The sequence below is a fragment of the Falco punctatus genome (assembly GCF_963210335.1).
Source record: "Falco punctatus genome assembly, chromosome: 3".
Taxonomy (NCBI): domain Eukaryota; kingdom Metazoa; phylum Chordata; class Aves; order Falconiformes; family Falconidae; genus Falco; species Falco punctatus.
The window spans coordinates 88,978,428-89,050,516 of NC_137582.1; the positions used below are offsets into that span (position 1 = coordinate 88,978,428).

General features: G+C 37.7%; 1 long non-coding RNA gene across 1 annotated transcript; it reads left to right on the forward strand.

Moving 5' to 3' along the window:
- Positions 1–8,989: 8,989 nt before the first annotated feature.
- LOC308060890 lies at positions 8,990–35,536 on the forward strand. The gene is made up of 2 exons (XR_013926957.1): positions 8,990–15,309; positions 15,846–35,536. It is a non-coding gene; the product is annotated as an uncharacterized lncRNA (long non-coding RNA).
- The last annotated feature ends 36,553 nt before the right edge of the window (positions 35,537–72,089 follow it).

The window sequence follows — 72,089 nt, forward strand, 5'->3', positions numbered from 1 at the left end:
ACTCAGTCAGGGATCTCACTTGGTGCCACATCTTACTGTGGATTTTGTCACTTCCTTTGTGAGCCTGCCTCCACAAGCTCCTGACAGAGTCAGTACTGAGGAGTTGCTGGGCTAAAACCAGTGAAATAATCCCCTGGGGAAGTTGTGGTGAGTAGTTGGTTCATTAACCTCACCTGGAGTATGTCATGTCTTAGCCAAATAAAGCTGGGAAGGGTTGTCAAGGGCAATTCTCTACAATCCTAGGCAACCACTTTGTTTAATTCCTTTCATAGAGCAAGTACAATTATCTTAAAATAAATTAGGGTTTCTTTGGCGTTTTGTGTTGGGTTTTTTTGGGTTTTTGTTTGTTTTAGATGGGGGGGATGTTCTCAGAAACTGCTACCTGCAACAGAAATCCTCCTTCTAATTTCCATCCTAAATGTCTTCATTTTATACCTTTTGCTCTATTTATTATATTGTCCTTCCTCCCAAGTAGTTCCTCTTTCATCTTATAAACTCCAATTAAGAAAAAGAATAATGAAAATAAGCTGTCAGGAAAGGTCTAATAAAATATGCCACTAGAACACTTTCCCTGGTCTTACACCATTTTTCACTACTTCCTTCTCCTTAGTTATGGTTTCCTTCAGAGTTTGTGCCCCTGCTTTGCTTATTATTGAATGTAGACTAAAAATGTTGTAGTTGGATTTTCTCCTATGATAGATGGGAGGAAAAAAAAATATCTTCTTTCACATGTGATTGCATATGTCATTTTTTCCTTAGTTTAGAAGTGGAGATAATTAGGTCTTCCTTAAACATCAAAAAAGTACTTAGAAAGTTAAAATGCTCTTTGGCTTCTGCTTTGACATCAGGTTGGCAATTTCCATATCCAAATTCTTATTACACAAACTTTCCCTTTTGAAAAAAATGTGAAACAAAGCAACAAGGACTAGACTGGGTAACACTTATGCACGCATGTACACTGTAAGCTTGTGTCTTCATTTAGCGTATTATCTGCTGTGCTATAAACACTTCTGTGTTAGGCTTGGATTTTTTTTTTTTTTTCAAAGACTCTGTAGCAGTTAAAAAATAACTAATGACCACTGTTAATATAATATGAGCTAGTATTTTTGGCAAAAGGAGGTGAGTACACTTGAGAGTGTAGTCTCCAGCTCTCAGGAGGCTTTGCTTTTCTATTGCTGAACACAGAGTGCAAAAAGAAGGATCTGTCCTCCCATATACATTTCCACCCTCCTATTGGGAAAAGAGAAAAGTTTCAAATCCCCAATATAGCAGCCTGCTTGGTCTTTTTTTAACTTGACTTTTAAGGGGCCAGGAAACTAAGGAATTCAGACTCATTCAGTTGGAAAAGCTGATTAATACTTTCGCTGATTTAAAAGGAATGATCTACTCAAAAGAAATGGGGTGAATTTGGAGATTCTCACCACTGAAAAAAGAACCAGGAGTGATCTGAATTCTCAACAGCTACAGTAATCCCAGAATATTAACAGTGGGTGAAACTGAATTTGCTTCAATGTAAATTAGCTTAATGTGTTGCCATAAATAGGTATGAATTTGAATAAGCAACTGTGGTATAATTACGACACTTATTTTTCTTACTTAGTGGAGGGAGGAAAGTATTTTGTGTCAGTGGGGACAATCTCTGCAGGACAGACATTGCCAAACGCCATTATTATACTGAAAACTGAGACAAAATTGCTTATTTATTTGAGGGCAAATCACAGGTTACTTTTACTCTTCAACATATCCCTATTATACACTGACCTCCTTTCTCTTTTCCTGTTTATATAGCTGAAGAAGCTTTTACTTGTTAAAGCATCCTTTGCAAGATCTAACACCTCCCTGATGGAGGTTTGTTTGCTGATACCTCTTTTTACAGGTCTTATAGACTCCTTTTTTATTCTTACTGTTTTTTTGAAGGAGTTATTTGTCTAGTTATGTCTAGAGTTCTTTCCTCAATGCTTTTCTGTCTTACTTGCCATAAAATTGACAGATATCTGGAGCAAAAATATCATTAATTTCCATTATTCTTTCAAGTTTTGTCAAAAAAAAAAAAAAAGAACATTTGTTTCCTACTACTTTGTATGTTTGTTTCTAAGTTAATCAACACATAAACCAAGTTGAGTTTTCCATAGCATCTTCCTGACTTTTCAGAAATCACATTTATATTATTGGCCCTTGTTGGAATAGAATCATAGAATCATTTATGTTGGAAAAGACCTGTAGAGTTCATCAAGGCCAGCCATTAACCCAGGACTGCCAAGTCTACCACTAAAACATATCATTAAGCACCACATCTACATGTAGGGTTGGGTTTTTTTTTAAACACCTTCAGGGATGGCGATTCCACCACCTCCCTGGGCAGCCTGTTCCAATGCTTGACCACCCTTTTGGTGAAGAAATTTTTCCTAATAGCCGATCCAAACCTCCCCTGGCTCTAACTTCAGACCATTTCCTCTTGTCCTGTCACTTGTTACCTGGGAGAAGAGACTGAACCCCACCTGCCTACAACCTCCTGTCAGGTAGTTGTAGAGAGCAATAAAGTCCCTGTTGAGCCTCCTTTTCTCCAGACTAAACAAGCCCAGTTCCCTCAGCTGCTCCTCATAAGGCTTGTGTTCTAGATCCTTCACCAGCTTCACTGTCCTTCTCTGGACATGCTCCAGCACATTTAAGTCCCTCTTGAAGTAAGGGGCCCAAAACTGAACACAGGATTTGAGGTGCCACCTCACCAGTGCCAAGTACAGGTGGATAATCACTTCTCTTGTTCTGCTGGCCACACTATTTCTGATACAAGCCAGGATGCTCTTGGCCTTCTTGGCCACCTAGGCACACTGCAGGCTAATATTCAGCCAGTTGTCAACCAACACCCCTAGGTCCTTTTTCACCAGGCATCTTCCCAGCCATTCTTCCCCAATCTCATAGAATTGCAGGGTGGTGTGGCCCAAGTGCAGGACCTGGCACTCAGCTTTGTTGAACCTCATGTAATTGGCCTTGTCCCATCCATCCAGCCTGTTCAGATCCCTCTGTAGAGCCTTCTTACCCTCAAGCAGTTCAACACTGCCACCCAATTTGGTGTTATCTGCAAACTTACTGAGGGTGCACTCCAATCCTTCATCCAGATCATTAATAAAGGTATTAAACAGGACTGGGCCCAATACTGGGCCCTGGGGAACACCACCTGTGACCAGCCACCAGCTGGATATAACTCCATTTTCTATCACTCTTTGGGCTCGGCCACCCAGCCAGCTTTTCACTCAGTGAAGAGTACATCTGTCCAAGCCATAAGCAGACAGTTTCTCCAGAAGAATGCTGTAGTAGACTGTGTCAAAGGCTTTACCAACATCCAGGTAGACAACATCCACAGCCTTTCCCCTCGTCCCCAAAGTGGATCATCTTGCTGTAGAAGGAGATCAGGTTTGCCAAGCAGGACCTGCTTTTCATGCTGGGTCCGAACCCCTGATTGTCCTGCACAAGCCATGTGATGGTGCTCAGCATGATCTGCTCCATAACCTTCCCCAGCCCCAAGGTCAGGCTGACACGTCTGTAGTTTCCCAGATCCTCCTTCCTATCCTTACTGTAGATGGGCATCAGGATGACTAAACTCCTGTCTTCTGGGACCTCCCCAGTTAGCCAGGACTGTTGATAAGTGATAAAGAGCAGCTTAGTGAGCTCTTCCACCAGCTCCCTCAGTACCTTTGGGTGGATCCCATGTGGCCCCATAGATGTGTGTGTCTAAGTGGAGCAGCAGGTCACTAACTGCACTATGGGGACTTCATTCTGCTCCTCACCCCAGACTTTGACCTCAAGTTGCTGAGTACCATGAGGGTAACTTGTCTTGGTATTAAAGACTGAGGTAAAGAAGACACTAAGTACCTCAACATTTTTGTCATCCTTTGCAGCAATGTTACCGACTGCATCCAATAAAGGATGGAGTTTATCCTTGGTCCTCCATTTGTTTCTAATACATTTATAAAAATATGCTTTGGTTTTATAAATCTATTTTTATATCTGTATATATATATATAAATGTAAGTGCCCATCTCAAGTTCTAGTTGGGTTTTTACCTAATTTTCTCCCTGTATAACCTAACTACATTCCTATAGTCCACCTGAGTTTTCTGCCCCTTCTTCCAAAGATGGTAAATTTTCTTTCTTACCCTCAGTTCCAGCAAAAGCTCTCTATTCATCCAGGCCAGTCATCTTCCCCTTCTGGTTTGTCTTTCACCATACATGGATAGCCTGCTCCTGCACCTTTAAGACTTCAATCTTGAAGGATGTCCAGCCTTCCTGGACCACTTTGCCCTTGAGCACTGCCTGTCAAATGTCAACCAGTCTCCTAAACAGGCCAAATTCTGCCCTCCAGAGTTCCAAGGTAGCAGTTCTGCTGACCCCCCTCCTTACTTCTCCAAGAGTCAAAAACTTATCATCTCATGATCACTATACCCAAGACTGCCTCACCCACCAGTCCTTCTCTGTTCATAAAACAGTGGACCGAGTGGGGCATCTCCCCTGGCTGGCTCACTTACCAGCTGTGTCAGGAAGTTATTTTCCACACAGCCCAGGAACCTCCTAGGCTGTTTCCTCTCCACTGTTTCCAACGGACACCTGGTAAGTTGAAGTCCTCCATGAGAACGAGGGCTGGCAATCATGAGACTTCTTCCAGCTGCTTGTAGAATGTTTCATCTGTCTCTTCAACCTGGTTGAGTGGTCTATAATTGAATCCCACCAGGATATCCATCTTGTTAGCCTTACCCTGATCCTTACCCATAAACATTTTACCTTGTTGTTACTATCATTAAGCTGTAGACAGTCAAAACATTCCCTGACATCCTGAGAGCTACCTCACCACTTCTCCTTCCTTGCCTGTTCCTTCTGAAGAGCTTATAGCCATCCATTACAGCACTCCAGTCGTACAAGTCAACCCACCACGTTTCTGTGACAGTGACTATGTCACTGTCTTCCTGCTGCACGATGGCTTCCAGCTCCTTCTGTTTGTTGTCCATGCTTCAGGCATTGGCATAGATACACTTCAGCTGCACTATCGATCTCACTTCCAACACCGGCATGCCATCCCCAGGCTCATGTCTAACAAGCCTGGTTTTATCCCCTTCTTTCTTTGAATCACATTTAAAGCTTTCTCAGTGAGCCCTGCTATCTCCTGACCTAGGATCCTTTTCCCTCTTTGAAACAGATGAATCCTATCTGTTTCCACCAGTCCTGGTGCTATGTAAACTGACTCATGATCAAAACCTCCCAACATTTAGCCCATGACACCAGGCCTGATGCCAGGTATTGATCTGTGACCTTCCAATTACATGCACCATTGTTCCCTGCAATTGGCAGGATGGAAGAAAACTACTTGAGGTCCTGATCCCGAAATCAGTCACCCTAAGGCCCTGAAATCTCTTTGGGTTGCCCTCAGACTTATTGTTTGGACTTCATTGCTGCCCAGCTGAAAAAAATGTTAGCAACAGGGAGACAATCTGATGAAGAAATGTTTGGTTCTCATTTCCAGCAGTGCTAAGCTAGAAGCGTTCATTCACAAATACCTCTAAGGAAACAGTTTCCAATGAAGACACAATAGCAAGAGTGTTTATATCTAATAATTTTAGCCATATCCAGTCAATCTGAAGGTAGACTTCACCTTTAGACTTCAGACATATCTAAATATCTATACAAGGCAAGTGAATCTCAATGGTTTATGTAATCATATTCCTCACATATATTTTATTATATTAACAATCTTCAGGTATTTGTATTCACAGAACTATGGGATAATATAAAGAAAAGAAAGATGACCAAACCTTGCACTTACTGATGTCTTAGGATACTTCTATAAACAAATGATACGAAAACTTTGATCGGTACATACAGGTACAAGGTGGTCTGTGCTACGTGTCAAAATGACATAATAATTAATACCCCTAATAATAATCTAATGTGTTTCTCTACTTGTCTATAAAGCACGGCAATAGAGTACTCAGTCTTTATAATGTTATCAGATTCTTTCACTTCTTTGCAAGAAAACGGAGTAATCTCACCTTCATCTATCAAACAGGGCAATTGAAAAGCAAATGAAAATTTCCCATTGTGTAATGGATAAAACCTAAATATATACTTTATCTGAGAAGTTTTTTATTTGGAAAAGACTAATGAGCATGGAATTTATGCAGCGCAGTATACGAATCCCAAATTCTTTTTCTGAATAAAGGGAAAGTTCTAATGCATAAAACTGAGTATCTGGTACAGCCTTTGTCTCTAGATTCTCATTATAGCATGAACATATTAATTTACCCCTTTAAGAAATCATGATTCTTAATTTTCTTGAAGAGTATTAATTCAGAGACTTAACAAGACCAATAACCCAAGTGAATAGCAGCAACAAGATCTATCCAAGTGAAGCTTACTCTGCCTCTCATAGACATGCAAATAAATAAAAATATTAGATTATTAAGCAGTTAATGTATATTCATAGCAAAATTTCTCATAAATACACATTCCTAACTCATAAACAGATGCACTCTACATCTGAGATTCAATATCTCTTGAGTCTCATTTTATACATTTTGCTATGCAACATCACAAGTACTTCTTTTGGTATAGTGAATGCCTTTTCCTAGTGCTGTTGATGAGCTTTTTCAGACAAACAAGGTAACTTTTGATCTTTTCAATTTCCTCAGCTTGAAAAATACTTTTTCACTTTACAATCTGGGCTAAATATTTGCAATAGCAATACCCCAGGCATACCAAAACATATAAATATTTTTGCTTTTACCTGTATTTTCCACCTAAATGGTCACTTGCTTACAGAGGTCAGGTAAACAGTCAAACACTAACTGTCCACTTCATCTATGGTAACATAGTTCCTTCTGTGGAGGCACTGTCTGTCTATGTGTTTATAACTTGTCCATGGATGTTTAACAGCTACTGGGTAGATTCCTCAGGAATTTGGCCATTACAGTAATTGCCTCTGGAAAATGAAAAAAAAAAGTGTCAGATATAATTCTCTCTTCATATTTTTTAAAATTACATAATCATTACACCTGTCTGTTTCTGGCATTACCGGGTCACAAAGGTATTCAAATCTTCAGAGCTAAACAATTGTCTCATTGCTGGTACTTCTTTTGCATAAAAGATTTGATAACTATTGTTTTTCTAATAATTACCATAAATTCTGTACATTGCTTTCTAAATGTAAATAACTTAAAATTTTATAACCCAGTGTTAGATGGTGATGGATTTACATGGATTCATCCTTCCTCTCAGTCATATTATACTGGAGAAAAGGGTGCTGCTAGGCATGGCTTTGTGTGTCTGAATCTGGCCTGCAGAAGTGTGTACACTTCTCTATTACACTATGGCCAAAACAGTGAGAGAAAATAATCCTCTGAAGCCAAATGGACAGAAAATATTACTGCAGAGGAGAATGAACTGGAGCCAATACAGAGTTAAAATCCCCATAGAAGCCTCTGAATAATAAATAGACATGCAATTCATCTAACACAAACAAAACAGTCACTTACTTTAAACTTACACTGTTGAAACCTGTATATTCAATAGATGAGCTGCATAATGTACTCAGTAAAATAAATACATGAATAAATGAACGCATAAGAGCCTTTAGATGGTTCAGTTGGCTTCCTATGGAGCTGACACCCTTGGTTAATGAATTCAGAACATTTAATATTTCCAAATAGAAGAACAAGAAACTGAAATGAAAGAGAAATGAGGCCAAAGCCCAAATCATCCTGGCAGTAGCATGCCCACTAATTAGTTTTGTCTCATCAGAAAGTCACTACTTTTCGATGTTATTCTTAAACATTTTGAATAGTCATGTTCATATACAAATGTGCCTGGTTTAGGAGAGTGTTCTTATTTTCTGTTGTGTCATTATTCAAAGAAGAGAGGAATGCACGTGACTTTTGTCTTCACTGAAGTATTACCTTATTATAAGCAACTACTTTGTCACTGTATTTTAAAAGAAGTGTTTTTCTTTCCTATGAAACATTTGGCCCAGAGTTCAGTTATTCATTGCTGCCCAAATTAGATCTGTATTTTCCATTCTTATGCAAATAATTTTTTTGTTGTTGTCGTCTTTCAAGCTGGTCTTACATTCTGCTTCAGTGACACATACATGTTGGGGGCTGAGCTCTGTGGGCTAAAATGGCCTCTTATCAAAACTGGGAGAAATCCTAATTTTCAGAAATGTATCTACATATGTTATCATGCATATTTTTAAGAGAATATGACACTGAAAAACGGATACAGTTTGACTTCCCCTATGTTAGGGAAAATGGCAGCCTAGTTTTAAGTATTTTCCCACAAATCCTGTCTTTCAAGCTGAAGAAGAGAAACATGCATTAAATTTCATAGCGAAATAGAATAATTTCAAACTGAATATTATTTGAATGCTAGATAAAACCTGTTAAATTTGAAGTTTTGCTGTATGCTTCATGAATGAAAAAATCTATAGTAGGTTGATGTTGGCTGACTGCCAGACACTCACCCAGGCGCTCTATCACTTGCCTTCTTCAACAGGGCAGGGGGAGAAAACAAGACAAAAAAGCTTGTGGGTTGAGATAAACACAGGGAGATCACTTATCAGCTATGGGCATAACAGATTTGGTCTGGGGAAAATGAATTTAATTCATAGTAAATTAAAACAGGGCTGGAATGTGTGAAACAGACAACAGCAGATAAGAAATAAAGGCCTGCTTTCAGCCCTTATCAGGCTCAACTTCACTCCCTCATCCCTGACTCCTCCACCTCCTCTCCTCTGAGCAGTGCAGCGGGATGGGGAATGGGGGGCTGTGGTCAGTCTATAACAGCTCCTCTCTGATGCTCCTTCCTCCTCACACTTTTCCCCCCACTCCAGTGTGGGACATTCCATGGACTGCAGTCCTTTAGGATAAACCTGTTTCAGTGTGGGCTTTCCATGGGTGGCAGTTCCTTCAGGGAATATCCACCTGTTGGGAAACAGGCGGTGCAAATTAAAAAAAAAATAAAAATGTACTGGGAGGAAAAAAAGGAAAGTGAATGGCTCATATATGGAGGAAGAATCAAAAGAAAGTGTTTTCATTTAAAATAAGCCAATGGCATTAAGTGATGGACTTGCTTTCCTTCCTATTTTTTTTGTGTTTAAAAAAAATCACTTGCATATCCTCCAAAGTTATTTCTCTAATAGCCCATTACAAATTAGTAAGTGTAATTTTCAAAGATCTTTCACTAGAATCTTCTATTAACTGACTGTATGGCATTTTTTCTAATAAATATCCTCATATTTCTTCTCCCTTGCATAATGTACTGTATACTGAACTCTTATTTCAGTATCAATCTGTTATAAGGGTGTTGAACTCTATTTTTATCATTTCTTAATAACATAGAATAACTAGAAGATAAGGTTGGATACACTGACCAAAAATGCATAAAAGGCAAAAATGGAGACTTCAGATTCAGTTATTAACTTCGAATACAATAGTGATCTATCAGTTTATGGGGATAATACAAAATACTTTGTTGCTTCCTCATAGTCCTGTTCATTTGTTCAGCCTATTTAGGATGATCAGACTGCTTTCAAAGTATCACCTACCATCAAGCCCTTACAAGGGCAGAGGTGAACTGGGATGCACATCGTATACATTTATGTTCTGGGAGGATGATATCTAGAGAGAATGTATATTTGAGAACTAAACTTTTAAAAAAAACTTATATGCCAAAATCTCATCTCATTCTCTCTTTAAATATCTGTTTCCATAAAAGACAGGAAAGTAAGTCCAGGCACCAGTTCAGGAGGTTCCCTCCTCCCAGCATCATTTCAGCATCTTCCCTATTTAATGTCTAATGCATTCATAGTCTTTGAAACAAAACCTCAATTTGTTTCTTTCCCTTTCTTAAGATCCTGTTCCTATGAAGCCTTAAACCATTTTGTGTAAGGAGAACCTATTTTCTCTAGCAATTGCTGCCACCTGGGAGCCATTATGAAAAAATTTGGGGTAGAAAAATGTTTGAGCTGAATTCTGACACCAAAGTACATACTAAATGGAGGGAGCCCTAGGACTCAAAGTGGAGCTTCGTTATTTACCATCTCATCAGCTGGATGCTTAGCAGCTCATTTCTGGAATTTAGTCTATTTTTAAATAACTGAAGAACAATGCATTCCAAACCAGAGATAATGACTCAGGCTACAAGTACAGCTGTAACCACAACAGCAACTACAAAGCAGAGTACTCTGGAGCAGGCAGCTCTGAGCAGTCTGAATAAATTTTCAGCCTGTCCATCAGAGTAAGCAATCTGTACATAATTCACAGTACACAGGAAACCACTGTAGCCCAACATAGTGTCATACAAATAGGTAGTAAAACAGTAGACACAAGATCCTGCAGTCAAAGCTAGAACACCTAACACATATGTAAGCCTCACTCCTGCCAGAAAGGATTTGTCACGCATATTTTTTTTGAGGGAAAAGACTTTTTTTTTTTTTAATAGAAAGCCATGAATTGTCACAGCACTCCAAACTATCAAGCTGCAACAAGGTCTTTTACCATCTCATACCAGCATACTCTTCATATCAGTTCCTCTGCTGCCTTCTCCTCACCTCCTCCAGAGCCTACTCTCTCCTCTTGCTTCTTCCTCTCTCCCCTTCTTCCTTGGCTGCTCTCTCTTCATTGGCTCTCAACCACTTAACTTAACCAGCCACACTTGCACCTCATCTACATCAGCTAACCCGTTGCCCCTGAAGCCAACCCTCAGCTGTATATTATCAATGATAATTAACCCAGCTTCATTCTACTACAGTGAATCATTCACTATTAAGAAGAAAAGCAATATATAAAGAAAATAAAAAAAGAAGAAAAATATCTGTGCTTTCTTTGTGTTTGTAGAATCAGTCATAGAGCAGCCAAGGTTGGAAGGGACCTTGAAAGATCATCTGGTCCAACCTTTTGTGGGAAAGGGAGCCTGGGTGAGATTATTGAGAACCCTGTCCAATTGCATCTTGAAAACCTCACACAAGGGGGACTCTACCACGTCATTGGGGAAGTTGCTCCAGTGAATGATTGTTCCCACTGTAAAAAAATCTCTTTTTTATGTCCAGATGGAACCTCTCCCTGTGTAACTTACCCATTATCCCTTGTCTTTTTCATGTGGCTCCTTGTGAAAAGAGAGCTTTCATCATCTTTCTAGTCACTTTTAAGTACTAGAATACTGTGATGAGGTTCCCCACTGAGCCTTGTCTTCTCCAGGGAGAAAAGACCTCACTCCTTCAGTCTTCCCTCATAAGGCAGGTTTTACAGACATTTGATCATCTTCATGACCCTCCTTGGGACCCTCTACATTTTGTCCATGTCTTTTTTGAATTGTGGGGACCAGAACTGGACACAGGACTCCAGGTGTGGCCTGACAATTACTGTGTTAAATTAGTTTACATAGTAGACATCATTATAAACTCTTTTCTAGCCCTTTGAGACCCTGTGTTGACATGAACCCTAAGTTGTACCATCTTTGATCCCTCTGATGAAGATTTTGGTGATGTTATTTTATTTAGTGTTCTTTGACTGAAATAATAATATTTTGGATTCCATTTGGATTATCACGTTTTACCTCTGTTCTTTAATGGTACAATATTGGGAAATTACCAGACCATAAGAAAAGATGAGACTTACAAGAAGTTCTATTTGCAGTTATATTAACATTGGTGCTGCACTGCAAATTAAGAAACTTCACCTGATGCAGAACTATATGTCTTGGATTCCTTTAGACACCGTTATGTGTTCACTGTGAGAAGCTCAACCACCCAAGCACTTCACTGGCTTTTATTAATTCTGCCTGATTTTTTTCATAGTTAGGAGATTGTGTTTTAAAATACCCATGAAGCAGCCACATGCTACTGTGCACAGTTAATCTAAAGTGGTCTCTAGCAATCACTAGCAGCTATTGAGTTGCTCTAGAATAGAGAAGACGTGGAACATTTTTGTCCTCTACTAAAACTGAACTAATCTGGCTCTGTTTTGCAGCTAATACCACATGCTCTAGTGAATAACTATGTCTATTTGCACAAAGATGTGCATACAAGCACACACACAAGTTAATTTATGGTAATCTCTCTTTTTCAGACATCTGCCATAATGATCCCTGATCCTCAATAGCTTTGGAAGTTCATTTCTGTTCAGGTAAGTGTTCAGTTTACCGAATACACACACACAGTCTGAACTTCCCATGCCTCTGGACTCTGCAAAAGGTGTCTGCAGCTTTCTCAAGATCCCCTGCAAGATGTCAGGTACTTCATGCTATACAGCCTGATTCCCTCCGGAAAAATGTACATGAAAAAGAACTGACCCTCTGCACACAATTCTTTCTTCTGCAAGGAACGAAACAATAGGATCAACCTTAGGGACACAGTGCTCTTGAATGGAAAGATAGTCGTGCAGAAAAAAAGTCCAACAATATTAGAGATCAGAGCAATATTTTTGAAAGCTGTGTGCTTGCTGCCAGAGACCTCCTTTCACACATTTCTAAGATCAGGGAAACAAAAGAGTGGGTTTGAGGGTAAACTGTTATAAGAGATATTGTACTATTCTGTTGAATCTCCAATTGATCTACACACTGCAAAGTCAATCCTGAATGATGAGTGAGTGAAGTGTTGAGGAGTTAGCCCAGATTCATCTCTCTCAATTTAGGCCAATAACCTGGGCCCAGAACTTTACCTTCATCACTCCTACCTTGAGGGATTTAACTGAAGTGCTTGAATGAGGGGCTTGGCCCTCCTAGGCTCCTTCTGTAGTCAAAGGGAGTGTTACTTAAATTTTCTGAATCTTTCACTCTTATTGAGTTGAAAAAGAGGAGGATTAGGATACCTAAGCTTTATTTTATTTGCCTCAAGCAAATACTTCAAGTAAGGAGGATTAAATCAAAACTTTGGAGCAGAGCAGTCATGGAGGAGATCCTCACTGTTGTGTCCAGTGTCAGCCAAGAACCTCTGGTTTGTAGAATGCAATGTTTTTGCAGGCTCTCTTCAGACTTCTCATGCTCTTTACAATGCTTTTCCTAAGCAACCTCAGCTCCCAAACCTGCGGCCTTGGCTTGGCCAAGCCTGTAGGAGAAGCCATACATCTGTCATGTTGCTCTTGCCCGTGCTGTAGCCTAGATAGGCCTCCTGAGTGTCTTCTCATACCCTGTGGGCAACCCAAAACTTCTGGACATTGGGGTAGCAGGGATGCATTCTGGAGGACTGTCAATACACAAATATTTAGCTTGAGTCTTCACTTCTGGGAAGTTTTCCAGATACTAAGCTGATTGAATGGAAAGTTCTGCTAGGGCAAGGACACTACATTTCCCCTCCAATGTAGATGGTGGGTAGTGCAAAAAAGCAAGTAGCTAAATGTGCTGTGAAATGTAACTGTAGCCAGCTGACAGCATGGAGACAGAAGCTCATCATGCAACTGTGTCTTCATTTGGACATTCCCCATCCTTCTGACTTTTTTAAAAAATATTAGAACTCTCTGACTTCCACATGTAATATTTCTTTGTGTTAAGTGTAGATTTAATTTTTTTTTCTTAAAATAGTTTATGTAAGTTTCTAGACAGGAATTGGAGTCAATAGCATTATGTTTACATGGAAATCACAGAAATCATAGTAAATAGGGTCCCAAGAGGTCATCTAATTCATGTAGTTGCCCAAAGGCAAGATCAACTATGATGAAACTATTCTTGACAGTTTTTTGTCTCACCAGTTCTTGAAAACTTAGTGGCAGAAATTTGCACATTGTCCCTTGGCAGTGTACATTAGTGCTCTGCTACTCCTATAGTTGGAAAGATTTCTCCCAGTTGCCAACATAAATCTTTCTTGCTGTCATTTAAGACCATTGCTTCCTGTCCTATCTGTGAGAAATAAGTAAAACAGTTTATTCCAATCAAGTATTTTGGGTTTTTTAAAGTTATAATTTTACTCTGAGTACCCTCCAGATTTATAAAGAGCATACCTGTTAATCTGTCCAGTTATGATGCCTTCTGCTTCTCCCACACACACATTACCAGCTACCTTTTCTTAGAAACCCTAATCGGGCTGGTCTGATATAATTTCTTCTTGACAACTGTTGCTTCTCATCTTATTATTCTTTAGAGCTTTTTAAATGGATTTTTGTTTTTGCTGCTGGTGGTCGGGTTTTAAAAATATTATTATTTTGTATCTTTTTTTCTATACCTTTCTAGGAACTCTGAAAGTCTGATCTATAATTTCCTTGTTCATGCTTTCTCCTGCATCTCCTTTTATAGACTAATATTCTTTGCCTTTTTGGAGTTTCCTGAAAATGTATCTGTTCTCCACCAGTTCTCATAGATAATGCCAATATTGTTTGAGAATGTTTCAGACACTCCATAGGTATTCTAGATCAAATTTTATTTTGTTCAATTTAGTTTCAGCAAAACTTTTACAAGGAGTCTCTAAGCAGTTCTATGTTGAACTGTGTACCCCACTGTGAATGAGGCTATGTCAGCCATTGGATCAGAGTTAAGGCTTTTTAGTGAAATTTGTAGTTGAAACCCTTCATAAACCAAATCTCCCATCATTCTCACTTTCATCAGTCAATAATGTTTTCTCCCCCTGAAACCCAAGTGTTCTCTTCCTTCTAATGTGGTGCTAACTGGCTTACCTGAGAACACACATTTTCCTCATTGTGCATAGCAATCTCTGCGCTGATTGTTAAGACATACAACTTTAATAAGCTTATACCAAAAATCCCAGCTGCCTCTCATGCCTTGCTGACTGCCAAATGTTCTAAGTGTCCCCAGACAAAATCCCCAGCTTTCTTCTGACAGTTTGTGTAATACAAGGAATATTAGCCATGGAAAATACCATGTGACATCAAATAGTTAGCAATACAGAAATTAACCAGATTGAAATTTCAGTTAAAGAAGGGGTACTTGAACACTGTGTATTTGCTTTTACATTTGTATGAGTAGCCACTTTTATTTTCTAATGTGTCTGGAGCTGTGAAAGGCTCGCTGTTCTGTTGCAGTAGGATACTATGCAAAGTAATTAGTTGGTATTTTAGTCAACATATAGTCAATGAGGGATAGTGCCTGAGAGCCTGCCAGACCATTGGAATCCATCTGACTAGAGAACTGGGGTTGTCTTCCTTTTCTGACATGAGTAACAGACTCAACTCTGCTGACAGTAAAACTCTGTGAGAACGGGGGAAACATACCCTTTCTTTGGACCAAAATAGTAACTTCACCTTTTCTAATATTACCTTTTCATTCTTTCTCGAAGTGTTGTCTGGACTCCATTGGACACAAAGCTGGAGAAAATAAGCATGATGTAACTGAAAACCATTTTGTAATACTAGTTTTACCTTTCTATTTATGTTTTTTCCTGATCTCACTAGAAAGTTACAGGAAATTAGTCCAGTCATTTATTCTGTCTAGTTCTCAAAAGAGGTTTAGATCATGTTTACTTTGACAAAAGAAAAAAGTTCACTCTTCTTTTTTTTTTTTTAAATTCATACTGCTTTGTTTGCCCTAAACTTGTGATAAAAAAGAAGTCATTATTCTTCCTTAAAAAAATTTAAGCAGGTTTGTAGAGCTTAATTTACAACTGAATTTTCAAACAAAAATTCAGAAGGGTGAGGTCCCATTTGGGAGGGGATTTTCATCAGAGAAATGTTCTCAGATATTAATTTTATGGCTTATTGAGAAAATACTTCTTTGAAATCTGACAATGTTTATGAAAAGCAAAATTGCTTTCCCCACTGGATGAGTCATACCTTAAATATTTATCTTCTATCTACTTTGCATTAATTCAAGATAAACATAGTGTGTGGTACAAGTCTTGATTTTATTTTGTCTGTGTTCAAGGACCCCAAAGAATCCGCAGAAGATTTATTTTCTGGGAGGAAAGATCTGCTTCTCATCATCTGGTTACTCAGGTTGCATAAAAAAAGTTCAATGCTTGACAGAATCTAATCTTCTAATCTTTGTTGGCAAGGTAGTGTCCAAATAACATGAAACCATGGCTTTTTGGCATTCTGCAATGAAAACTTAAGTGGTCTGTATTAATTATAAATAAACTGGCATGTCAGGACTTCAATGAAACTGAACATTTATTACAGCAGTAAAGATTTCAGAGACATAGAGGGGCATTCAAAATTCACTGCCAGGGTTCAGTGCTCCAGAACAGATTGGAGTGAGACTGCGGACATACTGTTTCAGTATATAGAGGAGGCAAGATTTGTGGGATTATCTTTCCAAACCAAATTAAACATGTTTGAAATTTGCTGACAAGGTTGATGGTCTTAATTTATTTTTTTTTCAGTGCACTTTAAAAATCTGGTCATGAAGAGATTTAAATTGCAGCTTATTCCATCCTATCTGTCCCAAACAAGTCAATCAAATTTCAGTCAGTGGCCAAGCAGTGAAGCAGGAATTAGATATTGTGAGGTATCAGCAAAGTCAAGATGGAATTGATAGTATTATAAGGACATGGAGAAATAGGGAACTTAGACTTGGGGAACAAAAGAAGATAAGAGAGGAAGTAGTTGTGGACCTAGCCACAGCAGAACAGGAAAGGTGGTAGAAAGGCAACCAACCAGTCCTGTAATGAAAGGAAGGCCTGAAAGAGTGAGAAACAGAAAATATAGAAAAGCAATTCCTAATGAAAAAAAGAAACACAGGGAGAAATAGTTCTCAACCAAATAGTTCTGGTACAAGCAGGGAAAAAAAGGCAGAGCAGAGCCATGCAAACTATAGTAATCCTGGTAAATATGGAGAGTTTATAGTCTCTTGGAACATATTATATGAGGTAATTTAACTTTTAAATCTTTAGAAGGTACCTGTTAATATTGTTTTGTCTTCAAGATATTTACAGATGTAAGAAGTAAACATTTTTCATTCAAGTGCATTATCCATCATGAAAGTGTAATATTTACTAAGCTCAAGGAAAATGTAATTTCAAATATATGCAGTCCTAGTTTTACATTGAAAGCAGAATTCTAATTCAGTTTCTGAGTTATTAAGTCCAAAGGGTAGCCAAAACAAGTCCTGAAGGCTGAGGAAAAGAAGACCATTTAAACAACTGGTGGTAGGAAAATGGAGTAGGGAGTAAGGCCAGGATGATGGCTCATGGTGTATGTCTGTTCCTGCACATGTTCAAGTCATAGTTTATACACAAGCAGTCAAATTAAGATCAACATGAATACACAAAGCACAACACTTGTTTTCTAATGTGAACCTAGGGGAATACTGCTGTCACTGATATGTAAAATCAGTCTTAATTAATTAACATTGCTTCCTATTTTAGATTAATAACCATATGAGCCTTAAAATCATCAGCTTTGACTACTTTTTTTTATATACTACTACTGTATATTTACCTAAAACAGGTGCAATTCAGTTGCCTCCTTACTGGCTTGAGTCTTGATTTTGTTTGGAGATGTACAGAGTTCAATGTTTGCAACAAAGCATTTCAGTGAAAGATACAGGGCTAAAGAAAGATGAAGTGATCACACTGTGTATTTGGCAAAGAAGTTGAAATAAAGCCCAGTATCCTGATTTCATGATTGCAAACTAATGCTGCCCATGCCCTTTTGCATAAATCTTAACATCAGGCATATTTTTTATTTTTTCAAATATTCAGTGTGCAGTCCTGTCCTCCTGCACTGGTGACCCTTTAAAGGTTTTCTCCTTTCTTTGAGAGATATTTCCTGGATGTCAGGAAAGGAAATTGAAGCAGTAAAAAATGTTTTTGCACACATCATTGCTGCTCAATTATTTTAGCTCCTGACCTCACCCTAGTCAATTAAGAAATCCTTGGAGCCTCAAGATAGCATCTGACTTGTGGAGTACTGGGTGCTTTCTGCTTCATTTGTTGTTCATAGTGCCTTAACAGGAAAGCATGCTTCACAAATTAAGAATGCTATGGAGACTGTGTTTGTGTCTGTGCACACACACACACACACATACACACATGCTCATATACACATGTTCAGGTACACATGCACATATATATGTACACAAACACTATAACTGAATACAGTATATATCTCTTGGACATTGTGGTTTGATAACAGACCTGAAGTTTCTCAAAAATTTTGTCATTTATTAGAAAAAATATAGAGACCCAATAAATTCTGTGTTTATATACCTATGTGTAAATATATATTTTAATGTATAAAGATATATCTGAATGTGTAAATGTGTATCTTTATATGTATGTCTGTGTCTAAATGCATGTGTATGCCCTCTATATACACAACTGATGGCACGTGGGTTCAGCTGTTACTTTAAGCTTTGAAATAATATGACTAAGCACAGAAATAATGTAGATGTAAATTTCAGTTGCGAAGGAAGGATATATTTTTATATATATATATATATACATATTTAGCAAAAAATGGGGTCTGTTAAATGAATGCAGTTATTCTGTGAATAAAGGAATTGTGCAACTGAATGTAATTCCAAGCAGTGCAGTAGACAGCGTGCATCCCACAGAGGGAATTGGTAATATGGAAAGGGCTACAGCCTTTCTATCCTACTTAGTAATTATCTATTTGTGGGCTTCATGGCACTAATTTTTCTTTTCATCTCTTACCCCTAGTCTCATGCAATGTATAAGACTTCAAAGAAAATGCTTTCTCTTCTTTGACCATGTAATTTTCTTCAACGGCCTCGTACAGGCTAAAGGATAAATAAAGAGTTCATCAGATATAATACCAGAAGACTAAAAGCAGAAACCCCATTTTCATGTGAGTTTTACTTCTTCAAACAGTGTGGCAATAACTTGGCATACGGCTATAGCAGGAGGCAAGGAGGGGACCTGTGTTTGCAGCATGCTGGCTTCTTGCTGTATAGGTGAGCTGCCAAAGATTGATCATACAGAGCAGAAGTGCAAATGAGTGCTGAATTACAACCCTATAGCACTAATGAGAGCCCAAAGGCTACCTCCCCTGAAAAGCTGCAATTATTGCTGCTGGATCAGGCCCCAAAAATGCTGCTGACACAATATACTTTAAATTACATATTTATGTTGCAGGAAATGGCCCCTGTGGAAAATACATTGAACTGACCTTAAGACCATAAACCCATGTCCTCTCATCCCTTACTAGTTATGGAATTGATCCCCAGAAACCTTTTTAATTTTACTGTCATTTTACTCTTTCTCTTTTTAAGGGCTATGGGATAGCAGAGAGGAGTCTGAGAAGGGTGGAGCTGAGGTTGCTGTTAAATAACTGAATTTTAAGAAATTAACCTTGAAGGAAAAAAAAGAAAAATTCCAGTGAAAAGGGAGAGCTCACCTTTTTTGGCTTTCTCCTCTACTGAAGGAAAACCTCAGAGTCTCAGCCTTGGAAAAACACATCCTAAGCCGATACAAAGCAGCCTAGCTGTGCTGAGTGCAGTGCTGCTTCACTAGTGGAATTAGTTTTTCCTAAGCCTCAGAGTAGAGAAAAACCTTCATTGTCCTTTCCTTCATTTTCCTCATGCCTGTCATGAGAATCTTCTTTTACACTTCCCTTTGTCTTATAACTCACTGTCCTGTCAAATTGTCATGAGTAGTGCAACACCTGAGTCACCAATGTCAATTTTGCTTATTGTGCCTGATGTTTCAGTGCTTATTTGTGCTCTTTGTGGGCATATCTCATGTTTCTGTTCCTAGAGGTGGGACAGGAAAAAATAAGTTGTTTATTTTTCTTATTCATTAAAATTTTGAAATCTACTTACTCTTAAATGAAGCATACCTTCACATCAATGTAACACTTTTCTTCCTCTAGTGTCCTATTACCTTTGGAATTATGAATTAATTGTGTATCTCATACTAATTCTGAGCAGTAAAACCAAGCAGAGGAAGAAAAGACAAGATCCTTGAGTTCACACAACACATTTATGGTAGAACCAGAAAAAAAGCCAGACAGATTAAATCTTTTTCCTTTGGCCCTGTCAGTAAATCCAAGCCCTTAACAGTGTTCACTGTGAACAAGAGCTGGTTACAGCTGAAAACTGTGGGCAGGAGTCATCTGCATGGAATCACGATGATAAAAACACTGTATGCATGGACAGAGTACTATTGAAGAAAAATAATCTAGAATTCAGGTTTTAATATCTTAATATTAAGGTCATTGGTTCCCAATAGGAAGTTCACTTTGAAGCATTTTCTTATCTTTGATTCAGACAACTTACCAAAGAGCTTAGATCTGAATAAAAAAAGTTTGATTACAGCCAGTATTTTGAATAGCCTGCCTAATGACTGGCGATTGTTCCTTCACAAGTGAACCTGAAGTGTGACACCAAAATGTGCCAGTGGCCAGATTATTTTTTTACATGTGTAGTTTTCCACCCATGCATGACTTTAGTCATAAAACAAGTACCTTGTACAGTGAAAGTAAATGAGTCTGGCAGGTCTATGCTGGAAGTGAACACGGCCACAGATAAAGGTTCCTTGGCCTTCATTGTGAATCTCTGCTTTTTCAGAAAACTGTTCCTCTTTAGACCAGGTCTCTGAGAAGACTTATCTTCAGAGCTGGTCCCTGAATCTACCAGCTTTTCTGATGTTATACTTGCATCTATGAGTCCAGACGCTTAGTCAAGGCTAACGTGTTACAGGGATGAAACAATTTTGACTGTGACTGCTTCTATAAGTTATGTTGGAGGGGCTGTGTGAAGTTAACCTGGAGCTGTATGTGATCCAGACAAGAGGATAGGATGGGTAAAAGTGACTCAGCCTGTCTACACACACTATTTTGTTCTGGGTTAGCAGTGAATGAATGACCTGATATGCCCTCAGTGCCATGCAGCTAGTAACCCAGGATCAGACTGGTTTTCCAAAGCACAGGAGTATGTGTGGTGCTTGAATTGGAAGAAGAGCACTTGGAAAATGGGAGCAATAAAAGATGAAGCACTATACTAGTGTGCTTTGGATAAAATAATATGGTTGTGGGGTCACAGCCTGACTATTTCCCACTCTCCTCCCTCTCCTGCCCAACTACAGTATAGCAGGACCCTGTTCTGGGCTGTGCTAATATGGAGTACTATCCTAGCTAATTAGGTTTCCCTCATTTGGGCTAATTGGCCTGGACATTAAACTGATGTGCCTAAGCTATTTCCAATTCTAGACCCAACTTTTCAAGACAGATTGGGGAATTCTGCCCCAAGATATGTTGCATAACTTAGGTAGTGCTTGTACTACCAAGACATATGGCCAGACACCACCTCCTTGCTCTTTTATTTTGGACCTCTGCATAGTGCCCTTTGGGTGTTTTTTTGAAAACCTGTACTTGGAAATGCTGCAAGAAACCAGTGGAACTGCCTGTTTGCCTGTCTCTGTGGACAGAGCCTTACACAGTGTGTGCTGCTGAAATATAAATAATAAATAAGATTCTCTCCTTGTGGATTCAGTTGTATGATCTACTAATGTAAAAGTGGTTTTAAGGATGCTTTTGTTGTGTATGTTGTTTAAAAATTAAGAAAGGTAGGTGACATATTTAAAGACTTTCTTGAAAAGCAAAGTTGAAATTCAAATTTAATCTTACCCAATATTTGAAATGTTTTCATTTGGGGCCTGGGTTTAGCTTTGTCATCAAATTAATAGATAATTTTAAAATGCTCAGAGGAACAACTACGTCAGAGGGGAGGCAAAGACAGTTTAGAATAAGCTGATATAAGTGCATATCAATATAAATATGTGTGCACGTATACATATATATATATATATACATATGCGTATAAACTATAAGTAGTATCTGTATAACTATACCACAATTTGAAAACTTGGCCTGTGTGACTTCCATTAAGGGCAATCTGTCCAGTAGAATGAACAGTGTACACCTTTCCCATCACTTCTCTGATGCCTACTTACTTAAAAACTGAGGGAAGTGAAATCTTTAGACTTTCTATATGAGTAAAGAGAAGTTGACTTGCTAAGTTCTATGGGGTTTTTTGTTGGTGTTTTTTGTTTTTTGTGGGTTTTTTGGTGGTTTTGTTTTGTTTTTTTTTGTAGAAGACGTTACTTGAGCTTCTTGACAGTGTGGGAGGGTGAATGGGAAGATTCTTTTGGACCAAGAAAAACGGCTTTAAACAAGAAAAGGAAGATTTATATGAACTAAGATATACTGCTTTAAAGATAAAAATTATGTTCCCTTACCACAAAAAGAAAGTATCAACACCAAAAAAGTCTTAAAAAATACAGAAGCAGAAGAGCACTCAAAAAATAAACATGACTGCAAAAGGACTTTCTCTGAAAAAGTTACCACTGAAAGATTCTTGCAGATCTGTCTGGACTTTAGTATTTTTATCTCCTTTCCCAGTAACATTTGCTAAGCTTTATCAAAGAAAAAATGCAGAGTGCTCTTGATTTCAGGAGTGAAATCCAACTCCCAAATTATTTCCTGATTTCCAGTGAAATCTTTGGCAGTGGGAACTGTATTCAATTCATAGTACATAACCTATACATAATAGGTTAACTTGCAAATGTATTTATGAGGTCCTTTTGAATTGTTTTCTGTTAGTGTTCTTCAAAATGTCAGGTAATGTGGAAATAGCCACATACATTTGTATTGATATCACCGTTTCACTGAAGCTCTAAGCAATGCTTTATTTCTCATCTTTTAGTTTTAATGAGAGCATGCTGCTTGCTTCTAATAGAGCTGAGTAAACAATCTACGCACATTTTATTCAATTACTTTAGCTCTTTTTCTTCTTATGGTAATTACCTATGAGCGGACAATGATTGCTACCGTTTGTCTGTTCCTCCCAACTGCTCACTGATTATTCTGCACAAGCAACTTGTAGCCTGTGTTATTGCAAACCGACTGCTTGCAAGTATTCCTTTGGGGATCACTATTTGGTTGCCTGCAGCCAAGTACTTGTTTCTTTTCCATGATTGGATGATCTACTTTGTCACAAAACACATTCTGTTTAATAAATTCGTAGCTTCATCCTGCAACATACTCTTTAGACCAGCAATCTGGAGCTATGCAGTAATAATGGGAACTTACATATTAAATACAATATCTGCCATAAAAAAATAAATCCTGATAAATACAGTAATTCCAAAGCTGACATGTCATTCTCTGTCCAGGCATTTATTCAATTGTGCTGGTGGTGTTATCAATTAAAGTGTTTCTTTCATTCAGATTTCTGTCAATATAATTTCAATTGCCATTAGGGACTGAAAATTAGCTCATAATAAGACTTTTCACATTTGACATTGTTTCTTTAATGGATTGTAATGTTTTCTTTTAGCCCCAGGATTCACTTTATATGGAAAGTGCAATGGACAAATTACTAGGGTTTGCATCAAAGCAAACACAATTCTGAAAGTTTTGTGAAACAGTATTCTGAACTATTGGAAACAAAATTATTCCAAAATTATTAACCCATTTAAAAATAACTTTTGGTTTGAGTCATATTAAAAATAAATATGAAAAAAATTAAAGAAAATCTGGATGATTTGGATCCTTAGGAGAGCCTCCTATGCAGTCTGGCTTTATCTGTGTATCTGTTGCCACAGCCAAGGTCACTTCTCTACAGTCAGCATGATTTGAAACAGGTTGCTGATGACCTTTTTCGATAATACAGCATGTAACACCATACAGATATCTGCTCTACCTTAACATAAAAACACAACAGTAATTAAGCCATAGACTTGAATCTTTTTCTTGGAGCAAATTTTTCTCATCAAGTCTGGTTATTGGCTGAAGAAACTTATTTCAGTTCACCTCAGTTTCTTGTGTTTCTCATTATTTCATAGCCTGGTACCTGGTATTGAGGTTCCTATTTTGCTTCATAGTAGATGAACAGGTCTGTCCGCTTGGTAATGGATTGTGCTGTCAAACAGTAGGGCATGAGGAGAGTTTCCCAGGAGTGATTTCTGAGGCTGTGATTTGTCCCTGAACTGAATACTCTGTAGCGGGTGTAACAGAAGCAATTCTGAAAAGCTGCAGTAGATTACAAATTGTATCTTTATGATGAGAGACCATGGTAACTCAAAATTCTTTTACAAAACTCTATAGATGAAATTTTTGAAATTTGATGAAACCTTTTGAAATTACCTCTCCTGCCATACAATTTAAGCAAATGCCAGTAAGCTAAAAGTTATTACAACTTTTAAATTTAGTACTTGCTATGATATTTTCTACATCAGATCCAAGAAATTACTTAAGTCCAGCTCTGGTTTCTGTTTCCAGGCCTGCACCTCTCCTGTAGTGTAACAGCGAGTAGGGCACTTACCTTCAGACTTTAGTTTCTCCAGCTGTGAAATGATGTCTACCATTGTTTGGGGTTTTTTTTTAAGATGTTTGTAGACTCATGAATGAAAGGAACTATTCATAAGCCAGTGACTTTTGTCTACTACTTGACATCCAACTGGACATTTTGCCTGTAGCATACCCCTGGATATTGAACAGATTGTCTTAATTCATCTAAATAATTTAAAGGGATTAGGCCAGATCTTGACATTAAATTTTTGCTATAATATCTTGAGGCAGAAGGCATGGATTTGAAGTTTTATGAGACAAAAATTTGAATATTCTAATTTTCCATGACAATAGGAAGTGATTCACAGCATCTGGGATCATCTAAATAAAAATAAATACAACATACATGTGAAGCTGACTTTAAGGAGTTCTTTGTGGTTTTAAAAGCAGAACCAAGTTTTCTGACCCCAGAAAGATAGCATCTTGTCATACATCAAACACCAGACAATCCAATCAGAATGTCCTTTAGGTGATGGGTACCAATGAAAAAGAATGAGAGGTTAATGTTGAGCCCTGCAGTGCTGTCATGGAAAGAAATAGATATGAAACAGTGGCAGCATTTATGAAGCAGCTTTGAAGTTTTGGTCCCACTAGACTTTAGATGGAAATTTGCCATGGCTTAGATTTCATTGTCTCTATTACGAGAGATTTCAGTAGCCAGATGGTCAGGGAAAATCTAAAGTTGCATGCACACTTTTTAAAGGTTAGTGATATGTGGAAAAAGATACTGTTACTTACACATTATCTTTGAAGTGAAGATAATGCTCAATGACACAAGACCAAAGCATGTCTTATTATGCATTATGCTTTACTGTTATGCTCATTATTCCTGTGCTAATTCTTCCCAGGAAGGTTTTGATTTTCTTTCCAGATGCTGCAAATTGAACTGGATTGTTGTAGTCAAGAACTGATTTTTCAAGTTTGTTATTTTGTTTTTAACTCTATCAAACTTCAGCTTGCCAGAAATATTGAGAGTCTCCTGAAACACTATTCAGCTGACAAATCAAATGAAGCTGGGTTGTCAGGCTGTAAATTACAAATGTAAAAAGTTGTAATATCTCTAGAAATGCAAAAATAAGAAACCCCAATAAACAAATTGTATGTATCTTAATAAATATAAAGATTGACTTAAATTTTCTAAGTCATACTATACTAGAGTAGTGTCTGACTATTTCCCACTTCTGGTCTTTTAAGACATTTAAAAGCAGATTGACTGTCCCTGCTGATTATGCTCAGTATTCTGTATCCTGAGACAAGGACAGAAAAACCCTCAGGAGCTGACTGCCTGTAATGCCCCTTCTCTTAGGAAGTTAGCTGAATTTCTTTTAATGAATATAAGAGCTCTTTGCTGTTAAATTACCTTCACTACTTTTAACTGAACACAGATTGTAAAAACTGTTTCTCCATGAAAGCTTGGAATTGTGGTTTTTTTTTAAATGTATATACAGTATGTATGTGGTAAAATTACCCACTTTCTGCAGGAGAGCTGACCACATAAGAAACAGGTTTCTTTTATTTTTGAACCAGAACTGAAAAATGTTTTGTTATGAAATGCTTATATTCCTCGTGTGAGCTATACTTCAAGTTTATTGTTTATCTCAAGAGGTAGAATACTCAAGTAGATTAGACCATTTGTGATGCCCTTGTGAAAACTGCAAAATATGCCCTTCCTCTCCAAGGAAGAGGAGAAATAAAATTATAGAATAGGAAGTGGTGTGCAGCTAAAGAACCTTCTACAAAGAAAACACTCAGTTAATTTTCTTTATACTTTGCCAAGACATGCAAAGCATAACTTCTGTGAAGTTCTATGGCTCTTCATAATTTATGATATAACAATTTTGATACAGTATAAGTAATATATAAAAAAGTTCAAGGTTATGGAAGGGCTGCCTTTGAAAAGGAATGCCTTTCTTTTACAAGAAATACAAAAAAGATGTATCAACTAGGCATTGTCAATGGGTATAGTGCAGACACAAGAAAAACATGATTCTGTTCTTTCTCACCTGAGGGAGTCATGTTATTTCATTTTAACTCACGACTGATAGCTGAATATAACCTGAAACCAGGGACCATCATCTAAAGTCTATTCAAGCCAACAGAAAGATCTGTACGGATCCCAGTTGTGATCCCACTGAAGTCAGTACTAAAGCCCACAGTGGTGCCAACTTGTTCTCAAATCATATAGCTACAAAACATATGTGGTGCAAGGAAAAAAAACCCAATATTAAAAAAAAAAAAAAAAAAAAAAAAGGCAGGTGTTTTTAGAACTGAATGGGGCAGCATTGCACTGTCGGTTACAAAGATACTAAACAGCAAGTGATCCTAGCGACTAATTTCTCAGTTCCAGGTAATTGTAAGCATGGTGAGGTAACAAAGCCAACAATAAATTGTTTTCCTATGAACAAAACAAGTGTGCGATTTTTTTAAAGGAATTTTATTGATCCAAATATTGATCCTTAATACAGCAAAACGACTTACTCCTTTCTTGCCAACCCCCAAGCAAACTGTAGTTAAAATTATAAAGCACAAACCCCTGTTTTTAAACTATAAAGTCTTGATGTATAACAGTAAGAGCATAGCCCTGACTCTATGTAAGTGTTGCTAAAATCCTCACAGGGAAAAGCTGCAGTACACTATGGATGTCTACTGAGTCTTCATTGCTTATACATTCAGCTAGTTCCCTCATGAAATACATTTTCTTCTCATTATTATTATTATACACATTCTATTGCTGTTGCTTCTTGTAGCAGCATGGCTTGTGGTACAGCCACGCTGGGGAATCTGTCGGGGATGAAAACTATCACTTGAGCAACCAGATGGGGCCTCATTCAGTAATGCATTAAAAGGCTCGCTGAGCATGCCTCATTTTTTTTCTGAGCAGGCTACTAAGGAAGAATTCAGACAAATTTCTTAATTTTCCTTTCAGAATGGTTTTCCCTATGCTACATAGATTTTAATGGGAAAAGGGCCTAGTTATTGCTGCCTCTCTACATGTCTTCTAGCAAGATACAAATGCTGAAGACTAGATTGTGATCTCATTGTGTTCTAAGTTATGTTACTGAATGCTGAAAAAAAAAAAGTTTGGCCGGTTTCTTTGTTTCTTTATCTCCACATATCAGGAGTAGAACTAATACTGTATTATTAGATGCCCACAGACTAATGATATAGTCTAAAGGATGGTCATAACTAATAGGCAGGAGCCAGGGTAGTCCCAAGACAAAGGACAGGAACATGGCGCATGAACTCTTTAACAGTCAGTAGTTTGAAGAGGCTGAGCTCTGCCTACTTCTTGGTTTTATTAGCTCTCCTAATAGAGCAGACAGAGAACAGCAACAATAAATGGCTACCAAAGTCATAATATTTACAGAACACCATCTCTGTTGCAGGGATGCAAGCATAACCCACCCACACACACACCCCTTACCCATAATGTGCCCCCACACCCTCTGGTGGACCTGATTTAGCAGGATAACAAGCCTGAGTAGCTCAAACCTTTCGTAGGGCATGCACCTCCGACATAGGCATGATCCTCCAGATCGTACCCTGCTCAATTAATCAAATACTGCAGGATATCTGGGTATATCCCAGGATCCAAAATAACCCAGCCACAATATTCCCTCCAGCCTTAGACCATAAGTGGAGGCAGAAGTTGAGGTTGTGGCTGGAAGGGATCTAGTTCAACAGGTTTAACATGGAGACATGAGCAACAGTGTAAGTCTGGAGAGACATGGAAGCTACAAGTGAAATACAACCAGACTAACCGAGGCCATTTTATATGGGTCCACGTAACGGTGCTCCAAGTTTAGAGGGATGAACCGAACAAACGTGTTCACCAGATGACCAAACATAGTCCCCAGCCACAAAGTCCTGTGCTGGTTGCCTACATCTATCTGAACAGACTATGTAATCAACCCCTGCTCTTTCCAGGTGCTCTTGAAGAAACTAATGTAGATGTTGCAGACACTCAAATGAATCCTCAGGGGAAAACCTCTGGACAGCTGAGAGAGTAGATGGGTGGCCACAGGGATGACACACACCATACTGTGTGTAAAGAGAAGTCTGCTGTGGGGAAGGGTGGACACTACTGTTTATAGGCAAATTCTGCCAACAAGAACAGAATTATCCAGTCATACTGGTGGCAACTAAAGAAGAGGATAATGCTACAGGATCTATTCACCCACTCTGTACAACCATTTGATTGCAGGTGATGCAGGGTGGGAAGAGAGAGTTGCACCCCCCATAGGCCCATAAACCTCTTCCAGATCCAGGCATCGAACTGGGCCCCCTGATCTGTCACCATGTGATCTGACAGACCATGTCAATGAAACACATATTGCAAAGAAAGACTTGCAGTCTGAGGGGCTATGGGCACCTTCATTAGTGGAACAAAAATAGCTTCCTTCAAAAACAAGTCCACCACCACAAGCACTGCCCCTGGGACTTAGATAAGTCCGCATAAAAACTGAAATAATTTTCTCTTCAAGCAAGTTGTCAAGGCCTGTCCGAGAAGAGACAAGAACAAGGGATGTGAGTGATCAACAGGCAACAGATTAAAGAGGCTGAGCTCTGCCCACTTGCCAGTTTTATTAGCTCTCCTGATAACAGTAATAACAATGGCTACCAAAAACGTGATACTTAGAGAACATCATCACCTCTGAAGGGATACAAGCATAACCCTGACAGCAGAACATCTAAGATACATCTTTAAGACATGGGTTGAACCACTTCAAGAAATTAATTATGAGCTCATGTCTATATCAATACAGACAATATGCAAAAGGAACATTTTATAATTTGCTAGCAAAATATAGCATTTTGGTGCATTCAGTATTCTGAATGAATTACTGAAAAATTTCTTAGAGCTATTTTTCACAGTAGTCAGTCCTTGAAACCTGTGCCACTTTTACTGGACACACTTTTAAGTGAGATCTTTGGATAGTATAAGCTGCATAACTCCACTAAAATCTATGAAATTGCAATGCTTTACATGAACTGAGAGTTTGATCACTGCAAGCTATAAAATAAATTTAAGTTCTCTAACAGAATTGGCTGCACTCTTAGATTCCAGTTTCTACAGTGAAAACAGTTCCTATTATGAATTCAGATTTGGATTACAGCATGTATTTTATATTGCCCACTTAAATTTGTGGTTCCAATTAATATGTCTTCTGGGAAGCTCATTTGATGGTAAATCTGTGCCCAATTTTCACCTGTATCCATAAACCAATGTTAAAAAAAAGCCACAATACACTTTTTTTCACCACAAATGGGTATTTTGTATCCTTGCATACTCTAACAAGTCTCATGGTAACCGTGAAGTGTGTGATGGAATGGAAAACATGCAAGTATGTTCCTAAACTTAAGAAAGCTGACTTAATCCCATTTTTAAAACAACTGACCTTTGTGGCTTGAGAGGAAGAAACTATGCTTTCCTTTTTTCTTTTTTTTTCCCCTCCCATTTCAAAAAATCTGAGACACTGATCTGAGGTCTATTGAAGTAGAAGAAAAGACTCCCATTGATTACAGTAGGATTTGGTTCATTCTTTAAAGTCTTAAGCACTTACCTTTGAAAATAAGCAGTACATGTAATCAAATAAAATGTCTATATCATTTTCGTAAAAAAACAGCAAGATACTTCTGCAAAATGAGTCAATAAATGTATTGGGGTTGTCAGTTCTGCATATCATAAAAACCTTTTAGATACACAGTCCAGACAAGTACATAATCCTGGAAATAACAAGTATTAGGTAAAGGAAGGTGGAAATACATGGAAACTTTTCACTGTCTGCCCCACTGAAGAGATACTTCTGCTCATTCCATTTCCTGATCCCTGTCTTACTGCCATTATAAATTGTAATCACTGTGATCACTGAGAAGAAACACCTTTTTTTTTTTCTTTTTTTTGTTGATTGCCAATGCATTAAGATCCTCATGAGAAGATTTACTAGGCAATGTAATTTCTTGTCTTGCTTCAGTCCACCTGAAAGAGAGGTGGGGCAGGCAAATCCTTTAGTTATGGCAGCATGCATCTTTTTCCTGCCTGTGAACTTGTGCTACTACTGGAATCAAATCTTGAGTAATAAGCCTTTGTCTACCATGCAAAGGAGTTGTGATTTTAAGCCATTTATAAATATGTATTGGTTTGTTGACTGGAAATACTTTGGTACTGGAAGGAACAAAGGGAACACGTTCCATCTGTTGGAGGGCTTCATTCCCAGCTAAGCACAATCACAAAATACATCAGTAGACCTGGCAAATCTGTCTGGAATCAGCTTCAGAAGCTGATGTGGTCATGTTTCCTGGCACCCCAGAGCATGCTAAAGTCCCTAAAGCTAAACCTCAGCTAAAGGTTGTCTATGGCATTTCAGGCATTTTGGAACTTTTTAATATGGATTGGCGTACAGCTCAAATCTGAACATAAATCCTTTCATGGTAGTTAAAGGGTTGGGTACATCATTCTAGGAAGGTAAAAGATATTCTGAAGGCAATGAAGGAGAATAAATGGTAAGCCAGTTAGAACAAATTCAGAAAATGACAGGTGTTTTCTCTAGTTGCCAAAACCCTAGAAGTTCAGATACAATCCCAACACTGTATAAACTTAAGAAATACTTGATCACATTTTACAAAATATTTAAAACATCCTGTACCTATTAATGAATAAAAAACCCAGGCCCCAATTCACACCTTTTTTGGAGAAGTTTTCTCCAAAAAGTCTGATGTCATCTTCCTTTTTCTCCAGTGTTTCTTGCATAAAGCAGTGAAAAGTATTGCATGTGATGGGCATGAAGGTAACAATAGGTCTGTTTAGATCTGTGGCAAAGGCATTGAGTATTTTCTTTGACTTATTTCTGGCCTTCAAGAGGATTTTAAAAGGTAAGTTCTTCAAGGAGGGTCTGAGAGTCTTTGGCACTCATCTCTTTTTAAATTTATAATAGATAACTAAAGCCTGTAAAGACTTCTGAAAATTCTCACTCATAATTTTTAATACAGCTCTGTTTTCAATAAGTGTAAGTATGGACTTGTTTTATTCTTTACTGAATTTAGCTCCAAATCTCCCTAAAAAGTTTAAAGAAATAATGTAAAATATAAAAACAATATGAAAAGTGCCCTATTAAATTTTGACATATAAAAGAGTTCAAGCCTAAAACTGAAATGTAAAAAAATGTCATACTGATTATAAGAATAATAATAGGGATGACTGTAAATACTTTAGTGACTTCCATGATACTCTTCATCCATCCCTAAGCACAGTGAAAAGTATTTAGCCCTCCTCAGAAGAACTGATTTTTCCCAGCTGGAGACAGCCTAAATAGAATTGAAAATAAATAGATCTGAAATTACCAAACTCCCAATTATTTAGTTTAAAATTTAAACAAAAAATGACTCCCTGTAACCTACACAAGAAATTAAATAACTATTAATTTTCTTTGTCCTAGTTCCACTCAAAGTCACCAGTGCAAACCTCCCTGATCTATGATATGGGCCAAGCTTTTGCAACTTGTACAGATGAAGTTCAGCACAAACTGAAGAATAAAAGTCAGAGAAGTGGAGGTGTCTGCTCCATTCACCCATTACATTAAGAAAGGAAAACACTACTCAAAGCTGAAGTTGTGAATGAACTTCACTTTTACCACAGTTCCTTTGTATGCTTAATATCTGTGATGTTATTGAGCTGGACACTGAGATTTACATTAAGCTTAAACAAAGTATTTTCCTTTCCAAAATTAGCTTTTTCATCCTCCTTCTCCCTTCCATCCACTCACCCTTCAGGTTTTTGTGGTTTTGTCTGCTCTGTTTATTTATGTTTTCTTTTTATTTCTTTCTACCTTTATCTCTGCAAACTTTTGACTTTGAGACATATTAATCTCTGATTTTTCTTTATATAAACCCATTGAACATTACCTAAAATGGTAATGTTGTCTTTAAAAGTGATTAAACTAAAATCTAAGTATATCAAATGTCACAGAGTATATATATATGTTTAATAAACTTGGGATTTACAATTCTTTTCTTCATTCTATACTCATAAAGCAATGGAAAATGTTTACATTGCTGCATGTCACATATGTTGTCTACACCCCCAAATGTCTAAAGTACATAATTTTATACATTTTAACTAAAAGCTGCCAAGGTAAACTTATGAAATTAAATACAAATGTTAGTTTATAGGTCTATGCCTCCTACTGAACCAAGTAGGAGCAATAAAAAGGACGTTTCAGGACTAATGTTATACCCCTTCATGTGAAACCAAAGATTTCCTCCATCTAGAGAGCAAAATGCCTTAAGTTCTGCAACTTTATTTAACCATATCATGAGGATTTAGTCCCATTAGTTTTCTTCATCTTACCCAACTAGTAACAGCCATGTAACATGCTGTGGTTTCTTTTGTTTATGTTGAAATCTTTCCATAAGCACTAGGGATTGCTCTATAAAATGCTGAAACAATGCAAACTAAAAGCCTGCCATGTTCTTTCTTGCTCAGCCTACTGGTAATCTATTATTTGAGGATTACCATTATTAAGTTGACCTTAATTTTGAGTAATTACTGGAGACATTTAGACTTCAAACTGGCGAAGCTGGAAGTCCTGCTTAGAAGGTTGGGCTAGAGTCATTACAGAGAATCTTCTGTCACTGTATGAGAATTTCATCAGCTTGTTACTGGGTTGCATGCATTTCAATTTCCCTGGCAGAAATTCCTAAAGCTTTATTTTTGCTTCAACTATAAAATATATGATTGGGTTTGTTTATTTGCATTTTGTTAGCAATAGTTTTTCTCCTGCCTTTCTTGTAATAATAGTGGGAATTTGTGTTTGTTATCTCCTTCATCATAGGTATTCATAATGCTTCATTGCTTTTCAGCATGTTTTATGACAGTGAAGCTAATGGCATGCATTTAATGGACTGCAGTCACAATTCCTCTGTAGCTCATAAGAACATGTATACTAGTGAAGTATATAAAATACAACTTTTTCAAATTGGTAACATTTAGTAGAATTTATATCTTATTTAGCTTGGCATAAGAAAATATCATGCAAAATAAAAAGCAGTAACAAACCAAATCCTACATCGCTGGGTGTATATAGTTGTGCAAAACTCTCTCTCTCTCTCTGAGCAAGTCCTCTTAAAAACTGGTAAGTCTTAATTTAATCTACCAGTATTTAGCCTCAGTGGCTTCCCAAGATACTGTACACCTTATATACTTCTCATATTGGCATAAAACATACTTATCTGGAATGAAATTTTTAGCAAGTAACAAAATTTTAATTATGAAGTATTTGAGCCAATCCTATTACAAAAAGTACGTTTGAACGTCATAGAGGATAAAGCAGAGTGCTGCTATGTGAGAGCCCTTACCCTGTCTTGACGTGAAACTTTCCTGATGATTTACATCTGGGCAAAGCATGCTGCCTTTCTGAAGTTGTCAGTTTTCACTGCTGTAAGCAACTAAAAGTTTAAAGTTAAGTTAGTACTCATCTAGCTTGGCTTCTGTAGACAGTATCTTCTAAGTGGGTCAAGGTAAAGCTTTTCCGGCAAGTCATTTACTAAACTTAGGTCAATAGCTATCAATAATAACTGAATATTCTTCTGTAATGGCCTTCACTATAAATGAGAAGGTAGCTAGTTTTACTGTTTATGGCTGATCCCACCAGAATAAATTGAGGAGAGAGAACAGAAGGAAAGAAAAAGTGAAAGTTTAAGGGGTCACCCCTCAGGGGAAGCTGTATAACGGCTCTGGTAGAGTTCCCAGTTGGCTTCAGTTCGAGTAACTAGAGTGAAATCCTGGTTTCCCAACTTTGTAGGCAAAATTTGTACTGATTTCCTCAGAGTAAAGTGTGGTCTTTCTTTCCCTCCATCCTTCTACCCTCAACTTATGGGCTTAAGCAAAAACATAAATCGTTGCTCTTATTTATTGAGAGCCCAGTTGGGATTATTCCCCTGAAATCCTGTGCCAATAGGAGTGCTGTGAGAGCAGAACCAGTTCACGCTTCTGTTTTCATATTTACCCAGCAAATCCTCCGGCACTACATCCTTGTATACACTATGAAATCAGGCATTTGTCTATTCTACAGGACACTTGCCTTGCTGGTGGCTAAGGACATTACAAAGCACAAGGCGTTTCAAGCTGTGCTATTTCTGCTTCCCTCTGGGAGCCATTTTTCTGCAGATAATCTGCTTTTTATTCCTCATATGATATTCTTGCAAAGTTTACATTTACCACAATACTTGGAACGTTATCTTTAAATAGATACAAGATTCATTCCTGTAAAGAAGCTCATTTAAACACCGCATTATAAACAAAATGCTACCAAATCTTCCCTTTGGAAGAAAAAAATAAACTCTGCAAATTTATTTAAAAAATAGCAGTGATGCTAATGATGAGTAGGTCAGATTTGCAGGTTATTAACCTCAAGAGTGCTTTATTAAACAGGCAAATATAGTAATTTTAATAGCTGGATTAATTCTTGAGTAGGTCACAATTAAGACCTCTGTTAATAGGCTTTGGAGAAGACATTTTGAATATCTCATTGCAAGGGTTGTGAATAAAAATATTATTATGATACTTCAGGTCTCTGCACCTGGACTTGGGAATTTACACCAAAGGAAAAAGCATCAATAAGACAGAGAGTCCTGTTTGCAATGGAAATACAGTGCTTTTAGTATTTGTGGGCTTGAAATTAGAGCACTAGATCTTCATCATAAAAAGGTAAGCAATTTCATAAGTTTATACTTAGAATGTATTTGTCAATTAGTTATTTGTATACATACTAATAAATTTAGTTGTTAGTATTTATACAAAGTGACTCATCACACCAGAGAAACTGAAAACTATGTAATTTATCTGATCAGTCAGTCATAACTAACCAACATCTAAATGCTGGATACTGTAGACATCAACATCAATCTTTTCACCAAAAACCCAATGAAGACAAACAAATCCAGCAAAAAAAAAGATGGGGAAATTCTGATAACAAACACAAAGACAGTTCTGAGTTGCCATAAGCATGCAGTAAGTAAAACCAGTAGATTTGTTGGCTAAAGTATTTACCCCATTCTATTCATAGTACATTTTACTTCAGCTTTCAAAAGAAACATATGAAGACCTGCTCAATCACAAGAAGTTTGGGGCATGTTTAGAGAAACATTACACTGAGATTTGTTTAATGCAGAAATTAACTTTTTTTTCTAAAGAAAACTTCAAAACTGTGACCTCTGTTATCCCTGCAGGTTTACATGAAAGGGGGAAAGGACTGTATAGGATGCACAAAGCTCTGGAAAACTATAAGATTTGATATCATTATTTTTATTTTTTTTTTTAAAAAAAGCAGTAATCACACTGCTATGACATTTCTTTTCTCTTAAAATATGTCTATATTTTGCTTTTTCAGCATTACAGTACCACTTACATCACCTTGATGCCTTCATTCTGATAGCTATGAGTCAGGGCATAATTTTTTGTGGAACATCCTCTAATTCTTTATAGTTGTAGTCTGTAATCCTTTGCATGTTAAGTGTCAGAAATCATACCAACATGCCTGTATTTAACTACCCAGTCTTGTCCTGATGACTTTTCTGAAACAATCAGTAAAATAAAGTTTTATTTAGAGCTGAATCATATACATTCCCTGTAATATCTTGCATTAGATATCTAGTCCACCAGGATAATCAATCGTTGCCAGTAATTAGAACATGCACCATTTTTTTGCAGCGAAATGTTCACTGCACAAAGTTGACAGCCTGTATGCTAAATGTAGCTGAGTGACAGTTTAAACAGATTTTTTTTACAGTCAATCAGGCTACAAAAGGATTATTTAGAGTATCCTTGTCCTTTTTTTTTTTCTTTTTTCTTTTAACTATTGATGGACAGTCATTTCAACCATTAAAATAATGCATTGATGAACTTGTCCACCTCAAAGGAGCAAAACTCAGCAAAATGGGCTACCCTAATTAAGTTGCTGAAATAACTGCTGCCTATTCAATCTCTATCAGTGCCAGTAGAAACCAGAAATATTTTAATTTATTTTGAAACTGTTGAACCAAAGAGATATTAGCTGTGGGGCTGTTCTTGCAAATTGCTGAGCACCTCTGGGAGACACTCTGTGTTTCAAACTCTCATCATACCACTGGGAATGGAGAATGCTGAATAGAGGAGAAAAATAATGCAAAATAGTTTCTGCAAATATTTGCCCATATTTGAAATAAGATCAGTGTTGCTTTGTTTGCACCTTATTTTATAGTGAAGCTCGATAAGCACTGGCAGTATAAAAGTGAATTATAATATTAATACTTGCAATACTAACATTATCATTCAGTCAGTGAAAAAACAGAAAAAATGTTATGACACACCTGACCGTCTAGGTCTGTTGGCACAGATGATTTTCTAACAGTGCCATAGGTAAGAGATCAAACTTTGTGCTGGATGAATTTTGGGTTTGCTCTGTATTAAATGTTGCTAATGGAATTCCCACAACAGATGATCATACAAGGGTGGTAATGCATAGATGATAATCAGCCCTCATTTATTTATCAGTATGATTCAGTAGCAAAGTTTTCAAATTTAGAAAACTAGATGCATTGATTACTGTAACATCACTGTTTTGTATCTTGCTTCTATGAGCACATTTCCTGTTTTGCAGTAAAGCTCTTCTTTGCAATCTAGAAGTATCTGCCCATATACAAAAGAAGATACTTGGGTTCTAGATTTCAGTTTTCTGCAGCTTCCACCTGCTTGGTCAGGTCCACACCAGTCTTTTAAAATATGCTTAAGGATTATATGACATGAATAATAAGAATGAAATTATAGACTAATAAAAAAAAAACCAACTAGCAATTAAGGGAACAGGGGCATATATGATGTCAAATGATCTGTATTTTGTATTGTAATTTACTAAAGCAGTAATAAATAAAATAAAATAAAATAAAATAAAATAAAATAAAATAAAATAATGGTGTTCCATTTTAAATTCCTGTTGTATTTATAAATATCTCTTCTTTGATCCATTAGAGAAAAAAAACAGAAAAATCACACATTTGCATTCTTTCTACAGCCACAAACCATAAATCCAGGCTGTTAGCACGACTTGAGTTATTCCCCCTTTGCATTTTTTGGTTTTACATCATTATAATTCCATTTGCTGCAGTGATGCTGCTCTTGATTTATATTGGCAGAAGTTAATTGCAAATAAAAAGCTTTTTTGTTTTTCCCCTTTACTTTTCCCTTTTTTCAAACTTTTACTTTTTTCAAACAATTGGCTAGTTAAACCAGTTATGCTGAAATACACCTCTGTCGTATTTCACCTTTCCCTCAAACACAGATATGACTGCAGGCTTGGCTTTCACAAAGTGATCCTGAATTAGAAATTAAGCTCAGCATGTCACATAGCAAACTGAATGAGTCTTATTCTGAGGAAAGTAAAAGCAGACCTGTAAAACTAACGTTGAAAACCTTACCTGACCGAGATGAAGGACTCACATTCTGTTCACTGTATGAGCATCTTGCAGTTCTCTTCCTCCTCCTTCTTTCCCCTTTACCTATCTGGAGTGTCTGCAGCTTGGGACAGGGTTTCTTTTCGCAAGACCTGATAGGCCAGGGGGAGTCTTATGCAGGCTGAAAACTGTAAGCACCGTTTCATCTGAACATAGCACATTGGAATGATCCCTAACTAGTGCTACTGCATCCCTTAAAACTACCTTTGCAAAACTATGTTGCAAAACAACACAGTCTAGCTGCAAAATTTCTGCGCTCTTCCCTTCATGCTGGTGTGCTTCTGCCACAGCCTACCACATCCTCTTGTCATCTGCCAGCATTTCCAGATCTTCACCACAATCTTCGCAGGTCCCAGTCTCCCCCCTAGCCAGTAGTCAAATCCTCCCTGGATGCCATTCATCTCAGTCAAAGTTACCAATCCCGCCTTATTGTAATGGAAAATTTCCTATGAAACACATATACATTTAGGGTTCTGCAGCCTTCTCCTGAAAAGAGAAGGATGTTTGAGAAGGTAGGAAGTTCTTTGATATCACTTGGGCAACATTTTCTGATCTCATTTACTCCAGACTGAGGGTGTCTGCCCTCCGAGTCACCAATGCACTCATCGTCTGCCAAGGTTTAATAAAGAGCTATTAATAACCACATGGCAGCTTTTGTTTCAAGGTTACCAAATAAAAAATTGCCTAAGCAGGTAGAGGACAAATAAGCTATAACTTCAGATTTAGGAATTACATGAAGTCTTAGATCACTTTTCAAAGGGTATCTCAGTTGAGTGGGTGTCCCTGTCACAGTCTTCAATGAAAAAGCAAAGACTGAAATGATAGAGTGCCGTATATTATAAATCTTTAAGATTATTTCCTCTGGTGGACAAACTTAAGGAAGTTCTACATAAGATAACAGAAAAAAAAACCTGGCATTTATGTGTGAGGAGTTTGTGTTATCAGTCAGCTGGGCCCTATAATGCCCTGTGTTCCATTTTATACCTGAAGTATTAAATGGTTTCTGAATAACACTCTGTTGAGGAGAAGTAAGTATAAATTTCTTGGTTTTAAACTGAGTCCACGTGTGCAAAAAATATTTTCTTCTTTCTTTCATTAGAACAAATGATCTATCAGCTTGCAAAGAAAAACTCTCAGTTCTTGCCAGTTTTCTTCACATATTTATAGAATATGTGACCAGGCTGTGCCTTCCAAGTTGCAGTTAACGTCTTTTATTTGCATTGTGCTGCTACTGAAGAGTCCAATGACAAACCTAGGCCCTATTTTACTGGATCTTGTGGAAATGACAGAACAAAAAGTACGGCCTAGCAGATAAGAGTTGACTGAGAATCTGCTTTTACACCTTCCGGTTTCCCTTAATGTAAACTGGGTTGGCAAGGCTGAAATTAATACAGTTGGTCTCTTTTAATATGGAAGTAAGGAAGCACAGACTTTAAAAGCATGTTGATGAAAAACAGGGTGAGCATGTCTTTTTCCCCTCAACCCACCACTCCCTTCCCATGTGCTGGCCTTGGTGAAGTCCATGTGATCTGCAAACTGCCATATCTTCTTATGAACATTTAATGGGCAGGATTTAACAGTGATTATCCAGGTTAGCACTTGGGAAACATGGCCTGAAGGTAAAAATTACGAAGAACTGCTTGAAGTTCACCATGAAACTCGGTAGAGAGTACAATACACAGGAGAGAAAACCTACCAAGCAATTTTAAGTGTTATTTGTCAAGTTCATTAATAAATGTAGAGAATTTTAAAAAGGAAATTATGCTTCCTGAAGTCCTGAGGGATTTTGCTACCAACTGTCTGAAAATTATCATTTTTATAGATAAGCCAATTAAAGGGAAATAAGGCTTTTGCATCATACCGTGAGTACTAAACAGGGAATTTAAAAGGATCTGTTTCTGCTTAATAATTTAATAAGATTTTGTGTTTTGTATTCTCACAATGGGCAGTTCAAGACCAAAACCTTTTCTATAATTTCAATTAGAAGTGAGTTATTTATTGATTTGGGACATATGAGGACAGGATTCTTTATGGCTGTATGTAGCTTTCCAGTAGCAACTATTTTGGTTTGAAGAGGAGACTGAAATGGTGATTCATAGTCCTGCAAAAAGGTGATAAGGACAGAGTGCAAATACAGTTCTTCAGTTACTGGCCCAATCCCACTGGCTCTGAACAGTGCAAAAGCCCTTTTTTACCTCAGTGGGCTTTGGATCCGCCTGTTAACTATGCCTCTCTCACTCAGACTAGAGGTGGCAATATGATAAATGTGTCACCTGACATTTTTGTCATTGGAAAGGGAGAATCCTGAGTAACCTTGTTAGTCCAAAATAAGTTGTATGCATCTCTTCAGGAAATTTCATACCAGAAACACTCAGCCAACCTCCATTCCTTCAGTTAAGCTCAGATTGTGAACCTAGAATGCTTTGCTGTGCATAAACACATAATTCAGCTTTACAGTGGAGCATCCAAGGAAAACATACTGCTATGAACACAGAGGGAGAGAAAAAAGGAAAGAGACACAGAGACAGAGACATCACTGTGGGTTATCTAGTATGCATGGAGACATACCCACGTGCCCAGGAGAGGCTTTATTTGAGCCTACCTAGGTTAGCTTCTGAAGATGCACAAGATAAAAGACCTTTCTATGAGTCTTTGTTTATGATTGTAACTAGTCAAAGTACTTTTGTTTGATTTTTTTTTTTTTTTTGCTTTTTCATATAAATGAGTTTTTGAATAAAAAGAATGTTTCAATGAGTAATTTTTGTTAGCTCCTCCAAAAAAAATCCCCAACAATTAACAGATTTGGGGGTTTGTAGTTTATTCAGTTTCAGCTTTTTGTTAAATAACTGATTCCATAGTCAGTTTAAAGAAAAACTATCTTAAAGAAACCTGATCTCCACCTTTCAATAAATTATACAGGGAACGTGTGAGCAGGTAAACTACAGACACACTAAACTCTTCCAAATAGATTATGTATGTGTTGTCCTACTGCCACAGTATGATACCTATTCAAGGCTTCATAAGAGCATAAAACAATTTATCTGGTCCTCATTCTTGGAATGACAGCAGAGCAGGATCTGGGGAAAGGCAGCTGGAGGAAGAAAAAGCATGCTACTCTGTTCCTCCTCTTCCCTCTGCACCTCCTGCCCTTTCAAGTGATCTGATGATTCTGCTCTGCCACAAGCATGCCAGCACAGCTTCTTCTACAGAAAAGCAAAAAAGGTGCACCTGGATTAAAAAAATGGAAAAGCCTCCAGGCAAAGAGAAAGAAGAAAAAGGGGTGTGGGGTTAATGAGCTCATGCAAACTTCTAGGGAATCCTTCTTAACCTCCCAAAATAATTTCAGCTACTGCCTTTTGTGGAGGTGTAAGTAGAGAGTTGTTCTCCGTTTCCCACTGTTCAGGCAAGGGATAGTGATGAACCACTTGGACAACATACTCTGTTCAAACAATGATGCTTTTCTCCTAGACACAAGCAGAATATGCACTTGCAATTACCTACATGTTCTGGGAAGTCTTTGAGCATAAACTGACGCTTAGTTTGCCTAGACAAAAAGGCTGGGCCTCAGTAAGCACCTGTGAATTCTGCTGGGCAGAGTGGAGCAGAAAACGTATGAAGAGTCACACAAGCTAGGCAGCTTGAAACATTTTTGCCCCAGCCTTGTGGATGGGAGAAGAGATTTTGTTTTGACATCTGACCCAGGGACCTGAGTAACATGATCATATGTTACTTATCAGTTAATATGGTTCAGTGCAATAGCCTTTTTGTTTTCTCTCTGTTCTACATACACTTGAAGAAATGAAGACTATAATGTACACTTCCAGGAAAGGAACACAATAAAGCAATATACTACTCTTTGGTAGAAAGAAAACCCCTGGCATAGCCATGTCTTACCTATATGCTGCCATCTGAGGATTCTGCACATGCCTTTTATCACAATGTACAATTGTACTGCTCACAAATATGAAAGGACTACACTTTATATCATAGCTATATGAGTGTGTGTGTGCACATGTGTGAGTGCATGTGCAGGTGTCTACATGCACATGCGTTCCTCTGGTTCTGTATTTGGATTTAGTTTGATGTTCCTTGTTTCTTCCTGTGTCACACCTGCACTATCGATGTGCAAGGAAGCAATCATAATAATGATTGACCTGTCTGTCATGCTTGAACTGCTCCTGACAAAAGGCTGGGCTGAAGGAAGAGAATGTGAAGCTGTTAACCTATAACAGCAGAAACTGAATAAAGAAAGACCTAAGATGGCTCAAGATGGCAATAAAATTAAGAGAAGATGTGGAAAAAATAAAAGCTAGTATGTAGGCATTAAATCTGAAGCCAATAGTACATCATGAAATATTATCATTGCTTTAATGACCCAAAAGTGACACTGCTTTTTTACCAGCTAAAAGATCGTTTCAAGAAAGACAAAGTGCAGCTGAGTGCAGAATGTGGTCCTCTCATGTAATTCCCCTGAATGAGGAAGGTAGACCTAAGAGTGACATGTAAAGTTGGCTTTGACTTTTTTTTTCCTTTTAAGGTGAGTTTCTGACTTCAAATGTTACTCACAAAGGAAAACTGTGAGCTTTCACGGACTTGCTGTCAGGAAGTGGGGGAGGGGCAGGGTGGTGGTGATGGTTTCTGCACCATCTAATACCTTTATGCCATTTCCAGAATTATCATTCACAGACTGAATGTAAATACTGATGGTATACAGCATTACACTGAAGCTCATATTTTTCTTTTTGAACCATTATGTCTGGTTTTATATGCTGTTTCTTTCCTTTTTTTTTTTTTTTTTTTTCAGGGACAGCTTCATTCAGAATAATGGAGCACTGGGTATTAAATGAGTGTGCCTGTAGTCCAATGAACTCAGTATGCTGCTCCTCCTGTTACTATACTTAATCTAAATAACCTTTTTTATGCTCTGCTGGAATGGCATTTTCAAAAGGCTATATGGTAGTAAATGACTGTATATGTCAGTAAGGATTTGCTAGACAAATCAAATCTTCCTGACAAGTACATTTATTCATTACTATTTACTACACACTCCAGTTTGAAGGACAATTTTTGTGATCGGATCATTAACATTTACTGTCATTTTGGCAACATTTTCCAACTTTTCTCTTTACCTCCTTTTTTTCCTGTTGTATGCTTAGCAGCCTCTGCTTAACAGAAGTTTGCTTTACAAGGATTATATCACCAATGTGTTAAAACAGATTTTTTCCCCTGTCAAGCTGGTTTATTGCACAGAAGGTGTCTAAGTATTAAAGTAAATGTTAAATACAAAGTTCCCAAGTGTGACATTAAGAACCTACTACAGTTACAGCCTTGATAAACACAAGAGAATATTTTCTTATGAGATCACCACTTCTTGATGGGCATATTTACATATATTTTTTTTTTAGGCCAGATCCTCAGTAGATATAAATCAATACCTTGATCCCAAACTGAAGGCTTGCCTCTGACATTGAGAAATACCATGCAATTATGTGGAGCTTGAATGTATTTTGCTCTTTTTTATTATTTATTTATTGTGACCTCATTTGAATAAAATCAATTTCAGTAAACTTTTACTTTGTAAAACTTAAATGAGGAAAATAAGGAGTTTTCCTGGTTGGAGCAATTTTTCCATTATCTCATCAAGTGTAACATGAAAGAAGTGCTCATAAAATTGCTGGTTAAGTGCTAGAGATTGTGGGAAGCAGAGTTCAGGATTAAAAGCATGGTGCTCAGGCAGCTAGGACATCAGAAGAGAAGAACCAAGATCACAGTTATGAAGAACCTAGCTTCCTTCACCAAAAGGCACAGCACAATAGAATTACATCACTAGAATTTTTGGTAAATTTATTAATCGAGAAAAATACCCTGTCTCTAGGGTATTTCCAAGCTAAAACACCTTTTTATAACAAGCTCACAGTTGATTTCCAAGTTAAAACCTTCTTATAATAAAGATCACAAAAAATATGCAAGTAGTCAAAGAAACCTCCCATGGTCAAAACTATCAGAAGTTCCTTTCACTTTGAAGTGTGGCACCTGACATGGTACAGAATGTTCAAGGTACCAATTGAAAGCCAGTGACACAATTTTCAAATGATCAAAACAAGGAAGGATTAAAGGGTACCTCAACTGCTTGCAAAATAAGTGGTGGGTCACCAGGATTTACCTAAGAATTGTGGTATCTTCAAAATAAGATTGTGACATCTTCAAAATAAAACTAATTGCTAAAAAATCAAATAATAAAAATAAAATTAATAAATAAATACTATAAACAATGTTAATGCAACGGAGATCCAAATAGCAGACTGCACCCAATGCTGCTTTATTTCTCATCCGGGCTAACTGGAAAATATTGAGGCATTGAACAAAATGATAAAAATTTGGGGTGGAGAAGGAGAACTCTAAGGAATTACAGACCTTCATGTGAACCGCCACCTTGCTGGTTAAATTCTGATTGCCTATTAATCAGTACTAATTAAGTCTCAGAGTAAATTAAACACAAAATGAAAATTTGCCAATAAAATTGAAATAATGAAAATAATTTAACATATTATATTTAACATATTTTTTTTACAAATCTTAATTTTTTAGGGTTTTCTTTAGAGGAAAGTCCAAACACTGACAAAATTGCCAGTTTTCCCTAAGCAGTCTAACGCGGTTCCCCAACCAGCACTACAATCTGTCTGCTCACTTGGCTAGCTATAAGTAAATAACTTGGATGCACAGACAGCCCAACCCACCTGTTGTCCCCAGGATGACTATGGGGAGACCTTGGGAAACTGGGAGTCCTGACAGCCATGGCTTGAGCCAGAGTTTCTGGTCAATGGAAATTACTTTCAAGACAAACAAGAAGTCTGCTTGGAAAATTGGTTAAAACCGTGCTGCTCCTGAGAAACATTTTAATTGTGACAAAATGCCATGGAGAAGTTTCACCTGAAGTATTTGTTACTGTTTCTCATTAGAGCAGCTTGGGTTTCCTATTTCCAGCTGAGCTTGTAAGCAGTTCCATTAGGGAGATCATCCTCCAACTGGTAGACCTGGTTTAGAGTCAGGCAGAGAAGACACAAAGAACCCTGGGTTGTCTGTTTTTCAGTTTCTTTTGTTACAATTGCATTTTGAATGTGAAAGCTTTTCTCCATTTTCTTGAAGCAACCCCCACAAGTTATAAGCCTTTTTTTTTTTTTTAATAAGCCTCATTTGCTGCACTTTGCAGTGTTGTCAACTTCGCCTCTCCCTCAGATTAACCCAATACCAGACTGTACAACCAGGCATGTGGTGTTGTGAGTAGTGTTGCTGTAAATACATTAGTCAGAGTTTCATAAAGGAGGAAATATAACTGAACAGGTCAGAGAAAGCAAATGCTGGATGCTAACTTAATTTACACAATGTAAAACACCACCAATGAAATTTAAACCAAAGGTAAATAAGAAGAACTCCATAGATTGTGAAAAAAAAAAATATCCCAAGGTGATACAATATTATAATAAAAAAAATTAACATAATATTCTGGATGAAAAATTAACCATGTGTGATCTGGTAAGACTCTCCTTGAAATTACTTTAGCCCAATGAGCTCATGGTTGCCTTTTTGAATTATTCATCCTTCATCCTGCCTTTCAGTCTTACAATTCTCTGTTTGAGAATACAATGCAAAAATTTCTGTGAATATCTGGTGCTGCACAGACCTTTCAAAAGAGACATAGTATTTTGCCCTTCACCTGTAAGCACAGGAACACAGCATTGGAACACTGACCTTACCAAGCTGTCGGCTCTCGATTTCTCAGTTTCAGTAATCCTAGGTAGGGTAGCTTATTTTTTCTTAGATAAAAGTTATTTTGTTTGAACTGGAAAGGGATTTGCTGTGGAGCTGTTTAAAAACAAACAAGCATAACATATTGGCAGAGATATATACAAAAAATTCCTGTATACTGCATCTAGGGTGGTGTCTGGGAATTCAGTGTGAATCCCTCTTAATAAACTTTAGCTTCCCAGATTTATGCATAGATAGAAAACCTTGTTTGTGTTGGTCTGATCTTTGTTTCTAGGTATACCCTCAATATAAGCAGACTTGGGAACCATGCCGTACACAGGGTTTTATTGTGGTTTCTTTTTTATTACTCCATAGCAGCACCAGAATATTAACATCAAAAATATAGTAGTGCTTTTAAGTCTTATCTTGCTAACCTTATCTTGGAAGTGCACAGGATGTGGGCTATATCACTGCTATTTAAAAGGCAAAAAGGATACAAGGGCTATCTGCCTTCACAAGCTTACTGTTTGTTCCACTGAAGAAGTGAAGAAAAGAAAGAAAGGTGATAACATCTAGGGGGGGGGAAACCCTACAAGCAGACTATCTTTGACTTCTCAAGGATATTAAAATCTCACAGTTTTGTTTCCTGTTCCATGGGTTGTGCATCATGTAGTCCCACAAATCTTGGAAATTTGAGAGATGCAGGATCTGTTGTACTTGCTTACTTCCAGGCAGTTGCTATTTACCATCAGGGCAGGCAGCTCCATCTGTTGTGTTTGAACAAGTCCTAGAAACTCCACACGCTGATTTTAGAGCTGTGCCATTTTCCCAGTCCCCACCATCATCTTATATCGGGTTCCTTCTTCTATCAAAACCTGGGAGAAGAAAAAAGGAACGTAAAACATAAGTATCCACCTCAGGCAGAAACATAGGAACTTATGACATGTCTGAGCTCCTGCCTATGGTGTGCTGCAGAACTAGTCATAAAAATAACTGTTCCCTGCAGGTGTTCCTGTATCAAAAATGGCAAGTGCAAATAACAGAGACTTTGCAAGTTGGAAAATTAAGTTGCTCATCTTGGCAATTAGTATTCCTTAAGATAATTAGGTTTTTAATCATAGATTGGAAGAGGTCGGGGAGAAGGGACAAATAAAAGTAATCTTCCAAACAAAGTGCCAGTGGCAGTAAGTCAATCCAAACTGCGATTATCCAGCAAAGGCATATCTACCCAAGAGATAACGGGAACTCCAGACCTTTCTTTCCCCACTTTTTCTCTCACAGTTTCTGTCTCTTACAGTTTAAATTTACCTTCTCTTTTAGAAAATACATGACAGCAGAACATCCAGCTGGATGGAAATGGAAAATTCAATAGCTTTTGTGATTTAAATCAATACGATTTAACAGGTGGTTGTTTTGCTATTCACATTTGAAAAATCACTGTAATTATAATTCTACCATAATAAAGTGTTCTTTACATTCACAGTCTTTGACAATCCTTCCTTAATTGCTAACCTTCCTCATATTTCTGGTAGTAATAGATCTCTGATAATCCTCTCCCACTCATAAGAAAGTTTCTTGGCCTACCTTAACACAGCATTGCATCAGATTTCCAGGAGCTACCGTCATTAATACTTGAGGTCTTTGTGGATGTTGCCGCTGGTGACAAATCCACTGGTTTACAGTCTCACAGTAGTAAGTCAGGCTTTAGCCTTCTGACCATATTTAAAGCTGAAGCTAACAAGAAGTGAGAAGAAAAAGTAACAACAACCATTCTTCTAAAAAAATCACTTAGGTGAAAAAATTATTTTTTTTTTTTTAATGCTTTATTCTGCAGCTATATTATTAATGCTCAGGCCTTCTTATAAGTTCAGGATCTACAGGTTAAAATGCTATTTGAGATGACTTTAAGTTATGGTCCTACAAATTAAAAAGCTTATATAATCTGGGGTGACACAAGGACCATGCAAAGAAATGTGCTTGGATGTGTCCTTCTGTGGTGCTGTGCTCCTCTGTTCTGCCATTTCGGCCTAATATGAAAACAGGAATTGGTTTGATTGAAATGTGGTGTTGAGGACCAGTAATTAATATTCTACCCCACCCACTCCCTTTCCACCTTTCACACATCATTTTGACTCATCTTAAATGTCAGAAATGTAAGTCTGAACATTTTGGGGAGGTTTGGGGTGATTTTCTAAAATATAAAGGACTGTAACTTGTATATGACATGTTTTGGCAACCTTGAGTCCAGATGTAGCCAATTTCCACCGTGTCTTTTAATTTAATTAAAGGGCTGAAAATAATGAAGGTTAAAAACAAGGTTGTTGATAGCCTGGTAAAAAGTTTTCCAAAAGACAATCAGAGTCATATCATGCCCCTACAGTATGGTACACTAACTACATGGCTTTTTTCCCCACACCCCATCCTCCTCACTCCCCCAAGTACAGTCTCTCAGTAGCAAGATGAAGGCTTCCACCCTCCTGATCTGTGGAGGGTGTAGTGTCAACTGTTTGTAGATCGAGCATCCCTACCAGCATACACAGCCACAAATCACTGCAACAGCCTGGAAAAAATTACACTTTCCTTTTCTATCAATGGGGTTGCTGTAAGCTCCAAAACTGGGGTAGTGTGAGTGGCATCTTGTCAATTTTCTTGTTATTTTCTGCTTTATTCATCTACCTTATTTTCCATACTTTATAAACAGGTTAGTTGAATAATTTTGTACTCTTCTGTTTTTCTGTTCTAGAATATTATAAACACAAAATTCCCCCTTGAATTCACTCTAGTACCAGATTTTGTTAATCAATACTAGATTTCAGTGTAACTGAAGGCAATTTGACCTAAAATGCAATATTGAAGTTTAGGACCCAGGTCTTTCTCAAACACAGATACTTATTAGAAGACAAACAGGCTTGCATATATCTTTGAGTTCCTCCTTTTCAAAGAACCGTGTGGCTTCTAAACATATTCATGGGTTAATTTCTAAACCCAGGGTTACAATAATTTTATGTACAAATAAGGCTTTGTTTGCTTAATAAACTAAACAAATGGTTTCTTTATTTTGTTCAGCCTTTTAGAGATAATTTTTCTACTGCCTTCCAGTGAAGTGATTACTTATTCATTTCGACTGTGTTTACTGCACCATCAAGTATTATTTTCCTTCTATCAGGCTTATTTTGAGATTAACCTGTGGGTTTGGTGTTTGATCAGAAAACCTTCTACCTGGGGAGTCCAACAGTGTCTGAGTCCTAAATGACTGGTTTAAGCCTTCCTGTCTTCCCAGTTTATAAAAGAAGGATAATAAGCACTTCACAAACAGGGCTCCTGTGAGGATTCATCAGTTAATATTTAAAGACAAGCATGCTGATGATTTAGCATTTACCTATATGAATGTGTGACTTTTAAGTTTCATTGCTGCATTTTCTATCAACAGAATTACTAACAGGTGAAGGGATATCTCACACAAGATGTTCTCCAGTAAATGCATCCTCTGGCATGCATGATACTACTTAAGCACCCACAATTTCTTCACCTTCACAGCAAGACCTCTAGCTTTGCTGGTGAAGGTAATCGCACGTTGTACACTTTAACCTGCACTCAAACACTTAGCTTTAACTGGTTCAGAAGCTGTTAGGTGCAAATGAGGTGTAAGAGAATACCCCAGCAGATGTACACATGTAGGGCCTAATTAAAGACTTCAGGGGGTACCAGATCAGGACACGACAGGCTTTTATGTAGTGATTTGGTCTTTGTATGATAAAATTTATGAGTTCAGCAATGTAATAGATGTCAATCTACATATCTGTGAGACTATTGCAACCTGCAGCTGAAGTTCACTTACACATACAGCTGCGGTCAATAAATGCATAAACAAATTAGATCAATTATTTCAAGTTGCTGTAACCAACCTTCCTTCCTGAGAACTAGCAATTAATGAATGAAATGGATTAGCGAGCAAGGTAAGGAGTAAAGACTTGCTGAACAGATAGAGCAGCACACATCTGTAACGTTGTTGAGAATCAGCAGAAGAAGCAATGGTATTTTTAAGAGCACTGCAGTGTCTTACTCTGCCTGGATCTTCCCTTATTTTCTTAGCCCTCTTTCTCTTTCCTTCTTTCTTTTTAATTTTTTTTTTTTACCTTGCTTCTAATTTTAACTGAACAACCAATATCCCTCAGCCGAGTGAAATCTCTATATTCTAAGAATGTCAGAGTGTCAGAGTAACTCGGAAAGGTGTTACTTACAAAAGTTATTGGAGTCAGATATTCATCCTCACTCTCCTTTCCTTATTCCTATGCTCTTCTGCAAGGTACCAGTGTATTCATTCCCATTCTTATCCAGCTTCTATAGGATGGGCTTTGCAATGATGATTATTTCATTTTAGTACACTTTTTGAATCAACTATTCCTTTTTCTCCTGTTCTTTCTGGGGATTATTTTCTTCTTATGTCAGTTTTTAAGAAAGAACTTTTTTTTTTCTGACACTGACTTAAGATTTGTTTCAATGGCCTCAACTTTTGTACAATGTCCCAGCAGTGTTTAAATTAAATGCTATAAATTGACTGTCCATCATAAAGCTGCTAGGAAAAAATCATAAATCAAATTAACACCAAGCTTCACAAATGGAAATCATAAACTATGATCATGTCTATATGTATGAGCATTCACACAACAGTTATTAAATTCCTGAAATTCTATCCCAAAAAAGATTGTAATCACAAACTCTAGCTTTGTTTCTCGGAATTTTTTTCCCCCTTTTTTTCATTCAAGATCCAGGTTTGGAACTTGGCAGCAATATTCCATGGTAGGCTATTACTGGTAATGCTATGTTGAATGACATCTGGGATGAAACAATTCAGATTTGATTACTGCTACAGTGTATTATTCCCAGAAGCAGGAGGGAATTGTGTACACTCTCGGTCATGGACGAAATCCCAGCCTAAGCTGAAACTCCCGAATCAACAAAAAATTATGCAGAATCAAGTATGTTACACAGTTAAATGAAGTATCTTTGATCTAACAATGTGCTGCTTGTGCTTAAAGAAAGAAAAGTTCTGATAGTTCTATGTTATGGACTGCTTGAAAATAGAGATGTGTGCACTGTCATATATTTTCTGTAACACAGATCTGATTGAGATCTGTAATAAATTTTGGGTCCAATTTCTGCTACCCAGAACCATTTAGAATTCACCAGAGGGTGATTTTGGCAGCCTGTCAACAGGAAAACAAGAGAATGAGTTGGGAAACATTCATAAAAGTTGAAAACAACAGCTTTTGAAGCATTTGAATTATCATTCACATGCATGCAAAGAGGCTGCCAGATGAGAAAATAAGAAAAAAGGCTGATGGGAGATAACAGAAGACCAGAAAAGAGACATTGGAAAATTATATTGAGAAACCTGATGTGAAATTTAAACTGTTGTCTTTTTTCTAAGCTCTTTCTAGGTGGCATCTCTCTCAAACCCAGAAAAGGAGTCCTTATGCCCTGTATCCACATACACACACTGTGTTTGAACACCCACATTGGAACACATTCCCTTCGTTGTCTGCTTCAGCTGAGAAAATCATTAGGTCTCAACCGAGAGAGGAGGAAGACCGTAATCGTCACTCAAAGAAGACAAAGTCAAAACAGTAAGGAAGGCACCTACAGCCACTATGACCAGCTAACTTCTGCTTGGCAAGGAGAGGGAGGAACTGCTGGTACCCCATTGTGACAAGTGCTACGCCTTCCGTCTTATCTTCTTTGTTACCACATACAGAAGAAACATGTTCACAACTATGAGCAAATACAAATGAGATGCTTAAAAGAGGAACATGCTTTGTAGCAGACTATTCTCAAACTGCAAATTTTCAAGCATTCTGTCTTCTTTCACTGAAAAGCCTAACCCCCCCCCCCCCCCCCAACCAAACATGCTTTTTGCTGTTTTCCTCCCTCCTTATTTTGCTCTCCCTCCTCATTTTTTTCCTAATTACTATTACTAAGGAAATAAAAAACCAAAACGAAACAAAAAACTATTAAAAAAGTGCCAGAATACAAGGAAAATTATGCAGAAAAATTAAAACCAGATTTTCCTCTACTGAATAGTTTTTTGCTCAGTAAGTGTTGGTTGCCTGTACACACACCAACATGTCAATACACCAGAAAAATAGAGTACATATGAATATAAACTCTTGGTATCCCTGGCAAGGACAAAATTCTGAAAAATATTCAAAAATTATCTCAAAATCCATATCTATAACTTTTGTATAAATATATACATTTACATTTCAGTGTGTTATTCAAGCAAGCTGAATGGAATGCACACAGATATAGTATACTGATTTCTCAAAAGAAAATGCACAAACTGTCAGGGCAAAGGATTTTCAGCCTAAAAGACACTTTTTATCACAGAGAAACAAAAACCACTCAGAAAGTTATTGAAGAGGCACAAGGTAAGGACTTGAGGTAACATTTGCAGAAGAAAACTCAAAACTATTGGCTTGCATAGCGCTTGGATTCAGTATTTCTCCCTGTGGCAGTATTAGAGGTCTTTAATGACAAAATAGATTATATTTACAGTTCTTTTAAAGCTTATTTACTCCATGTTAAAGTAGTAAAAATACCCTTAGTCTATGTAAAAGTAAGCCTTACATATCTGAGGTAAATGACTCGGACCTTCTCCAAAATAGCACAAAGAAAAAAAGATTCCAGATTTTTAAATATGTTTCTTAAATCTCTGACTTCTTTTTTAGCCCCACAGGAGTTCCTGCACCGGCTGTGAGGCAGCGTAGGTGTCTAGTTTGGAAGGTGTGGCAGCATCAATGTGTTGGTCTAGAGGTCTTCAATAATCCCAGAGGCCGTTGCATGGGAAATTATTAACTTTTCAACCTTTACCTTCATCTTACATTTCGATAAGAAAATCAGCTAACCACATGTAGTACACAAATAAGAGAAAAGCCAAAAACAATGTTTAAAATTTGCTGTGTTTTATTTTTGAAAATGTCATTGATAGTTTTCTTTAACCTGAAGTCTCAGAGACGGGAGTGATTTGACAAGCACATGCCCTTGCACCTTGGTGGCTGCACTGGCTCCCGGTCTAAGAGCAACTTAGCTTTGCTTTACTGGCTCGGGTGCAGCTAATTCCTGCCAGTGTGTTATGGTGTGCAACCTGTCACTGACTGCCATGAGGCTGCTGATGTCTTCTCCACCATCAGTTCTGCACTGTGGATCAACATCCAACCTGGGAGGAAGCTGAATGGTACAAGGGGAAATGGACTTACCCACAAGCAGGAGTCAGAGACAAAAACAGGAGAATTAAGCACCTGTAAGATACTGCAAAGTCTCAGGGTTGCATTGCTGTTACCTTTCTTAATTTTTTTTTTTTGTTTGGCTTTTGTGATGAAAAATCTTAGATGTTAAGGAAAAATATCAGGATTTTAATATGGGAAATTCCAATTTTGTTGACACTAGTTTTCCCCCACCAAAAAAAAAAAAAACACAAAACCAAACCAAACAAACACCACCCCCACCCCCCAAAAAAAAAAAAAAACAAAACAAAACAAAACAAAACAAAACAAAACAAAAAAACCAACAACGAAAAACAAAAACAAACCCAAAGAAACCACCAAACCCAACAACTGCTCTGGGGATTTCTTTGTAGTGCTGTCATCAGGGCCTGGTTGTGTGGTGTATTGTATCCCTCAGATACCAGCTAGAGAGAGCTAAGTGCAGTAAAGATTTCTGTTCATATTTCTAAATGTCACGGTTCAGTATATTTACTTGTGTTAATGGTGATCAATTCATGTATTATCTGTTAGATGCTCCTGACATACACTGGACAGAAATTTTAAAAATATAAACCTAAACCCTTAAATATTAAATTCTTAATATGCACAATTTCAGCCTCAGAGTTCAGGACCAAAGGAAACCATCTTCAAAAGATAGTGGTTTTACCATTACATGTACAGTTCTTATTTCTGCTGCTAAAATTACAGACCTGCTGTCTTACTATTAAAAAAATGCATGTGTACAATGCTGTTTGTACAAACTTGTGTTCTGGAAAGCATATCCTCTGTACAAGACTTCACACTAGACTCTTAACTACATCCAAATGGAGGTCTTGATCATACTGGTATGTTTTGTGACCTAATTATTTCAAAACACTCCAAAAATTAAACCACAAAAAAATGGTTTTAAAATACAGCTAAAATACTTAAATTACCTTATCTTTCTTCCCTAAATAAGCATGCCACGAAAACATCACAGTCTGCTGGATCAAAACTAATAATCTTTTCCCTCATGTTTTCAGAAGAATTTTGTTGACTGATAGAAAATAGATAGAAATAAACTTATATCAAATTATTTGTTCATTTCTTCCAACTTTCAGAATCAAGGAGGAAAGAAGAGGAAGTTTTTAATGACCCCTCTTTTAAGAACAGAAATGCTGAAGTAGCAAAAGAAAGATGATTTTCATGACAGCTCTAGCCTGCTTGAAACCATGGAGAAGTATTTTGCCAAAATCCTGGTAAGCAAAGGGATGGCTTCAGATAAGCTTTTTGTGGGACTTGATTCATCACTGTACAGCTAGCTCCAGGCCTATATTAATTCCACAGTAATTGTGGGAGTGTTGTATAGGTATAATACAGTTGCTACGACAGCAATGTGTCAACATTCTGGTTTATTCTTTGAACTGCAGAATGTTCATCCATAACTTGTTCTGAAACAGGACCTATGATCAAATTTCTGAAATTATTTTTCTTATTATTTTTCTTTTTCTCTTGTTTTCTTGGTTTGTTTTTGCTTTTTTTTCTTCTTTTCTTTCTTTTTGGACTGTCATGATCAACCGAGTTTTCCTTGTAAAGCTGAAATGACCAGATTTCATACTCTATTTATCTTTAATGCAGGCAGTGAGACAAATTTAACAAAAAATAGTATCTAGCATTACACTCGATCCTACAGAATGCAGGTCAGTAATATTAAAAATCACTTTAGCGGGCAGGTGCTTAAGTAAGACACCCAGTAAAAGTCTGAAATCAGACCAGAAACACCTCAACAAGCTGTAAGTTTCTCTTAACTTTTATCAGGGAAAAATTGTGTATACTTCATTAACTTAAATAGAATTAGATCCAGACAGTGAAATGTATCCAGTGACATTAGTATATCAACAGTACTTGAAAAAGGCGTTCATAATGTTAAAATTTTTGTTTACTCCTTTTGCTAACAATAATCTACTGAAGTTTTGTCATCTGCTTATATTAAACACTCTTCATTTTTAAACAAGAAATCCAGGGCATATAATTTTAAAATTTTGCAGTAATGACTAACTAATCTTGGCAAAGTAAGCATAAAAGCATGATACTTTTGGTGATATAGACCTTTTTATTGTTTCTCCAAGTGCAGAGAGAGCCAAGAAATAACAGTGACTGTAAAAGTAAGAACTGTAAAGATAAAGTTCAGTTTTCTTGTCAGGATACTTGAATTAAATGTGCTGCTAGTTTGAATAATAATAAGGATAATAATAATAATGACAACAATAATGATAATAATTATAACAACAATGATGTCACTGGTGTAAATTGACATAGCTCTAACATTTCTACCAGACAGCATTAGCAAGACTTCATGTCCAAAAATGTATGATTTTTCAAAAATATATATTGATGGCTGTGTAATACTGAAATTATAATGCCTTGTTGTGCTGGAAACACTGAGATTTCATGGAACCACTAAGATAACTGTATTTTCTCCAAAAGGGATGACTGAGTCTTTCAGCCCAAACAGAGGTGAAATAATTTCATTTGGTGACACGGAAACTGTCTCATAAGCAGCAATCCCATCTCCCAGCACTCCCAGCCCCACTCCCTTCCCAGGCATGTTTGCTGCCTGATACATCCTGTTCTGTTTTAGCCTTGTTCCCCTGTTATCCCTGCTGAACTCATCTTCCCTGCTGTTAGGTTAGCTCTATTTAAGAGAACAGTGAAAGATGCAGTACTATGTCCACATTGAAGGAGGGAATCCCTTTTCTGCAGCCACCAAAGTGGCATGTCCGCCCCCCCCCGGCCCCGTTATTACTTACCAGCAGGGACACACTGTGCAGCCTGTGTGAAGTGCCAGTGGGACCACTCATTACCTTCTGAATCACTAGAAAATGCATTGACAGAACTACAGGATTTTCTTAAAATAAATTGATGTGCACATTGGTTTATTTTATGAAAATACAAAAATCTATAGAAAAATTGAAATTCAGAAAGCTGAGAAAGAGAAATAGAGAGGGAGATCTCATGATTGCATTCACTATAAATAAAGAGATATTATTTAGCTGTCAGTTTTAATTAAGGCACACATTTCTTCTCTATATCATCAGATTTACAGGCACATCCATTCAGCATGGATCAATCATTTACTCTGTGGACAATCTTCACAACTGCATTTTGATAAGAAAACATTTAGTTGAACAGAGTGAATTATAAAATATGGAATAATATATACAGGTATCAACTCTGGGTAAGGGAAAAATATTTTTCAGTTATTGATAAAGACAGTCTCATTCATTTTCATATATTTTCCTGTGTATGTAAGCATACAAACCAGCATGCTTGTCATATAATATTTAATTTTAAAAAAATATGGTGGAAATGGATATCTGCTAATACAACTTCCAATAAAATTTATTAGAAAACAGCTATGGTAAAGAGTAAAAAAGCATTAAAATTTTAATCTTGCTATTAATAGGGTCAAATCTGGTCAAAATATAGCTTGGGAATAACCAGGATAGCCAGTTTAGGTCACAGAACCAAGTGAAGTTCATGAAACTCTAGGATCACTGTAACTGGGAAAATATTATACGATTTCTTTTTAAAAAAATCTTTTTTAATAATAGGTATTTTTGCAGCCTTTATGAGTCTTGAAACTCTTCCATTGAATATCCCTTCCCTTCCCTTCCCTTCCCTTCCCTTCCCTTCCCTTCCCTTCCCTTCCCTTCCCTTCCCTTCCCTTCCCTTCCCTTCCCTTCCCTTCCCTTCCCTTCCCTTCCCTTCCCTTCCCTTCCCTTCCCTTCCCTTCCCTCCCCTCCCCTCCCCTCCCCTCCCCTCCCCTCCCTTCCCTTCCCTTCCCTTCCCTTCCCTTCCCTTCCCTTCCCTTCCCTTCCCTTCCCTTCCCTTCCCTTCCCTTCCCTTCCCTTCCCTTCCCTTCCCTCCCCTCCCCTCCCCTCCCTTCCCTTCCCTTCCCTTCCCTTCCCTTCCCTTCCCTTCCCTTCCCTTCCCTTCCCTTCCCTTCCCTTCCCTTCCCTCCCCTCCCCTCCCCTCCCCTCCCTTCCCTTCCCTTCCCTTCCCTTCCCTTCCCTTCCCTTCCCTTCCCTTCCCTTCCCTTCCCTTCCCTTCCCTTCCCTTCCCTCCCCTCCCCTCCCCTCCCCTCCCTTCCCTTCCCTTCCTTTCCCTTCGCTTCCCTTCCTGTGACATTGTATACATTACTAAGTTCTGCTAATGAAGTCTGTGTAATTCAGTAAAGGTTTTTAAATTTTAAAAATTAAATTTTAAAATTCTAAAATTTAAAAAATTAAAGGCAAAATAAAACCAAAGTTTTTATTTTACTGTTGCCTTTTTCTGAAAAAAAAATCTATTTTGAAATTTTATAGGAAAGTTGTTTGAAAATGTTGCTGTCAGTTCTAATATCAGGTCTGTGCCTTTGGTAGTAAATATGGCAATTCACATAGCAGCGCATTTTCTCTTCTGCCAACAGAATTTGTTTTGTTTTGCCACCATTTCAGTAACCATAAGAGTTTTCATGTAGGCAACTGGAGCACTTTGGGATTGACTAGAACTGCTCGGGAAACCTCTAGATAACTCATGGGTCAAAACTTCATTTCACTTCATTGCTGAACACTTGGTTGCCTTTCCTGCGCTCTGTGCTTACTGTGGTGCAGACAGTAAAAGGGAAGAAAATCAAGAAACTAATGTATGAGGGGCCTGACTACCACGGTCTGAGGAATCCAAGTAGGACTGCACAGCTATTTTTCTTCTCTGATTTTCTGTTCTCATGGAGTTCCGATGTTTATGCTGCCAGCTAGAGCCATCAAGTGCCAAAATAAAGGATTCTGTACATCTTTTAACGCAGATGAAAAGCAGCATGTTATTTATAGAGATGAAGAAAGTCTGCCTTGCCCTTTTCCATCTTGAATTGTGAGATACACCAATGCAACACACTCTGCTCTTGTGCAGTACCTTTCTCAGTATTTCACCACATGTATTTTTACTTTTGGGTTGGAGAAGTCTGTCTCAGTAACAATTCTGAAAGAAAAGAATAAATGTGGTAAATGTTTGCTTCATGAACAGCCTTCTGCCCCGAGCAGTACCCACTGTCTGTTTCTTCCCCACCCCTTCCACCCTCAGTGCAGAAAACCATAGTCCCAGGTACCACTGCTGGGGCAAGATGGGTATGAAAAAGGCAGCTACCAAAGGATAGCTGTGAGGGGGATTAGCTAGGAGGCAGATTTTATTTATCCTGGAACCAGTCTTCTCTTTCTTAACCGCAGTCCATCTTTAAAGTCAGCTCTGGAAATCAATACAGAATTCCAGTGGGAGAAGCACCACTCTCCCAGTGCTCTTACTACCAGGATTTTGAAACTTCTGATATTGTTTGTTGTATAATACCAACATGAAAAAGGTTAGCTTGCTTTATAAATAGTGCCTTTTATCGCCACCCAGAAGAGGACACTAATTTGCATACTTCCCCAAGTTTTATGGGAGTGTTACCTTAACTGCTTCAGAAGCACATTCATCAAGCCATTCCCTTCACTCTGGTACAGCTCACAGCCGCATGATATAATAAAAAGTCAGTCTGGGGTAAAGGGTTACCATAACTTAGGATCACATTTTGGGCAATCAGCTCATCCATTCCCTCCAGCATTTATGCATAAACTTAAACCTGTCACATGCAGAGAACATTGCCACATTTCAGCAAAGGCTTATTAACCACTATTCTTCATAAGTTTAAATTAAAAGACAGACTTACTCAAGTTCTTTCTTCACCTTTTTGAGGATGCAGTTTCCTGCAGTCAGACATGTTTATTGGCTACACCATGCCAGCTTCAGGTAACACTGCTGATATTTGTTACATTTGCAGCCACTTTTTAATGTGGTATCTTAAATACCAAATGCATGCATTTAGTTCGTCTGAAAATAAAACTCAAGGGACACAGAGTAATGATAAATGAAATTGTGTCAAGTGGAAGAGGTATCTAGTCAGCACCAAAGGAATTAAAGTTTGTCTCTGCATTATTTAATTAACAGTCTGCAGGAGGGGTTAATAAATGTTACCAATATTAGCAGTTCATATGAGCTATTAAGAAGAAGCAATCCATCCTGCGATCTGTAAAGAGGACTGGAAGGCAGAAAGCTCAGCACTCTCTCCCTGGCCTTGCCAGAGAATCCGTGTGCAGTTCCAAGCATATCTCTTTTGTCGCATCTTCTAAACTGTCCAGTCACTCAGATATCCGTGTTTTGGTTCTAGGGTCCAAATAAATCTTACACTGAGCTTTCAGAGACACTGAGCATCCACTGCAACTGATGTTCCAGCAAAGTAAGCTAGCCTGAGCTCGCAAAAGTTGTACTGAGAAACAGCTTCTGCCTTGAATACAGTGTCAGTCCAGGATGATGCAGTCAACAGGATCACCTTCTCTTCACCACAGGGAATGAGGGTATCCAGGGCTCCTGCTGAAACAGGTCACCTACACCAGCTGTGCACACCATCGGTGCTAAGTCACTGAGCAAGTTGGAAAGAGCATGTTTAGCTGTGTTTCCTTTGGATTATTAATGTAGCTGTGCTAAGAAATTAATAACATTTCATCAGTGGTGGTCTCAAACTGCTGTGCCAGAAAGGTCAACTACATAAAGAATTAAAAGCAAAAAGCAACAAAAACCTACACAGCACTCAAGGAACCAACCAAAAATCCCAATGCTCCAAAGAAATTCCATTGCCATCTAATTTTTAACGACAGGTACAAGCCTATTAGTTTGACTGTATTTACTTTTAATATTTTTTCCTGTAATTGTAGTACTGCATCGTTGGATTTTTTTCCCCCTGTTCATATTTTACTTGATATTTGGAGTGTTCCAAAGGGACATTTAAAACTGCAAAGGACATTATTGTGCAGAATGATTCTCTAACACATTTAGATGCCCTCTTCCTGTTCATTTCAATGAATGGTGCCATAAAAATAACCCTGGTATCTCTGACAAGTTTTGAAGCTGCATTTTCACAATGCTTCAAGAACAGAGTGTGTTCATATTGGTGTTTTAGTCCATATCAGGAGTGTACTTTTGAAGCAAGTAGCTCGATCATTCCCATGTACCACATAATTTGTTTCATACTGTGTGGCAGTCTAAGACTGCATGAACAAAATCCTTTTTGGATTAAATTAAACTCGAAGATGAACACCAAGAGCACAACTAACCTGGTCCAAATGCTGGTGGGGTTTTAGACCATGGGACTACCCTACATGTAGCCTGAAATAACATTCCTTCCCTATAGAATGTGTAGTATAGACCTTGAATTCTATACACTAACAGGTTCCTTCAGAGATCCAATTCATAAAGATGCAGGTCAAGACCACTAGGACAGGAAAGTATTGACACAGCTCAGAGGAAAAAAAAGCAAAGGAAAGAAAAGAGATCTTTAGAACAACTTTAGGAACTAACCACCAGCAAGTAAAATCTTCGCTTCCTCAAATTTCATGGACACAAAACAGCAAGTCCTCCCAAAGCCACATAGTAACCCAGTACATAATATTTGCAAGAACATCTGCTGCACAAAGTAATTGAAGTGCATTTTTTAATCCACAGATACGTCTGAAAACACTCTCACTAAGATCCTGCTGTCAAAGAAGCTTGCCTGACTAGCACTGATTTCAAGCAGACCCTCTACCACAAAACTGCATTACCAGTTCCTAAATCTGTGTAACTCTGTGGAGGTGCAACTTTTTTGCCATCTGAGTGTTGTGCATAAATACATGCAGGTACCGGACACCAAAAAAGAGGTCCAATCCTTTCCAACAGTACTGAGTTCAACAGATTTTTAAAAGTGCAATGTCTTGTCAGGTTATTCAGCATCTGTTTTCCTACTAGACAAGATTTAAATTGCATGTTTATTTAAAACAGAGATCTGCAGTAACAGACCAAAGCTACAAACAGCTTAAATGAAAAATAAATTACTAAGTCTGCTGCTAATAATTCATCTTTGCAAGCATTTGAGGTTCACTAATTAGCCTTGAAAGTCTGTCCCTGATCTGGCATGATCAGGGGAAGTCTCAGAGTTCTGTTTTAGCTTTATGCCATTGTTGACTGTAAATACTAGAGGTGCAGAGCAGACTTTTAGCCCACGCTGGGCAGGGTCTCTCCATCTCAATTTCTTCAGCTTTTACTCTGCTATAACTGGGCATGGAAGACCTCATGGTAATGTGGAGGATTAAGACATCTCCTTTCTTTGTCAGCCTTAGAATATCTTGATTAACATTTCAATCACATCTCATAATTAGCATATTCCCAGGAGATTTCAGAATGCTTTTCTTATTCAGAAGCCCCTAAAGATGCACAAATAAAATCGCACATTTCGTATACCATATTGTAGGGAATATAACTACAATGTTCTTCACAGTGAACTTACTGCTATTTGCTGTCAATGAACACCATTCATAGGAAAATACTAGTATAAAAGGTGACTTGCGGAATGGAGTGCTTGTGCTAAGTCACACCTTCTTTCCTGAAAACATGTCTTTTATTTTAGGATATAATCTTATGGAACATATATACTGGTAAACTAAATGGTGCTCTTCAGAATGCCGTTGTTCATATTCTATTAATAACTGAATAGTCATTAGCATAGTTTTGGCCCAACAAATGAAGCCTTTCCTAAACATTTCTTGGGCGTAAATTGGGAGTCAACAAAAAGCAAGGACTGTTCTCCACTTGTCCCCTGTTGGAAGCTTAGTTGTTAGTAGCCCACGTTTAAGACAAGAGAACTTAACAATAGGAAGGGGTCCAGACTGGGCCAGCTAACCTGAGAAGAAGAAAACAAGCCCTACCACTGTTCATTTTACTAGCATATATGTAGCCACAACATCCCAGCATTTTTTTAGTGCAAATAATGTCAGTAAATGACTCAAGAATGTATCTGAACATCATCCTTTGCATGACTAAGAAGCTTTCAACTGAAGAAGCTATTTTTTTAGTTTACAGTGTGACCTCTGTATTTAACTCGGGTAGTTTCCTTCCTGAGTAGAGGTTGTAGAAAGAGAAGATCACGGTTGGTGCCCTTCTATCATCTGTTGAAGCTAACCTCAGATGCACTTGTAGCCACAGGTGCACTTGAAGCATCTGATACTGGATGAAAGCTTACCTGTTCAACACCACAGCACCTTGCAGTAACAGCTTCTCTGCAACAAAACCCTGGAGAAAGTGTTCTGGAAAGACATAAAAGTTGTCTTTGAGCAGTTTACAGAAAGTTTGCTACAGAAAGACTCTTAATCCTGTGATATTGATCTGGAAGCTGTAGGAGAAACTTTCTAATAAAAAAAAAATGAAGTAAAAAAAGAGGAAAAATTGCACAAAGAAATAGGTTATTCTGTTCTTATATTTTCAAATTATTGTTCAGTTTTTATTATATAATTCCTATTAATACCAGTAGGTTTTGTGATATGCAGGTAAATCCTTGTGAAAAACTTTATAAATATTTACAAATGCCAAATGACTGGATATTAGATAGGAAACAACTAACTTCTGTCCCCCAACCTACTTTTCCCCAGAAGTAGATATTTTTAAAAAAGTAAATCTTAAAATGTTAAAAGAATAAATTTTTGTAATTGTATGCAACCTTTCCTCTTATTTTATTTTCCTGGTCCTGTATCTGGGATTTAAATACACTGCAGTAGAAAATGAGGGATTATCACAACAGATCTGTGTGAGAAGGAGATTAATTTTGAACCAAAATGAAGACTGTCCCTTGCTAGGACAAATCAGATGCTTGAGGCAGAGTCCTGGCTACCTGTAGATATGGGTTTGGCACAGCAGACAAAAGAAGAAAGAGCATGGCTGTTGCAGAAAGTAAGCAGAAGCAGCAAACAAACAAGCCATACTGGTGAAACAGCAATAGATGTGCCATAAAAGAAGCAGAAGCAGACTCCTGTCCATGAACAGATGCTGAAACAGAAATTAACTTTGCAGCAAAGCCAAACAATGCCAAAACTGCAGTCCTGTGGATGAAAGGGCAGAAATCCAAACGAAATCAGCATCTCATTCTGATCCACCCACTGCTCATACAAAGTGCTGATAAGGGGGCATTGCCTATCAGACTTATAGTTTATCATAATGGGCTTAAAATGCAAATACTGGCGAATCATTATGCATTTGGGCTCCAATATCCACAATCTCAGCTGCTACACTTTGGTGCATGACATCCCCTGTTGACTATGTACATTTATATATGCATATATATACATATATACACACACCCCCCTATTTATTCACCAAAGAAATCAGAGGGACTGGATTCTGTTTGTTATAGTCTCAAGAAACATCTGCTCTTCTCTGGGCCTTCAAACAGATATTTTCGTTGCATTTTCATAAGATACAGGGTAGAACACTAGTCACGTTGAAGTCATTGAGAGAATTCCCACCAGCTTCAGTGATATCCAGCTTCAGTGATATTACAGTTTGACTTCCCATATCTTTCAGGCCTGCCGAAAATCTTGCACAATCACTGGTCTTTGCTTAATTTTTTTTTCACCAGCTCCTTATTTGTTTGCTTTTGCTTTGTGATTAAAGCTGATCTACTGTTTTTTACAGACTGAAAAGTTTTCCATTGGAGAATGCTGGTTCAATTGCATGAAACATTTTCTGGAATGTAAAGATAAACAAAACTTTTTTACACTTTTTTTTTTTTTAAATACTTTATTTTTACAAAGTCAAAGAACCTTCTTTCAGTGACTGTTTTGATTTGTTTGGGGTTTTTTTTTAGGAATATTTATCACATCCAACAAAAACCTTATTATCCTGTAGCTGATAATAAAAAGGTCAGAAAAAGTATGAAAGACATTGTTTACTCTTAATGAAATTAAGCAAGCCATGGGACTAATTAGAGATATCTAAAGTTCATGATTTGGAACTGGCATCTTGTAAGAAATTGCATCTTTTTGCCCCAGTTTGAGATGAAAGGCATTTCTGAACTAGAATAAAGACTAGGAACTTCAGGTAGCTATTCATCTCATCTTGAACTCCAGGGGCTTCAGGAGAACCAAAAATTAATTTCACATTATTTAGACTACAACACAATTGTCCATGGTTTATACAAGATGTTTCTTCCTAATCAGGATCTATGATGAAGAGCTGCGTTCTTTGCTGCCAGTTACAGCAATTATTCCCCTTGCAACTTCACACCTGCCCAGTGCTGACCTTCAGATTTGCCAATGCAAAACAACACCTGTTTGAAAGGAAGCTACCAAAACATTCTGAAAGAAATGCTGTCACCCAATTTGTAAAGCTAGTGGTGGTGGTAGTGACAGGGATTAAAAATCTGCTTTAAACATTTCCAGAGCCCTACAGCTAGGCTGCAAATGAGAACAATGTTCCCCTCCAAACTTGCAGAGCTACTGCCAGTGTCCACTCACAACCACCTAATCCTGTAGCAACATCTGGACATTATTTCTCATGTCTGAAAAATAAAACAGGGTGGCTCAGGTGCAAAACTCAGTCTTGTGGAATACTTACCTTGCTGGTTATTCTCACACTTTAAGCAGCCTGTAAAGAAATGAGAGCTCAGTCCAAGACAACATAGCTATTTTTCGGTGGTAGTGGGACATTTATACCAGCTGAAAATAAAGCCCATATGTTTGGAACTAAAGAACGACAGGTTATTATTCATTAAAAATGTATTGTCCTGACTGTACACAGCAATGTTTTGCAGACAGACAAGTGCAAACATGTAAACCCCTCCATTCAGCTTGATATTGTGCAAATTATGAGGTGAGGATATACAGCACTAAAAGCAACAATTATGTTAATTATGTAATCACAGGGGTGATAGATTCTTGTAAAGTATAAAGATCTATGGTCTAGTGTGAGTGATTATCCTAACACCTTCTTTTCTCATGAGTGAACTGAGCTTGACTTACAGGTGGGGTTTGGGAGGCTGACACCTGAAGACTGCCTCATAGCAGTGTAGCATGGAGTTGTCTATATGCCATGAGATGAACACAACTCAAGCAAAACCAATGTCAGCTTCAAATCACTGCATCTCCCAAATTCAGCCTCTACCTGACTGGGAAATTTCTGCCTTCTAGTTGTGGATTGCCTCTTCAGGCTCATTCAAGATCATTTCTCTCTTAAAATAAATTTTCTACATTTCTGTTAGAGGAAAAATAAAATAGAAACTAAACAAAATACTATACCCAAATATATCAGATGCACTCTTCTTTGGTTGTGTTACTCTGCTCTGTTCCTTGATTTGGAGAACTGAAATGTAGGTTATTTTAAATATGTGAGAGATTAGGTGCATGTCCTAAGAGACAAAGAAAGCTTCACAAGTCCACAGTGAAACTGCTAGCTCCTGCTTGTATTACGTATTGAGCTTTGTGAGAAAGTATGCTAAATCAAACAAAACTTTCCAACCGTTTCAGTTTCCTGTTATATACAGAAGGGGGGAAAATACAGAAAAAGAAAAAGTTCTTCCTTTCTACTAGTCCAGTTTCACATATTTTGAACTTCTAGCTTTTTCCTAGCTTCTCTTTGTTAAGCAGCAGAGCTTCTGTGGTTTGGAAAGAAAGTGCTAAAAGGGAGATCGTAGTCATATTTGTGTGTATGTGTGTTATTTCATTAACATATATGCAAAAAAATTCCCATCATTATTTGAATGTAATAAGTAGGACCTTTTTTCCTGTGAATATTTAGTGGCATTAATTCCTTTTTGCCTATATTGCTTTCCCTTTACATTTGCTTTCACTGAACCATCTAGGAATTAAGTTTTACCAACATGAATATTCATTCTTTCTGTTACCTCTGGTGGCTTTGGATCAAGCCCAGAGCACAGTTGCAAATGTATGTACATGAATATTTACAGGTGCCAGATTTTATATCCACATTTGCAAATACTGCACTAGAAGTGGTTTCTTCATTTCCAGTCACAAACATGACAGTGCCATATCTCTCTTTTGACCTATCACAACAGCTCCAGTCTGAAATGATGATTATTCATGGAAGACTGTGCATGATCAAAACAGAGTTAAAAAGATTTGCCAAAACAAAATACAGTGAATAATTGTGAATAATAAATTCCAGGAAATTGCAGTCTGAGAGCAGGCTTTCCACAGGCTTAGAAGGAACATCAAATAAGTTCTTTGTCAGCTCTTCTCAGTACCCACTGCATCAATTTTCTTACTGCAAAACAGTTCATAAAATCCAGCATAATCTTTAAAGCGCATCAAACTTCCGACATTACATCTGTTAAGGGAATAAGCAGTATGAAACTCAGACATGGCATTACCCCCATTGCTCTGTCTCTGCTGCCCATCATTCACAATGGGTATGCAGCATTTCTGAGTACAGTGTATCCATATGACAGCCTGAGATAATGCCACCAAGGCTGGAGCTGAGCTTCAAGACTGATAGAGCCGACCACACCAAAGAAATTATGTAGACAGTCACAGAGTCACTAAAAATAGCAAAGGACTGGAGGAAAATTTACTTTTTGTCTTCTCTGTTATTGCCCATCAGCAAATGTGTTGACTTTGAAGATATTTAGTACCCACGAGACTACCAATGCTACAAGCTTGATCTGTCTCCTGTGTGTGTAATTTTACTGCAATGCTCCCAGTGAAGGAACTCCACCAAAAGTTTCAGATCAATGAATAAACAATTACAATGTTATAATAAACCTTTATAATTAAAATATTAAATTGCCAATAGAGGGGAAAATATAAAATTAAACTTGGCATATATTTTTCTTTGGGAGTTCTTTTTTTTTTTTTTTTTTTTCTTCCCTAAACTGTACTCTCCGTAGTGGTGAGAAGGAAAGAATTTGCTTTGTGTTACAGGATGGTCTCCAGACCTGCAGAACTCACCTTTTCAAAGAGGATTTCCCCTATCCTGCAAGCAGCTGTCACACTTGCAGGAGAAGCAGCAGTTTAGCACTGCTTTTCTGCTCCTAGAAAGCAGGCAGAGGCCTGACTCTTCCCTGGCTTAAATTGGTTTTATAAATCCATGGATGTTAGTAAATTTTTCCATCTGAGCACAATCCTGATTGCAGAGTTCATCTGTCATTTAGAGCAAGGACACTGGCATCTGGATTCATGCGTTGAACTCTCTGCTACAGCACTGAGAAGCTTCATGCCTTCAGGCAAGTCACTTAAACCTGGTGTTTCAATTTATCCTTCTACAAAATAAGTATAAATAACACTGTTCTCAGTGGGGTGTTTTGAGGTCAAATTCTGATCTTATTTTGGCAAAACTAGGAACAGCACTTCTGCAGCTGATGGAATTAGGCTAAAGTAAAATCACCGCAAGTGTCTTTCACTGTAAAGTAAAGACTACATACAATGCAAAATGATGCATTGTAACCAACTCGGAGATAAAAGAGGCAGACCAACTGGTACAAGGGACTAAACACTGTCATGCAGAGGGTTGAAAAAATCCAGGGATCACAGGAGGAATGCTTAACTTGATTAAAATGGTAATCACATCTTTCTAACTGCTATGCAGGAAGAGAGAGTCTTGGTGTTAAGATTATATCAGATATCTGTGCACATCAAACAGCAATGAATGTGACTCAGAGAGAGGGGTTTTTTTTCCATTTGGAACAACTGCTTTCAGTTTGGTTCTGCCACATGTAAGGCTAAAACCTGTATTTTGCTAACAAAATTAGGTTTTAGGCGCTGCCAGCACAATCAGTCCCTGGGAACTGCAAAATCCCATGCAGAACCACTTGTGCCCGGTCCTCTTTATCACAGGCTGGCATGTCACACACACCACCTGCATCTCTCCTGCGATGCCCCATCAGGTCCCTTGGTCACCCCTCACCCCACTCCTGTGCCCCTCTGTCAACCCGGAGCCAGACCGCTCAGCCTTCCTCTCCTTCCACTCATTTCTCACCCTTGCTGCTGCTCACCACAACTCTGATCTCTCACTTCCTCCCCACTGCACATGCACACATTAAAACATTCACAGCTTTTACAGCTGTGAGCCAGGAAGAAAAGGCATGATAATTTAATCCACTGTTTTTTTTACCATTGCAGATTTCAGTGCTTATGCTCAGTCTGCCCCAGGCAGTACTCCCCGAGATATTAGTTGCAACTAAAGAAAAGAGCAAAGTAATACTGAAACATTTGGGGAAAAGAACAAATATAAATCACGTATCAAGCACTACTGGGAGTGTTTGAAAGCACATGGAAAGCAAACGGCATGTAAATCTGAGCTCAAAAATCAGCTGCTTAAAAAACCAACCATAATTAAAACCAAACAAACCACCCTATGCTGTTATTGCAATTATTATCAATTAGTTGAAAAGAGGCTTACTTTGTTTCATTTCATGTGCATACACAATTACAAACATACATGCAGCTTTCTTAAAGCAGCTCCTTTGCTTTAACCTTCATTTGTTCTTCACAGCTGGAATAAATGGTTAATCTCTCAGGGGATCATGCATGCTATTTGTTATTGATTTTATAGCTCAATAACATACTAGAGCTGTGAACAGGTTCGTATCAGATTAGGAAACAACCACTTAGAAGCAGACACCAGCTGTGCACTTGTGATAAATTACATTTTTTCCCTATGAATTTTATACCTAGTTATAGTTAGTTTACAGGATTTAGCACCATATGGGCTGCCTGCTAGTGAGGTAACAACCCAAAACACACTTTCCTCAGTGAAAGAAGCAACCTGTAGCTGGACATTTTTCTTTTAGAATACTGTGTCATAATTATCGATTTGGAAATCATGAAATGTTTGGCATACACCATTGTGGTTTGGATTTAACTTAAACACTGAGGTTGTATGAAACAGCAATACACAGATGGTAAATGTGATAACATTAATATGCAGAGAACTTGGAACCAATGTATTCTAAATATAGGGTCCTTTTGAAAAAAGGCTTTATTTTTTCTAGAGCTGTTGAAAAGAAACCTCTCTGAGGTTTGTGGTGAGGGAAGAAAATCTCAAACTATGCATTGCATTCCAAAGATCAGCGTTATAGTGCTATGCTTACCATTAAAACCTTTCCAAGCATCACTTCAAGGTAGTTAAAGTTCTTGCAATATTTTTATAATGTAAGACAAACTATTCTTAGACAAAAAGATGTAATTCTAAAAAAAAAAAAATAAAATCATGGAAACACTTTATCACAATAAGGGACCCAGAAACATTATGAATAAAGTGTATTTCACTCAGAGCTTTTCATTTGCTCTGTTATTTCCCAGTATTGGCTATGATGTTATGTAGTAACACACAAGACACTCTCTGTTGAAAAAAACCAAACACATAAGCCTACACATATGTATATGCATTCTCCTCTGGTTTTCTACCAGCATTGTGGACCCCAGTTATGTGATACAATCAGTAAACCTAGATATGGAAAGATTTGATAATTCTTCCTGTATGTTACTGCTCTGCCACAACGAAATTGTTACCTGATATACATTCAAAGGCGCTGCTCCCAGTGTGATGAGATTATTATCCCTGGAAATTGTCTAGGCCACTTATATACTTATTTTTTAGACTAAGCTAAAGTATCCTGCTGAGCTGGCAGCATACTGTACAAACCTTATTTCTATTCTTTTCCACCCTGGTTAGAGGTTTCCTGATATAAAATGAATTATCTGAGCATAAATCTGATGACAAAACTCACTGACTAATGAATGGGTACATCATCATAATTCTAGCCTTAGTGAAAGGTAAATTTGAGGACTAGATTTTGCTATAGGTTACTATATAGGTTTAAATGCTGGGAAAATGTATCAAAAAACCTCCCTTAGTTTATGAGAACATACTGTAAGAAAACTGAAGTTTAAATTTAAATAGGCCTAAAGATCCCAAATCTGAATTTGCTAATCAGATTAAAATGCCACTTATTTGTAAAGTAACCTTACATAAGTACACATTTCATTAGCTTTTGGATTTAATATAAGGTGTTCACAAGACTCTGCAGTAAAAGAAGTTGCTATACTACAGCTAACATTCAAGAGTCAACAGATACTCCTACAGCTGAGTGAATAATTAAAAAATATCGAATAACTTATTCAAAACTATGAAATTCATCAACTAAATTACTTGACTAATACATCTATGAATTATGAACTGACTATGCTGGGTGAATAATACATTAATAATTAATATGAAAAATATAATTAAATTCTTCAAATTAATTACTCGGAGAATATGAGAAACCATAATTATTCTCTATACTGTAGTCAAAGAATAGAATGTCTGAGTAGTCTGTATGCTCTTCAAGTCTTATAATTTTTCAGTGCAATGTATAGGGTATATCTTTATAATTATGGAGTACTGGGGTGATATCTCAAATATCGCTTCAGGCTAAGAATGAAGAAACATGTCATAATTGAACAAAATAACATATGTTTTAATAGAAATATGCTAATGGTGGGATGCGTAGCACATCCTAGTTGGCAAAGACTTGCTGTGTCTCTGAACCAATTGAGCAAGGAATGCCCACCAGAGGGAATTTTTGACAAGCAGTCAGATACTGGGGCTGTGTAAATTGCACTTACTAATTCTGACCATAGGTTACTGTTAAACACCAGTTTGTAGGGTGCCTGAATCAAGAAGTGAGCATGGTTCAAGTATGTGCAGCGACTCAGCCTCCCACCTGCCCTCAGTGTTGGTGCCCGGGTGCCCACCCAGACACAGCTGGGGGCTCTGTTTTCAAGCACTCCTGCAGTAGATAGCTCAGGTTTTAGGACCCCGCTTTGCAAGGAGTTCTGGCATGCTTTTGGATCAAGCTACGGTGCATCCAGCCACCTAACAAGAAGGAAAATGTGCACATCAAGGGGCCTGACGTTCGTAGGTCTGCTCCAGGACTTGCACATCACTTAGCAGTACAGACCAGCCTTAGTGACCAAGTGTGTGCACAGGCAGCTGCAGACAGTTTGAACAGCCCGTGTGACTGCACTTGCACTCACAATGTTTGTCACTGCCGTGAAGACATTGCAACGGCAACCCCTTTTCCTTCTGGGACAGGGGCCAGCTAGGAAGAGGCAGATGTTGTCTGTGGGGTGCTGAGCCCCTCCTTTCTCATGATGGCAACTTTACACTGAGCACAGTTTATGAGGAGTAACAGGGAAATCAGCCTTGCAAACTAAAAGTGGAAAAAAATAAGGGGCTCTATTTAAGAACTTTCCTTGCCTGTCTTTACATTTGTCACAATTTCATATAAGACCATGTAGCTATTTCCTGATGGACTCTGGCATTCATCATAAAAATGCACTTGCATTCTCCATGCACACAGAGTATAAAGTTATGCTCAAATATGCAGTGATACTCAGTGATGCCAGAGAGAGTTAGGGCTATGGACAGAAGTCATTGCTACGTGTGGGCCATAGCATAGCTCTAATGAGGACTGCTGTTGAAGACAGTGCTTTTTAGAAGTCTAAAACCATGATGTTTTAACAGATTTTTTCAACTGTCCTTCCGCGATAGAGGGGGGAATGTTGATTTATCATGCATTAAATGTAAAAAGTTAGCACATTCCTTACACTATTATGAATGGAAGATGCCAAATAACCACAAAACTAGCCAGATACCTCATCCTTCTGTATACTATTGCTATCTTGAAAGTATAAAGTGTTTATAATATTGTTTGATGGAATGAGGAAAACCTACCTGTCTTTATCTCCACATGTTTTGCTTTGACCAAATGGTTTTGCTTTCAAATGTAAAATATTTTTAAAGATTCTGAAACAAACAAGAAAAAAAAAAACCAAAACCTCAAACAGTCCTTTTCTCAGAACAAAATCAACCTCTGTTTCTCCACTTTCATAACCTGCCACACCTACTCACCTAATCCCCACTCCCAGAAACTGAGTATCCAGGTTACAAAATAAGTTTCCTTAAGTCTGAAGATTCTTCAAAGGATATTTCAAACAGCCTGCCAGTCCATGGTCTGATCTGGCTGGTTAATGAGCAAACAAAAACTGTCCTGAAAGTAACTGTCCCTGACTATAAAGACATACCCTAAATTATTTATCCCTAGATACTGGATCCATTACACTGCAATTTTCAATCACTGTCTTCTTAGTCTCTCACACCCCCAGACCTGTCTTTATCCTCTAAAGTTTCCCCATTATCCCCAACCTCAGAAATAAACTCCCAGTTTTTCCTGTACTATACTAGAGGTCAATTCTTACACTTTGTGAAAGATTCCAATTACATGGAATAACTAATAAGCTATCCATTTAATCTGATTAAACACAGCCATTCTTATTTGCTGCACTCCTTCCCATTTCCAGGTATCAAACACACTAACTGGAGAGAATACATGTTTTTGGGAGCATAGCTATGCTTCTTTCTCAGTAACCTTGTGTATATTACTACAGGGTAGGATTCTTCAGAAATAAAATAAGTTGCTCTCCAAATGGACAACTGCTTCTACAAAAGCA